Source organism: Furipterus horrens, unplaced genomic scaffold, assembly GCF_987537825.1.
Source record: "Furipterus horrens unplaced genomic scaffold, mFurHor1.1.pri manual_scaffold_2, whole genome shotgun sequence".
Lineage (NCBI taxonomy): Eukaryota > Metazoa > Chordata > Mammalia > Chiroptera > Furipteridae > Furipterus > Furipterus horrens.
The window spans coordinates 5,703,418-5,762,868 of NW_028327172.1; the positions used below are offsets into that span (position 1 = coordinate 5,703,418).

The window sequence follows — 59,451 nt, forward strand, 5'->3', positions numbered from 1 at the left end:
CAGGCCTGCAGTCCCCCTCCCATCCCTGCTAAGGTGACATCATGGGTTGGGGTTTAAAGAGCCAGCCTTGGGAGCCAAAGCATCGGAGCTGCAGGCGCTCCCTGGCACTTGCTACCGCCCCCATCCAGGCAAGCTGGACTCCCTGGACAAACCTCCCCGCCCCCCTGGGCCCTAAGACGTAGTCTCTTGTTGAAAAGCCTGTGCGGAGTATCCAAGGCACAGGTAGCATCCCAGGAGCTGGACATTCCTGCCAGAAGTTCCCGGCCTGCAGTTCCCTTGGCCCCTTCCTAGGACCCTGGACCCCAGTACCCTTTATATCGCCGGACTCTGTCCCCCTACACTAAAATGGCTACCTAGAAGTTTTGCCTGGATGAACTACTAACTTGTCCATGGGAGCAACAGGAGTGGGCAATGAGACCAGACAATGGAGTCAGGAAGGGGCTGGAGGCTGGGGCCTTTTTCAGAGTCCTCTGCATCCTGCCTTGGGCCGGGTGGCCACTCATTGCTCCAGTGCAACCACGCAGCCATCTTCCCTGTTGCATATGGAGCCTGGGTGCCCAAAGGTGCCCACCTGCTAGAGCAACTGAAAGCCAAGGTCCCAGTTTAGCCACGCTGGGATCCAGTACAGTACCACTGGAAAGATGGCCAGTGACCCCCTTGGTCAGAAATCTTCACCAGGCCTTTTCATCTGGCCCTTGGTATCCTCGTCTGTCAATGGAAGCCCCTAATCCCCTCCTGACCCAACTCCTAGGCTCAGGAGGTGAAGTCTCTTCCACGTCCCTGCAGAAAAACTGGGGGAGGGCAAACCCATGGAGCCTTCTACAGCCGGGTACGGTCCCAAGCACCAGAAAGGAGAAGGCTTTGCCCAAGGTCGCACAACTATTATCAAAAGCTTGGACTGGGGCCAGATCCCCATCTCCCAGCCTAACTCAGAAGGGTACCAGCTCCAAGCCCCCTGGGGGGTAATGTCCTGGACTCAGGGTCAAGCTGACAGTGGAGGATGGATTGGGTGCTTTCTATAATGGGGGGCGGTTTTGAGGACTGGGGGACTGAAGGGTGGAAGACAGGCATAAGACTTCCTGCGAGGAGTGGTATTTGAACTGGGTCTCAAAATAGATGCTATGTCACCTGGAGGTGAAAATTCTTTTTTTATCACCTTTATTGAGATATCATACACATTCCAAAAAATTCACCCATTTTGCTGTTTAATGGGTATAGAGCATCAGTTTTGCAAGATGAAAAAGTTCTGGAGATTGGTTGCACCACAATGTGACTGTATTTAACATTACTGAATTATACACTTATAAATGGTTAAGATGGAAAAATTTATGTTATGTGTATTTTACCATAATTTAAACAAGGTGCAAAATCAAGGCCCTGTACCATGGACCAAGTCAAAAATCATATTCTCCTGCTATCCTCTCTGAGTCTTTTCCACACCCACCCTGATCCCCCTGAGGACATTCCCAGAGGGGCTTCTTCTGGGTGCACCATCCCTGGGGAAGGGAGAGCCTCCCCCAGAGCCCCTGAGGCCTAGAACGCATGTTTTGCCTGCTGAGTTCCCATCTAACCTAATGTGGGGGAGGTCCCTCAGGAACCCCACAAAGCCTTGCCCTTCCTCTTTTCTTTACTTCTTTTTTTAAAGATATTTTTATTTTTAATTTATTTTTAGAGAGAGGGGAAGGGAGGGAGAAAGAGAGGGAGAGAAACATCACTGTGTGGTTGCCTCTTGCGAGCCCCCAACTGGGGACCTGACCCATGACCCAGGCACGTGCCCTGATTGGGAATTGAACCAGCGACCCTTTTGTTCTCAGGCCAATGCTCAATCCACTGAGCCACACCAGCCAGGGCCCTCTTTTCTTTCTGTGGTGAGGAACCCTAGCCCCATCTTTCCCCAGACTCCTTGAATTCTCCAGCGTCCGGTTGTCCTGTAAAAGCTCCCTAATTCAGTGCCCAGGACCAGTGTATTTGTTGGGGCTGCTGAGCCTAAAGCAGGGCCTGGGACTTCATCCCAGAAACCCCCCTATGTGGTCCCCAACACCACCTTCTCTCCTAAGAGAATTTCATACCCTTTACCTTGAGATTATTTTTTATTCTCTCATTCAGTTACTACTCCACGCCTGGGTCAGGTTGTGAGATCATTATGTCTTGGAGTTGAATTTCTGTGGCTCCCACAGTGCTTTGTCTGGGGGAGGTGGCAGAAAGGACCTTTGTGCCCCTCTGAGTCCTGTTTACTCCTCTGCTCTCACGCAGGCACTGCATTGTGTCCTGGCCACAGACGTGGTCAGAGGAGGAGTGGACTCACAGCCACCCACTCCCAGTGGACAGATGTAGCTCCCAGTCAACATACAATGAGAGAGAGACGGGGGTGCAGCTTCACTAGAGAGGAGCCGACCGGGGAAGCTGCCACCCTGGATTGGGGACTTGAATATTGGAAATGGTCCTGTGTCCTCCACCTTTGCACATGGCGCACCCCATTCCCACTGCAGGAGAATGGTCACCCCTCCTAGACTGGACACAAGGACATTTCCTAGTCTCCAGAATATGCCCTTCTACTCCCACTGCCTTTGGGAGAAGCGATGCTTTTTCATTCACTCACTCCACAGGCACATAGGCACACAGCCTGCTTTCCCCTCCTGCAATACAGGAATATTAATAGTGTCTCCTTCTCTATGCATGGCGCTGAAGAGCAGATGAGGTAATGCAAGTAAAGTGACAAGCCCAGGGCCCAGGACGTCACACAAGCTCAATTCCCAATGTCTATTATTTTTTGAAATTATCAATTTAATAAACATTCAATGAACACAAGAGTGCCCCGGTCTGTCATGGGGGACAGACAGATCTCTTGAATCATTTCTTTATAAGCATTTTCTCAGTGGTCATCCCATTAGCCTGCCTCCTTGAGTGGGACCTTCCCAGAGTCTCCCAAAATTCTGCTGGAGGCTGTTTCTCAATCCCTCTAGGAGTCCTTCCGCCTGCTAAACCCAACCTCAGTTACTGGGGATAAAACAGGCTCAAAGCTTCACAGAGGATCAGTGACTTGCCTGAGGTCTCCATCCAGTGGCAAGGCGGTTGCTCTTGCTTTAGGCTGACTTTTTTTTTTTTTTTAAGATTTTATTTATTTATTTTTAGAGAAAGAGGAAGGGAGGGAGAAAGAGAGGGGAAGAAACATCAATGTGTGGTTGCCTCTTGCAGGCCCCCAACCAGGGGCCTGGTCTGCAACCCAGGCATGTGCCCTGCCAACCTGCAATCCTTTGGTTCAAAGGCTGGCACTCAATCCACTGAACCACATCAGCCAGGTCTAGGCTGACTTTTGCCTTTAGACTGCAGGTGAGTCCATCTCCCTAGCTAGGCTAAAACAGAATTATAGTTACCTATGGATATCTCTTAAATCACCCTTGATATAACAGGGTTTGTGTGACCAACTCAGTAGAGCAGGAATCTGCAAACTTCTTGTAAAGGGGCAGAAAACAAATATTTTAGGCTTTGCAGGTCTCTTCTGTTGCAAGAAAGCAGCCCTAGACAGTACTTAATTAAATGAACATGGCTGTCTTCCACTAAAACTTTACTTATGGACACTGGCGTGTGAATTTCATATGATTTTCACATGTCATGAAATCTTATTCTTCCTTTGACTTTTTTTCCAGTTATTTAACAATGTAAAAGCCATTCTTAGCTCACTGGCTGTACAAAAACAATAGACTCCTACTAAAGGGATTTAGAACCCATTCTTTATTAATTTTAGCATTAGAAATATGAAAATCTATTATTTCAAACAGGGGATAAAGTTATGACCAACTGAAAAAAATCTCCTGCCAAGCTTTCCAGGTGAGGAGTGGGAAAAGACCTTGGTAATGCACTCACAGCAACCTTTATAAATCTGTTTTCTTATTTATAAAATGATGACTATAATCTATACTTTAGATGGTTGTTATTAGGGTTGAAAGAGATAAAGGATGGTAAAGCACTTTGTGAGCTGCAAATGTTTGTTTCTACAGATGCGTGCAGGGGATCTCATACCTACCTACTTTATTTCTCTGGGAAGCTTTCTACGAAGTTTTATGAGACACTGTCCCTTTAAATCGCCCCCAACTACTTAAAGTAATGGGACGAATCGGCGCATGCGCATTCCTCTGCGGGGACTGGCACCTCAAGCCAACAGCCATCCCAGAGCATGTAGAAGGAAGGTTAAAGGTCCTCCCACAAAGAATTTATACGCAAGCGTAAATCAAGATTGGGAGCACTATATCACGCAGAGAGCCCAGTCTCTTTTTGGCGCCTGAAGGCTCCGCCCCCCCAGGCCAATCAGTAGGCCTCGCCCTTTCCAATGACCAATGGTAGTAAGCGTGGGGGGCGTGGCTGAGCGCCGGGGGCGCGGCCTGGCGCTGAGAGCCGCGGCAGGGCAAACCCGAGGCTCTAGTGAACAGCGTAGCCGGACCCGGATCGCCGGCGGTCGGCGAGTAGAGGCGGCCCGGGCCCGGCGGTCTCCGAGATGTCACGATGGCTCTGGCCATGGTCGAACTGTGTGAAAGAGCGGGTCTGCCGCTACTTGCTGCACCACTACTTGGGTCACTTCTTCCAAGAGCACCTCAGCCTGGACCAACTCAGCTTCGATTTGTACAAGGGCAACATTGCCCTGCGGGATATCCACCTGGAGATCTGGGTGAGGAGCCAGGCCCGAGCCCGGCAAGAAGGTGGGGGGCACAGGGCCTCAGCGACATGAGGCTCCGGAGAAAGGGTCGGGCCGAGGGCCCAGGTACCGGGCGTGTTGAGGCCGTAGAAGTCCGGCCCTTTTTAGGCGTCAGAGGGACCGGGCTGATCGCCCCCAGAGCAAGAACCTCGGCGAGAAGGGGTTCCTTGCGGCCACTTCACAGGAGGAGAAACTGAGGCTGGAGAGAGGGATGTCACTTGTCTGGAGAACGCCAGAATAAGCACGTTGAGTTTGGGGCCTGTCTGAGGAGCGTGGTGGAGGGACCAAGGAGAGGGTGAGGAGGGAGAGGAGCGGAGGAACTAGGGGGTTCCAGTAGGACCAAGCCAGGGCAGCGATAGGTTTGGGGCCTTGCCACTGGCCGGGGAAGACCGGCAGGGGTCCGGAGCCCTGCTGAGGACACCTGTGGGAAAGGCCCCCTGACCGCCTGACCCTGCAGCCCGGTGCCCAGTGGGTGGGGTTCGCCCCCGGATGCGGATGTCAACAACCGCGTCAGCACCCGTGTTGATCAACACCTCGTGTGACTGCTGCTGCTGCCGCCGCCTACTTCCTGCTTTCGGGAGAGTGGGATGGCCCCAGCGGCTGTCTGGGGAGGGGATTGGGGATTAGCATCCTCACCTGGAGGGCAGTGCTTAGGGAAGGGCGGGGAGGTCTGGCCCCCGGCAGGAAGGAGGCGAGGGGGGTCCTGGGGCGGCTGAGAGAAGTAAGGTCAGGGTCAGACCTGAGTCTGGGGGCAGTGAGGGGTCGTGACTCACACTTCAGCTGACCTGGAAAGTTCCGAAGGAGCCACCAATAGAGGCGCCAGCCCAGGGCCGGCACTGGATGGGCATGGGGGCAGGGGCTCCTCAGGCTTCTGACTGGGCAGGCGGCATGGCTGGCCTCAGCACGATCTGAGCAGGAAGAGTTGGGCTTTAGGGACAGGTCTTCCCGAGCAAATGTAGGGTGAGGGAAGTCCCCTGAGCCGAGTTGGGGCCACCTCCCAGTAGCCTCTTGCCTGTGAATCCCAGGGCGGGAGGCCTTTTCAGACCTCTAAGCTGCGTCTTCCCACTTCCAGTCTCAGGAAGCACTCCTGCCGCACTCAGCCCTGCCCTCCTGTTGGGACCGCATTGGCTCCTAGCTCGCTATGCCCTAGTGGAATGCAGGTGCTTTTCCCCATAACCAGCCGCTCCTCCCAGCTGCCCTGCCTGGCCCCTACCCCGAAGACCTCAGAAGAAGCCTAGTGCCTGGGGACCCTGAGATAGGATGAGGAGCGAGACCTGAGTCCCAGCACACTAGGTGACTAGACTCTCCCTAGGCCTCAGTTTCCCCATATGTGGATCTTGCGTGAAGAGTTTGGACGTGATCTCTGTGGGCCTTCTAGTGTTTACTCATGGATCTAACAAGTGTTTATTGAGGCCCTCCCTGGGTTTCACAGAGACAGCAGGAGCGCTTCGCCTCTCCAGGGGCTCCCAGGCTGCTGGGGGTACCATTCCCCCACCTGTAATGGGGGGGGGCATGTGCTCAGGCTGTGCCTCAGAGATGTACAGCTACACCAAGTGTTTGGGGGTGGGGGGTACCCCCTCAGCTCAGGTCAGGCCCCTGCCTGCCTGTCCTGGACACTCCCTGCGAACTCTGCTTGCCCAGAGTGTGCGGTGCTGCTGCACTCGCCTCCGGGCCTTTGCATGTGCTGTTCCCAAGCCTGGAACACGCCGCCTTCCATGCCCCACCTGCCTTCCCCCTCTTCCTTGTTCAGCTCTCCCTCCTCTGGCTTGAAAGTGGGCACATTTGGGTGATGCAGGGATAGGACCAGCCAAGAGTAGAGATCAACATGAGCAAAGGTAGGACCTCGTAGGTAGCATGCAGAGAATCTGGGAGAGCATGGGTGCTTTCCAAAGTAGAGCAGACAAGGGATACAGCAGCCAGGGAGACAGCCGGTTTGGGGTTTTCCTGAGCCAGCCTTGTCCCCTGTCTGCTTGCAGTCTGTGAACGAGGTGCTGGAGTCCATGGAATCGCCACTGGAGCTGGTGGAAGGCTTTGTGGGCTCCATCGAGGTGGCCGTGCCCTGGGCCGCGCTGCTCACTGACCACTGCACTGTTCATGTGTCAGGCCTCCAGCTCACTCTGCAGCCCCGCCAGGGCCCAGGTGAGGGCAGGGTAGGCCTGGGGTGGGGGTGGGAGAACAAGTGGCGGGAGCGGGCCCGGGCTCTCGGTAGCTGACTGGGCCTGCCTGCCCTGAGACCCTCTTCCTACCCTCAGGACCGGGGCCTGCTGATTCGCAGAGCTGGGCCTCGTGCATGACCACGAGCCTGCAGCTGGCTCAGAAGTGCCTGCAGGATGGGCTGCCTGAGCCCTCCGAGCCACCGCAGCCCCTGGAGGGCCTGGAGATGTTTGCCCAGACCATCGAGACTGGTGAGCAGGCCCCTTCCGGCCCCCCTGCGCCCTGCCCCTCTGTGGCCCACAAGACAGGGGCCTTAGACAGTAGTATGGCCGCCCTGCTACCCTGCTGGGGAAAATGCCTGCCCTTTACAGCTCTGCCTAATCTGAGACCCCCTTCTTACCCCTCAGTGCTGCGAAGGATCAGGGTGACCTTCCTGGACACTGTCGTGAGGGTGGAGCACTCACTGGGTGATGGGGAGCATGGCGTGGCAGTGGAAGTCCATGTGCAGAGGTAGGGGCAGGCCTGGCGGGTGGGCTGGCATGAGGGACTATAAATGGCCCTGGCCCTGACCCCACCCCCAGCTTTGGCTCCTGGGAAGTGGCAGAGCATATCTGGGTGGGCCTGGGCAGTGGCCGCAGCAAGGCGGGGTGAGCTATGTTATAAGCCTTGAGTGGTGTCCCAGGGCCAGGTGGTGCAGGCACAGAGTCGTGGAGGGACCCCCAAGGATCAGGCTACATGCAGAGGGTCTGAGGAACAAGGACTGGCCATGGAGGTCCAGAATGGTCTGGCTACAATGGGACAGCTCGACGACCCCAGAGCCCTAGAACAGAACACTGTGTAGGGAGGGGGACTCCACACCTGGGATGACCTGGGCAGAGGCTGACCCTATACTCCCCAGACTAGAATACTGTGATGAGGCCGTGCGGGACCCAAGCCAGGCGCCCCCAGTGGATGTGCACCAGCCTCCTGCTTTCCTGCACAAGCTGCTGCAGCTGGTGGGAGTCCGCCTGCACTTTGAGGAGCTTCCCCCACAGGTGGGCCACCTCTGATCCCCGCAGTCTCCTTCTCCTAATTCCTGCCCTCTCTGGCCCTTGACCCCTCTGCCCCTCCATCCCTTCTGACCAGCTCTGATGTCGTCTTCTTGACCCCTCCCCTCTTATATCCTCTTGCCTCCCAGAAAGAATCCCCAGAGCCCCCTTTGCAGATTGGCAGTTGCTCAGGGTACATGGAGCTGACAGTGAAATTGAAGCAGAATGAGGCCTTCCCAGGCCCCAAGGTGAGTCCCTGGACCCGTGGGGAGGAGGGGGCTTGCTCTACCTCAGAATCCTCAGCCATGTTTATCTTCTCCGGGACAAAGCGGGGTCCTTGAGTGAGGGAAGTTACTGCCTTATTGGCAACTGGAGAAACTGAAGTTCAGAGAGGTCACGTCGTGGCCTGGGTCACTCAGCTGGTATCCTGCCTCCTCAGAGTGAGGGCAGGTGGGCAGTGGCTCTCAGGGGGCCAGGGGGCCAAGTAGAGGCTCCACAGTCGCCCGCTCTGTCCTCAGCTGGAGGTGGCTGGACAGCTGGGCTCCCTGCACCTGCTCCTGACCCCACGGCAGCTCCAGCAGCTTCAGGAACTGCTCAGTGCCATGAGCCTTGCAGGTGAGGCCTCTGGGAAGTTCAGGGGGTGGGATGGCTGCTGGAGGGGGCCAGCCAGGTTGGACTGACACAAGGAAGTGTCCTCCCCTGTAGACCCCAAGGCGCTGGACGACAAGCTGAACAAGAGCCGCCCGCTGGGTGCTGAAGACCTGTGGCTGATTGAGCAGGACCTGAACCAGCAGCTGCAGGTGGGGGCTGTGGCTGAGCCCCTCAGTCCAGAATCCCTTACCAACCCCCTTGTCAACCTGGACAGCACTGGTGAGTGTGGGGGTAGGCCTAGCGGTTGGTGGGGTGGCTAGTGCGGGTGCAGGGGTCAGTGGGCCAAGTCCGCTGTCCCTAATGTCCCTGCCTGGCCCACAGACCTCTTCTTCTCCATGGCGGGCCTCACAAGCAGCGTGGCCTCAGCCCTCTCTGAGCTCTCCCTCTCCGACGTAGACCTTGGCTACTCTGTACACAGCGACATAACCCCACGCTCCTTGTCTGCCCAGGGCCACCCTACTGGTGAGTGCTCCTGGGACAGAAAGAACAGGAAGAGGCCTTGGTGCTGGTGCGATGTGACATATGCGGGGCCTCTGGTGATGCCTGGAGGTCCACCATGGGTGATTTGGTTCCCTCGGGAGGCTGGTGATGCAATGGACAGAACTTGGGTTTCAGACTCAGTGACCTTGGATGAGCCCTTTAACTCTCTTAAGACTAGCTTTCCTCTTCCATTAAATGAGGGTAATAAGCCATGACCTGCTGGGCTGTGTGTATTTTAGCTGATGTTTATTGAGAGCTTGTGCGTGTCAGGTACTGGGCTGAGTGTTTTATCACCTCCAGTCCTTAAGTTTCCCTTGAGAGGGTTGAATTGAGCCTGGACTCGGTGCCTAGCATAATGAAGCTTTGTGTCACCCCCGCCTGGCCAAGCCTCCTGCCAGAGCCACAGTCCAGCTGGGCCTGGACTCCTTGCAGCCCCCTGCCTGGGCTGCCCATGAGCTCTGGGGAGTCCCTGGTGAAGCCTCTGTCCCCTCAGGCAAGACGGCCCTCACGCCCCATCCGGACGCCATGCGCCCTGACTCACTACTGAAGATGACCTTGGGGGGCATGACCCTGACCTTGCTTGAGACATCCGCCCCGTCTTCCGGACCACCTGACCTCACCACCCACTTCTTTGCCGAGTTCGATGCTGCCAGGGATGGGCCCTTCGGCTCCCGTGACTTCCACCATCTCCGACCGCGCTTCCAGAGGGCGTGTCCCTGTAGCCATGTTCGGTATAAACCCAAGGCAGGGGGCTGAGTAGGGACTCCCTGAGCCCCCCACAACCCCCCACCTGATGCCCAGCTTCTTCCCCGCAGGCTAACGGGTGCAGCGGTGCAGCTGTCCTGGGAGCTGCAGACGGGCAGGGGCCGCCGGACCACCAGCGCAGAAGTGCACTTCGGGCAGCTCGAGGTGCTGGAGTGTCTGTGGCCCAGGGGCTCTTCCGAACCTGAGTACACGGAGGTGAGGGCCAAAGGCGAGTGAGTGTGGTCGGCCTGGGGGCTGGTGTGGACGCGAGCACTCAGCCTCATCCCTTTCATGTCCCATCCCAGATCCTGAGCTTCCCCAGCAGCCAGGGCTCCCAGGCCTCGGCCCAGCCCTGCGCCCACCTGCGCCACACACAGACACTGCGCCGTGTGCCCAAGGTAACCCACCCCTGCTAGGCCTGTGGTGCATTGATACCACACGCAGTCCCTGCCTCCTCTGGTACTTCCCTGCTCCCACCCCCACGCCCCAATCCTGTGCTCCAAGCAGAGCATACCTCCCCACCTGAGGACCCTTGAATACATTTGGACCTGGCTTCTCCTCCCCTGGCTCATCATGGCAGTCCCCTATGGGCCTCCAGGGCTGGGAGCGGTGATCATTGGGTGGTTTTTATTCAACAAGCCTGGTCATCTGCCTCCGGCAGGGCAGGGGGGGTCTCCTCGTCCTCTCCGGGGTCCCCTGCTCAAGCACTTTTCACCACAACCCAGGGGACCTCTTCGTTTTCACTCAAGGGGGCCCCTCCCCACCCTGCCCTCACCCACCCCACAGCCCTTGCTGACCTGAACACCTTCAACCTCAGAGCCGATCCCGGCGCACGGCCACCTGCCACTGCCGCTCCGAACTGGCCCTGGACCTGGCCGACTTCCAGGCAGACGTGGAGCTGGGGGCCCTGGACCGGCTCGCTGCCCTGCTGCAGCTGGCCACCTTGACCCCGGCCGAGCCACCTGCCAGCCTGCTGGTAAGATGCCTAGCCAGCACTGAGAGTGGGGCACAGGTCGTCTGGCTCGTGATCACAGTGGCAGGAGCCCTGGCCGCAGCTGTGACCCCTACACCCTCTCACAGACGGAGTCCCCGCCAGCTGCCGAGCAGCAGACAGTGGTGCAGCTGTCGGCACCCCGGGCCACCCTTCGGCTGCGCTTCCCCATTGCCGACTTGCGGCCCGAGAGGGATCCCTGGGCAGGCCAGGCTGTTCGGGCAGAGCAGCTGCGGCTGGAGCTGAGTGAGCCCCATTTCCGGACAGAGTTGAGCAGCGGGCCTGGTCCCCCGGCCCCCACCCGCCTGGAACTTACTTGCTCCGACCTACACGGTGAGAGCCCCTGGGAGACAGCATGGGGGCAGGGGCTCAGGCCTCTGGGAGAGATGGGCCTGGGGCTCCTGAAGAGGCTGGGTCATGGGGGGGCAGGCCCAGGCCCAGGCCTTGTCAGCTGTGTGGGGCACCAGGATGCCTGTCCCAGGCCTGCTCTGGGCAGCGGGCAGGATGGACCCTTCGTCCTTGGGCTGCTGCATGAGAAAGGGCGCAGGTCTGCAAACAGTAAGAGACAGTCACCCTGACCCCACCTGGCACTGAGGAAGACATGGAGAAAGGCAGCAGTGACCACCCCCTGTTCTTTTCCATCCCTTCCAGGCACCTATGAAGATGGAGAAAAGCCACCTGTCCCCTGCCTGCGAGTCTCCAAAGCCCTGGATCCCAAGAGCCCTGGTCGAAAATACTTCCTGCCCCAGTAAGTAGGGGCTCTGGAAGGGGCAAACAGCAGAGGAGGGCTTTGCTACCAAGGGTGGCGGGAGGCCACTTGGGATCAGGGGCTGGGGGAGCGCCCTGCAGACCAGTGACAGGCATGTGCCCTGGCAGGGTAGTGGTGACTCTGAACCCCCAGATCAGCAGCACACAGTGGGAAGTGGCCCCAGAGAAGGGAGAGGAACTGGACCTGTCTGTTGAGAGCCCATGCGACCTGCGGGAGCCTGAGCCCTCGCCCTTCTCCTCCAAGAGGACTATGTACGAGACAGAGGAGGTGAGGCCAGGGGCCCCTGGGTCTGTGGAAGCCGCGTGGTGGCTGTAGGATGTGGGAAAAGGACTACTTGGGGCCCCGAGTGATGTGACCCAGCACCAGTGAAAATTTCATCTCATCCATCATCTCATGTCAATGGGGAGTCGGAAGCAACCCAGCCCGTGAGGCCCAGGAGTGAGGTGCTGGTGAGGGCGGGCTCTGGGGGCGAAGACCGGGACCCTGCCCCATCAGTCACTGTCGGCACTGTACACTGAGACCCTGGGGTCCTCTCCTCTGAGAGTGCCGAGGGCTGAGTGAGAGGCGGTGGAGGGCCTGGCCTCTAGGCCAGAATGTCTGCGTTTGGGTCCAGGCTCCGCTGTGCGGTGGCCGTGCCATCTCAGCTGGTCGCCTGACCTCTTAGAGAGTTACGTACGGATGAGTCTCCTCGTCTGAAAAGTGGGCACAGTGACCTCTCTCAGGCCTGTCCTGGGGATAAAGGAATTGACGAGTGTGAGGTCCTCGGAGCAGGGTCGGCCTGCGGCCTGCGCCTCACATGCGCTGGCCACCCGCCTCGCGGGGAAGGGCTCGTGTGAATGGGTGAGCGGTAGTTTAGGGCGCACATGTGGGTCCGAGTCGTGGGCCGGCGACGGGTGCTGACATCCCTCAGACGCCTTTCCCCGCTCCCCCGTGTAGATGGTGATTCCTGGAGACCCTGAGGAGATGCGGGTCTTCCAGAGCCGGGCTCTGATACTGTCACGCTGCAGCCTGGAAGTGGTCCTGCCCAGCGCCCACATCTTCCTGCCCAGCAAGGAGGTCTACGAGAGCCTGTACAACAGGTGACGATGCGGGCGGGCGGGCGCTGTGGCAGGGAGCCGGCCTGGGCCTCCCTCACCGCCACCGTCCATCTGTCTGTCTCAGGATCAACAACGACCTGCTCATGTGGGAGCCAGCAGACCTGCTTCCGGCCCCCGCCTCTGCCCCTGCCACTCACCCTCCCGGCTTCCCAGGCCCCTCGGGCTTCTGGCATGACAACTTCAAGATGTGCAAGTCAGCCTTCAAGCTGGGTAGGAGGGGTGCCCGGCGGGGCCTGGGGCCCTCAGAGCTGGGCAGGGCTGGGCAGCCTTTCCACGTCTCCCTCCCACTCGCTTCTTGATCTCACCCCAGACTCAGATTCGGATGACGAGGACGCCCACTTCTTCTCGGTGGGGGTGTCAGGCGCTCCCCAGGCCACGCCCAAGTCCCCGAGCTCTCACTCCCAGAGTACCTTGTCTACACTGGTGACGGTGCTGAAGGGGCGGATCACAGCCCTCTGTGAGACCAAGGTGAGGACAGCCGTGGAGGGGTGAGCCCCTGACCTCAGAACCCCCACTGACAAGAGACCAAGACCAGAGTGAGCAGTGCCAATGTGGCAACGTGGGAATGGGCCCCGGCGGTAGGGGGCCGAGTGGGGCCTATCCAGCCAGCAGCACTCACCTGACCCCCTACTCGTCCTGTCGCGCCCTGTCAGCCACTTATTAGCATCTGCTGTATGGAAGGCACCATGCTGAGGGTCCGGATGGGCACCATGTGATGCTGGGAGGCAGACCGGGTAGGGTGATTCTGCCCTTCTGGCAAAAGACGCAGGTGCTGCCCCGGGCCTCGAGCAGAGTCCATGGAGACCCTGGAGCTGATCCTGGTTAGACCAGGGCTCTAGGAGGCCCCCTTGCCCTGAGGGCCTGAGCACTGCCCCGTGCAGCTGGTGAGGCCGGGCCGCGTGCTGTCTGTAGGACGAGGACGGGAGGCTGCTGGAGGCCATGCACGGGGAGCTGGTGCTGGACGTGGAGCAAGGCACTGTCTTCAGTGTGTCCCAGTACCGAGGCCAGCCGGGCCTGGGCTACTTCTGCCTGGAAGCTGAGAAGGCAACGCTCTACCACCGAGGTGTGAGGGCTGTGGGCCAGTCGTCAAGGGGTCTCTGGGGTCCGTGGACATGGGCGGGGGCTTTCAGGAGGGGTGTGGGCCCTCGGTGAAGTGGGCGGTCGGCTGGCGTGGCTGGGGGCTCACCAGATGCCTCCCCAGCCACCGTGGAGGACTACCTGCTGCCCAGTCACCTGGAGCTGCCCAGCTTTACTCCTCCGGCCCAGCTGGTCCCCACCATCTACCCATCGGAGAGAGGGGTGACTGAGCGGGGGGCCTCGGGCCGAAAGAGCCAGGGCCAAGGCCCCCATATGCTGTCTACTGCTGTGCGCATCCACCTAGACCCCCACAAGAATGTCAAGGTACAGCCATGCCTGCTTCTGCCCACCCACTTGGCCAGGGCAACTGCCTGCCTGGTGCATGGTGGGCTGGGCTTTCTCCTCACTGGCTGTGTCCCGCCCTCAGGAATTCCTGGTGACACTGAGGCTGCACAGAGCCACCCTGCGCCACTACGTAACCCTACCAGAACAGAGCTGGCACTCCCAGGTGAGTGAGGGCCGCATGGGCAGCCAGGTCTCTAGTCTGGGAGGAGGCCTGTGTTATGGGCATGGGCTGGGCTGTGCTGGGGCCGGGGGGTTAGAAGAGGGAAGAGGACCCCCCTATCCTCATCACCTCTCCCACGTTGGTCCCCAAAGCTGTTGGAGTTCTTAGATGTGCTGGATGACCCTGTGTTGGGCTACCTGCCCCCGACGGTCATTACCGTCCTACACACACACCTGTTCTCCTGCGCTGTGGACTACAGGTACCCAGGCTGGGTGCCAGAGGGGGAGGGCAGGCTTTCACGGGTGTGGAAGGAGCCTGCCCTAGCTTCACTGTCACTCTCAGGCCCCTCTACCTCCCTGTGCGTGTCCTCATCACCGCCGAGACCTTCACCCTCTCCAGTAATATCATCATGGACACCTCTACTTTCCTGCTCAGGTATGCAGCCCCCTCCCTCCCAAGCTGGGCTGCAGCTGCCACTCCCCCAGGGGCTGTCTCCCTGCTCTGTGTCCTCAGGCAACACTGAGCCTTCCTGTACTTTTGGGTGATAATCTTCCCTCAGAATTGGTTCTGCCTTCTTGGAGGGCAGCCGGACCTCTGAATCAGAACCTTTAAAGCATTTGCGCTCTCTGTCCTGATCATTTTGCTTCTGGTGCTTGTCCTAGGATAGAAGGATAAAACGCCTGGAATATGCCTCTATAGCACAATTCAAAACAGTCAGGACTTACAGTCCAAATGCCCCCAAAATCACAACCTCTGTTGGTACACATGGCCCACCCAACCTTTAAAGTCAAGTCAAAGAATAACATTGAAAAAATATGGGAAGCGCTGGCTGGTGTGGCTCAGTGGATTGAATGCTGGCCTGTGAACCAAAGGGTCGCGGGTTCAATTCCCAGTCAGGGCACAGCCCTGGGTTGCGGGGCAGGTTCCCAATTGGGAGCATGTGAGAGGCAACCACACATCGAGGTTTCTCTCCCTCTTTTTCTTCCTCCCTTCTCCTCTCTCTAAAAATGAATACGATCTTAAAAATACATATATATATATGGGGAAATGCCACAGTACAATGTTTACTGAAAAAAGTAAGGTGTAAAGCTGCAAATATTTAAAACAAAAATTTATGAGCAGATATTTATGTGCATCTCTGTGTGGCTTCATAAAAGATTGGAAGGAGATATATAGCAGAATTTGGGAGTAGAGATTATCATTAAGGATTAGATACCATGTTTTCTTTATTGCTATGTTTTAAAATATTTTATTTTTTTAAAGATTTTGTTTACTTATTTTTAGAGAGAGGGGAAGGGAGGTAGAAAGGGAGAGAAACATTGACGTGCAAGAGAAACATTGCTCAGTCGCCTCTTGCACGCCCCCACCTGGGGAGCTGGCCTGTAACCCAGGCCTGTGCCCTGACTGGGAATTGAACTGGCGACCTTTCCTGCACTCAATCCACTGAGCCACACCAGCCAGAGCTAAAGTATTTTAAAGGAGCTTGTGTTATGTTGCTATAAACGAAGGACTTACTTTAAAAGAACAATGAACGGAGAGGGGGAAACAGGACCCTCCTTCCCTGGGTTGCTGTGGGGCTCCGATGAGGTGGAGGAGCGGCAAGTGCTTGGAGAACAGATACACGTGGGCCTGTGACGTGGGAGCCCAGGCCTGTTCTCCCCCTGTGTGAACACCGAGGCCAGAGAGGGCTCAGCACTAGGGTCTTGTGGGCGGGGGACTTGCTCTGGGTGTCCTCCGCCTGTCTGTGGGCACCCCGCCCCCGCCGGCGCCTGCGGAGCTGCCGCCTGCAGGGGCTCCGGGCCCTTCTCAGCCCTGCTCCCCACCAGGTTCATCCTCGACGACTCAGCCCTGTACCTGTCTGACAAGTGCGAGGTGGAGACCCTGGATCTGCGGCGAGGTGGGCAGGGCTTGGGCTGCGTTCTGCGCACCCACACAAGGGCCGCACCCAGACAAACCCCCAATTCTCCCCTCTGGCGGCGGGTCCAGGGCTGGGTGTGAGGAGGCAATAGGAACGTCTCTTGTCCTCTGCTTCAGATTATGTCTGTGTCTTGGATGTTGACCTCCTGGAGCTGGTGATCAAAACCTGGAAGGGGAGCACTGAGGGCAAACTGGTGAGTGTGGCTGTTTCCCAGGGCCCCTGGAGCCAGAGCAGTGCCGGGGCTGAGGGTGCCTTCAGAGGGTCCCCTCCTGCTGCACACCAGCTCTTTGCCTCTGCTCCCTGGGCCTGGGCTCCCGTCATGGTCATGGCCATGCCCTTCCCATGCTGGGCTGTGGTTACTGGCTCTCTTGGGAAGGGCCAGGCCCACTGCGGGTGTCCCTCCGCGTGAGTCCTGCCACTAGATGGCAGCTGCAGCCAGGGCCTCAGGAGTCAGGCAGTTTCTTCATCTGTAAAATGGAGGTAGTAGGCCTGAGTGGCTGGGGTGGGGGGCAAAGGAGTTGGGAGTCGCGAAGCCCTTCACTCAGGGGGTGGCACTCGGTTTCCTTGGGTAGCCTGTGGCTGAGCCCCTTCCACTCTCGGGGCTCCGTGTGCCCATCCATTCAGTGGGGTTGTTGCACAGGCTGACCGCCGCAAGGCAGACCTAGCGTGTCCTGTCTGTGGACGGAGGGGACAGGGCCTGGGCTGACGGCACCCCCACCCCTCCCCCACAGAGCCAGCCGCTGTTCGAGCTGCGCTGCTCCAACAATGTGGTGCACATGCACAGCTGCGCTGACTCCTGCGCCCTGCTGGTCAACCTGCTGCAGTACGTAATGAATGTGGGCGACCTGCACCCCCCGGCCCGGCCCCCCAGCCCCACCGAGATCGCCGGCCAGAAGGTACAGGTGAGGCCTGGCCGCACAGGCTGCCTGAGCTCTGCCTGGCCCCCTCCCCTGCCATGGTCCCCCAGGGACCTGGCCATGGGGGAACCCTGGGCCCCGCCCCTCCCTCCTGGCACTCACTCACCACTCCTCCCCTGCCTGACCCAGCTCTCCGAGAGCCCCGCCTCTCTGCCTTCATGTCCCCCCGTGGAGACGGCCCTCATCAACCAGCGGGACCTGACTGACGCCCTCCTGGACACAGAGCGCAGCCTGCGGGAGCTGGCCCAGCACTCAGGTGGGCTGGGGGGGCTTGGGGCCAGGACACCGCCAGCACCCACGTCGGGCCTCCCCTGAGACCAGCTCTCTCTCCCACAGGTGAACCCCTCCCTCAGGCCTCACCTGTGTCAGTCTACCTATTCCCAGATGAACGGGGTGGGGCCCAGCCCCCCTCATCCCCTGTTGGAGTCCCTGCGGGGGTCCCTGCTGGCAGTTTGGGGTCCTTCTCAGAGGCCAATGAAGATGAAACGGAAGAGGAGGGGGATGGAGACACTCTGGACAGTGACGAGTTCTGCATCCTTGACGCTCCTGGCCTGGGCATCCCGGTGTGTGGTGGGCAGGCAGTGGCGGGAGAGGGTGGCTCATTCCGGGCCCTTCTACAGAGCAGGCTGCGGGAGAGGCAGGAGGCGGTCCCTATCCTGTGGGAGGTGGGGCTGGGAGGGTCTTCCTGGGGAGGCAGCCCTGACCCTGGGCTTTGAAGGAGCCAGTGGGTTTCCAGAGGAAGAGAAGGCCTGCCATCCTGGGCAGAGTGATGGGAACATCAGAGTTGGGAGCACGCGGGCAGGTGCTTAGATGGGAGGGTGCTGACCTCCTGGCCCCCAAGGACCAGTGGGAATGTCAGATGCAAGCAAGACCCAGTTCCCAGGGACACAAGGCTGGCGGGAGCAAGGGGCACTCAGCCCCATACTGGACAGGCAGACACAGGCTGTGGGAACAGCACCCATGAGAGTCATTATCAGGAACAGGGAGGGAGGTCTGAGGCTGGAAGAAATAGGGTGGAGGTGGCCTCACGGGAGCGCATCTGGGCCACCTGTACTCATTTGGCCTCCTCCCTGCAGCCCCGCGACGGGGAGCCTGTGGTGACACAGCTGCACCCAGGCCCCATCACCGTGCAGGACGGGCACTTCTCACGGCCCCTGGGCAGCACGGACCTGCTGCGGGCGCCTGCCCACTTCCCAGTGCCCAGCACCCGTGTGGTGCTGCGTGAGGTCTCCTTCGTCTGGCACCTCTATGGAGGCCGAGACTTCGGCACCCACCCCGGCCGCAGGTGAGGAGGAGAAGGTGCAGGTGGCGGCTGTGACAATGAGGCTGGAGACCTTGAGCCTGTCCTCAGCTCTCCGGCCTCAGCTCTTCCTTCTTCCTTATCCTACCAACCTCCCAGGGGAGGGTCACCCACCACAGGCTGAAAACCCTGCTCTGACAGGATGGGGTGAAAAAGGGTGTTTCCCTGAGTCAGCCGGTCCCCTGTTGCTCTTCCCAGGGCACGAGTTGGCCTCACAGGTCCCAGGGGCTCCCCTTCTCGCTGCTCTGGCCCCAACCGGCCCCAGAACTCCTGGCGCACGCAGGGCGGCAGCGGGAGGCAGCACCAGGTCCTCATGGAGATCCAGCTCAGCAAGGTGAGCTGCGGGCTTGGGGTGCCAAAGGCCCACTGGGGTGGGGGGCAGCCGCCAGCCACCCCTTCCCCTCTGCTCAGCCGGCACTTCCCCCCACGGGAACTTACTTTGGGGAGTGGGTTTTACAGACGTCTTGAGGATGCAAAACCACCGTCCCTGGTGATAGAGAGGTTGGAGAGGGAGGCCTGAACTAGGGTTTACGCTTAGCGTGGTGGGGCAGATGGGAAGGCTGTGGGAACAGAGGCAGACGGAGTGGGGAGAGGAGGTCGAGCTCAGTGTGACCATGTGCGTTTGAAATGCCCGTGGGATGGCCACATGACGGTGCCAGGCAGTAGCCAGGCGTGGATCTGAGGTAGGGCCACGTGCAGGAAGGGTAGCTGGGAGAGTAGGGTCCTGGGGCAAGCCCTCTCTCCCCCCTTCCGTGCCCGCTTACCTGGCTCAGGCCTCCATCCACCTGACAGGTAAGCTTCCAGCATGAGGTGTACCCAGTGGAGCCAGTCATAGGCCCCGTGGCCCCAGGCAGGGAGCTGGAGGAGCAGCCGCTGTCCCGCCAGGTGTTCATCGTTCAGGAGCTGGAGATCCGCGACCGGCTCCCCTCCTCCAAGATCAATAAGTTCCTGTACATGTACACGAGCGAGCGGATGCCGCGGCGCACCCACTCCAACATGGTACTGTAGGTGGCCCCGTCGTCCAGCCTGGGCAGGGAAGGGGCTGCATCTTCACGCGTGTGCTCACAGGCACACACGCTCACCTGGGTGGTTTGCAAGCCTGGGAGGACGGTGGGGCTCCAGCCACCTTAGCAGAGGGAGAAGCCTGCGTGGACACCAGACTGAGCGGGTGGGCAGCGGCGGGCAGGGACGCAGGGCCTGAGGCCCAGCCGTCATCCAGAGCTCACCATCTGTCCCCAGCTCACCATCAAAGCGCTGCATGTGGCCCCCACGACCAACATGGGGGGACCCGAGTGTTGTCTCCGGGTCTCGCTGTTGCCCCTGCGGCTCAACGTGGACCAGGTGAGTGGGCTGGGCAGGGGCAGGCCCGAGGTGGGTGCCCTGCTGCCAAGCCCCTGAGCCTGGCCTGTGCCACACACTTCCCCCCGCAGGACGCCCTCCTCTTCCTCAAGGACTTCTTTACCAGCCTGGCAGCCGGCATCAACCCTATGGTCCCAGCAGAGACCTCTACTGAGGGTGAGAGGCTAGACCGGGGTCAGGGGGCGGTGGGGTCTTGGCCTCCTACCTCCCAGCCACCCCTGGACCCTCCCTGGTCTGTGTACTCTCTAGCTCCGCCTGAGACCCGAGTCCCGCCCAGCGACCCCCCGGAAGGGCAGCCTGAGGATGTAGAGGCAGCTGGCACGCAGGAGGCCGCAGGTGGTGGCCAAGGCTCTGAGCAGCAGCCCATCTACTTCAGGTCGGGCCGGGGCTGGGGCCCTGGGTCGGGCTGCACAGGGCCAGGTCAGTGATTAAAGGACCTGCTCTCCTTGTCTCCAGGGAGTTCCGATTCACCTCCGAGGTGCCCATCTGGCTGGATTACCATGGCAAGCACGTCACCATGGACCAGGTGGTAAGTGGGCCATCAGGCGGGGTGGCTGGGTAGGCTAAGCCTTCTGGGGTCTGCCGTTCTGCTCAGGTGGGGCCTGGCCTTTGGGAGCCAGGAGGCCAAGGCTTACATCCCGGTATCATTGGCTGCTGAGTTGGTGTCCTGTGGGCTGGGTGGGTCCCTGTGCCCCACCATGTAAACCCAAACCCCTTCTGCCCCCCCAGGGCACTTTCACTGGCCTCCTCATCGGCCTGGCGCAGCTCAACTGCTCGGAGCTAAAGCTGAAGCGGCTCTGCTGCCGGCACGGGTGAGCCCTCGTGCGCTCCGGCACCCCCAGCCTCTCTCCGGGGCCCCGGTAGCCTTGGCCAAGACATCAGCCCTCTGGGGCCTCAGCTTCTCCTCTGTGAAGTGGGCGCAGTTATCCCTGCACCCCCGCATAGGGCAGAGCGGGGCCATGGGGAGTGTTGAGGTGCCTCAGGTCCGCCTGGCCCTGTGACCCCTCAGTGTGTAGCTCTGCCCGACCCTGCCCTCCTCTCCTCTCCCCTTCCCAGACTCCTGGGCGTGGACAAGGTGCTGGGCTACGCTCTCAATGAGTGGCTGCAGGACATCCGCAAGAACCAGCTACCAGGCCTGCTGGGGGGCGTGGGCCCCATGCACTCAGTTGTCCAGCTCTGTAAGTGTCTGGCTCTGGGGACTCTTGAAACTGCCCTACTCTTGGGTAGCCGAGAAGCCGCCATTGGGAATAGGTAGGGTAGGTCCTAAAGTAGGATGATGAGGGCGGTGCAGGCTTCAGCACCTCTGACAACCCTGTTCCTCCAGTCCAAGGGTTCCGGGACCTGCTGTGGCTGCCCATTGAGCAATACAGGAAGGATGGGCGCCTCATGAGGGGGCTGCAGCGGGGGGCCGCCTCCTTTGGCTCGTCGACGGCTTCTGCTGCCCTGGAACTGAGCAACCGGCTGGTGCAGGCTATCCAGGTGAGCGGTGCTTGGCTCTGTAGGGCCGGAAGGGTCTGCCCTGGCGTCCGAGTCCGGTCCCAAGCTCTTATGATGGCGCCTAGTCTGGGTGTGCAGAACGTTTTATGAGGAACAGTCACAGAGAGGAGAGGCCAAGTGACTGAGCTGGGACCCACAGCCAGGTCTCCCGAGTCCCACTGTGGCCCCCATGCAGGAGGATGAGTGCCCCCCAAGTTTTATAGCCCACTGGGTCTCTGCTCATGGCCAAGTCTTGAAGGGGAGGGAAGGGGGCCTCTGTTTACAGACAGGAAAGTAAGGCCCAGACTGGCCCTGGTGCATTCAGGCCCTGGTGGGTCCCCAGGGGGTTTCCTGTGGGAAGCTGTAGGTCATGCAGCGAGTGCCATGCCGTCAGGGCCGGGACGCGCCGGCGTTCGTAGGCAGCCAGAGCAGATGGGCGCAAGCGTGCGGATGCAGGGGGATCGTGGTACCTTCTGGGCCCTGCAGGCCCAGCCCGTGAGAACAGGGGCAGCTCTCTGGAGAGGAGGCTGGAGAGAGAAGCAGGTGTCTGAGGGGCTCCCCCAGGGCACCAGCTGGAGGGTGGCACCTCCAGGCACAGAGGTTGTGTGGGAAGGAGTGATGCTGGATGAGAGACATGGGGGCAAAGAAAAGAGGAGTCTTGGACAAAAGACAGGTTAGACTCGGTAAAGGACTCACTGGTCGGTGGGGGTGAGTGAGGGGAAGCCCTGGTCTCTGCAGGGCTGCTCTGTAGAACTGGCGAGGCCAGGCGATGCACCCAGCTCAGGCAAGCTGCACGTGGGGCACCCACAGATGTGGTTGCGTGGGTGTGGAAGTCAGCAGGAGGGGCGTTGGGTCCGGAGGACATGAGGAGCAGTCCCTGAGGAGGCATGCAGTCCACCTGAAGCCCCCCGGCCTGGCTGGTGGGAACCTTGGCAGGACCCCTGGAGCATGGGTTTAGGGGACGGGCAGTGGTGGGCTCCCTGGACTGGGGGCCTAGGGGTCTGTCATGTCTGCGCAGTTCGCCTCTATTCATCCAGTGTCTCCCATGCTCCCCCAGGCCACAGCCGAGACGGTGTATGACATCCTGTCCCCCGCGGAACCCATCTCCCGCTCCCTGCAGGACAAGCGCTCTGTGCGAAGGCAGCGCAAAGGCCAGCAGCCGGCTGACCTCCGGGAGGGCGTGGTCAAGGCCTACGACACCGTTCGAGAGGTAATGAGGTCTGGCCCTGCTCCCTGTCCCCCCCACCTGCCCTCCGCCCAGATCCCTGCATTGACCTCCCACCTCCACAGGGCATCCTGGACACGGCTCAGACCATCTGTGAGGTGGCATCTCGGGGACATGAGCAGAAGGGGCTGACAGGTGCTGTGGGAGGTGTGATCCGCCAGCTGCCCCCAACGGTGGTGAAGCCCCTCATCCTGGCCACAGAGGCCACGTCCAACCTGCTTGGGGGGATGCGCAACCAGATCCTCCCCGATGCACACAAGGACCACACTCTCAAGTGGCGTTCAGATGAGGCCCAGGACTGACTCCAGGGCGCTGCCCACCCACCGCGCCCAGCCAGCCGCAGTGGCGCCTCGGCTCCCGCACCTCCCGAGAGCCGTGGCCCACAGCATGGCGGGCCGGGCCCTCAGGAAGGACCGTGAAGGACCCTGCCCCTGGCCTACCTGCTGCCAATCGCTGTGAGAGTGGGGCCTCCCTGCCCGGGGCCTTGGCCCTGTCTCTGCACTTTTTCTCTGGGGAGAAAGGACACTGTCCCCCACCACCGCCTGGGCCCACACTACTGCCTTGTTCCAGGATGGAGGCTTTTGGACCCTCGGACCCTGACCCCACTCAGCCAAATGTCTTTCTGTGTCTCCGGGAGAGGTGGGGGCGCGGACACCGTGTGGTTCAATGTATTATTTTTAAGCTCCTGAGCGTGTGGGTCAGTGTCTGCATGAAGTGGAATAAACTGTGCCCACCGCCAGCCCCTCATCCTGTGTACCTGCACTGCCCTGGCCTCAGCCTTGACTTTGAGTGGCACTCAGATTCCTACCTCTGCACCCAGCACTGCCCATGTCACCACCAGGGTTTGCCACACCCACCCCTCACCCAACGGGACAGGGTCCCTTCTGGCCTCTAACCCAGCCACCTGCCCAGCCCTGCACCCCTCCCCGCGGCTGCCTGGGCTGCTCACCATCCTCCGAGGCGGCTACCACCCTGGCCCCCCTTCTGATGTGGCAGAAGCCGAGTGAAGGGGAGTGGAGAAATGGCCCTCGGGGGCCACCTTGGCCAGATTACGTTTCTTGGCTCTATCCTTGCAAGAGCCCATGGTCAGCCTTACCTGGGGCCAGGTGTGAGGGAACAGCTGGGAGGGTGCTGGACCAGAGCAAAGTGAAGGGCTGTGGGTCCCCCGTGAGGTTCCAACCCTGACCGTGTGACCTGAGGCCACTCTGCCCTTGGACTCTGAGCCTCCGGTCCTTCTTGATAATTCCTGTCCAACTTGTAAGGACCTGGGGGCTCAGTCAAGGCCCTTCCTGGAAGGCGGGGCCCTCTGGAGGTTGCTCTCAACTTCCCTAGCAGAAGCTTTTCAGGCGAGTGGAGCCTCTGTCCTGGAGTCCCAGCTTCAGGGCACTGGGGAGAGCACTGGCTGGAAGGGGTCTTGGCAGTGGCATTTGCACAGAAACTTACACACACACACACACACACACACACACACACACACACCCTGTGTCTTGAGGACAAGGAAGAGGGGCTGCTCAGATCGCCCTGCCCCACCTTCCAGGTGAGCCCATGGGAAAACTGAGGCACAAACTTAGAGCCCCTTGCTGGGACTGCAGACCCCGCTGTAGTTCGCTCTCCCACCAGCTCGCCTTTGTGTCCCTGGTGTCCCCTTCTCAGGAAGACACAGGCACCAAGTGAGCAGGGCAGAAGTTTTGTCCTGGTGGACCCAGGGGCTTCACTGTCCACGGACACCTGGGGCAGTAGGCCAAGCCGTGGGGGCAGGGGGGGGGGAGGGACCAGGAGGGCAATCGGCTGTGGACACCTGGAATCTGATGCCACTGGGAGGGGCAGACGGACCTGGCCCCCCCACCCCACCCCACCCGGGCACAGTCCAGGGTTTCCTGCCCTTCGAACTTCACTTGTGATCCATATTGACAGACAGCAGGATAATCATTAACTGCCACCAGGGGATGGGCCAACAGCTCAAAAGGCGCTGGGCCCACGGTGTCCCCACTTCCTCCTTATGCCCCATGGGCCAGCCAGGCACCCAGGTAAGAGCCTGCCCAGGCGGTCAGACCCCTGCAGCCCCTCTGCTCCAGGGCTCTCAACCCAGCTGCCTCTAGAGGGTCCCTAGCCCTTCTGAGGAAGAAAGGAAGGGGTCTAGGCTACAGTGGGGGGTCCCAATAAGTCCTTGGGCTTCAGTTTCCACCTGTGGGATAAGGGACCCAGACTCCTGATGGGCGGTGGCATCTGCGTCGCTGCTGCCTCCACCGGGGCAGGCACTTGGTCTTGCCCGGGCAACCTTGGAGGGACCTGCTGGTCTTGGGGGGCAGCGGGCAGGTAACTAGCTCTGGTGTCTTCATCCACAGGCCTGTCCTCCCAGGCAGAGGACTCCTGCCTGGGGAACCCCGATCCCACCTCGACTGCATCCTGGGAGGACTCCATTTCAGGGAGGTGGCCAGGCAGGACAAACCTCGACACCCTGCTCTGTGACCTTGGGCCGCCTCCTTTGCTTCTCTGGGCCAGTTCCCACTGCCGGGAGAGGGAGGCATGGCGCAAGTCCACTCTAAAAGCTCAGAGTCCCAGCTCCTCTTCCTCTGCAGAAGCCTTGGGATCCCTGAAATGTTCCCTCGGCAGGACTGGCCCTGGAACTTGTCATCGAAGCCTCTTGGGCTAGAGCCAGTCTGGGGAGATGAGAAAACACTTTGCGGAAAAGAGGTCTGCTCCGTGGGGGCCCCGGGCCAGCTCAGGGATCCCCGCCAGCAGCTCCTTCCTCCCCCTACGGCAGGAGGGTGGCTCCCCCCTGGTCAAGGCCAGAGTGCAGGCCAGCCTCTCAGGCCCTAAAGTGCCTATGAGGAACCAGCAGCGGCTCAGAGAGGTTAGGCCACATGTTCAAGGTCTCCCAGCTCCCAGGCCGCCAAGGTGCTAAGTGTTTGTCCAGATGGCGGTTGCTTGCAGCCCTGTTCTAACCACTCTGCCTGCAGATTTATCAGCATCTTTGCAAGTTCCCTGCTCTCCCCCTTGCTCTGCATCTCGCCCTTCTCTGCCCCCGTTTGCTCTGTCCCTCTCCCGTTCTCTGCCTGCCCCTCAACTGTTTCTCCTTCGGCCTCTCTGGCTCACTCGCCCACTTTCCTCTGTCTCCCCTTCGCCCCTGCCCTTCTCTGTCAGTCTGATCCCCAGTTTCTACAGGGCCATCCTGGGGAACCTGGACACTCAGAGGTCCCCGGAGATGACAGAGGCCCAGGAGTCCCTCGATGTCCTTCTGCCCTGTGGCTGTGGCAGGCAGGGTGGGCAAAGGGCAGAAGAGGGAGGCTGCAGCACCCAAGCCTGGACCCAGGGGCCCAGCTCTGGTTGGGAAGGAAATGAGGAAACGAGGAACCTGGGGACAGAGGGTGTGGGGCCTCAGGGTGTGGGGTGTCAGAGCGGGCAAAGGCTGCCTGGGAGCTGTAAAGGAGAGCCACTCCCGGCTTTATGGGCAGTTCAGGGTTGAGACTGAACTTCGCCCAGAAAACGGGTGGGCCCAGATGATAAGGGGTCTCAATAAAAAGACCATGGACCCAGGACCATGAGGACTCACGGGCCCAGGTGCATGGGCGTGGGGTGCACTCCAGACTTCTGCCCAAGAGAAATTGCCTCCAAGTGGCTCCCACCCCCTGTAACAGCAACTCCATGTGGAAGTGCCCACTGGTTCCAGTGGGGCTGCTGTTATCTGGGGTGGGGGCCGGTCCCCGTGGAGGAGGAGAGGCAGCTGCCGCCCTGCAGACCAGCAGCACCTCCGTGGCTGCGCCCCAGGCCCAGGACAGCAAAGGGTGGTAGGCTGTCAGCAGGCTGCTGAGACTGAGTGCACAGGGCTCTGACCTATGAATTGACAGCCAGTGCTCTCGTCTCCCCTCTGGCTGCCAATTCCATAGGTCACAGGTATGTTCGCCTCAATGCCAGCTGCCAGGACCTGTGGGGACATCCAGTGGGCAATGAAGAGTTGCTAGCCCAGAGCAGCACTCAAGGCCCAGTGCCCTCCTGTATCCTTCCCACCTTTCCATGTGCCCTCTTCTGAGCCTGAACTGCTTTAGGTCCCCACCTATATCTGCTTGCGACATGTCTCTTGCTTTGCCCATGCTGTTCCCTCTGCCTGAGATACCCTTCCCCGCTTTTTTGCCAGGCTCTATTCTTACTAACCATTCCAAGTTCTGCTTAAGCATTTGCTGCCTCCAGGAAGCCTTCTTGATTCCCACTTGATCCTAAGTGCCTGCCCAGGCACACCCAGTACCCAGCGCTTCCCGTGAGTACTGTACTCACCCAGAGTTTCTGTCCTCTCCTGGGCCCCCAGCCCAGGCCGAGCCCAGGGAAGGATCACCAATGCCCAGTGTGGCTGAGGGGGTGCAGAAGCTCTGGCCCCAGTCTGTGCTAGAGGCCCCCCTAAGACAGGAACCCTGAGCCAACCTTCCCCTCTGCTCTCCCCTCTCCTTTCTCTTGCCAGTCTCAACCCCCAGCAGCACAGCCCCCGCCCCCAGTCCCCAGGCCCAGCTGTGGTGGGACTGGCAGGGGTGGAGCCCAATGGACAAGACTGGCGCCACCTGCTCCAGCTTCTCACGACAGCCCCACTCCATTCCTGCCTGGCTTTTTTTTTTTTCCTTTAATTTATTTATTTTTAGAGAGAGGGGAAGGGAAGGAGAAAGAGAGGGAGGGAAACATCAATGTGTGAGAGAAACATCGATCAATTTGCCTCTGGGCCTGAGACAGAACCCGCAACCCAGGCATGTGCCATGACCGGAAATCAAACCTGAGACCTTTGGCTTTGTGGTACGACACCCAACCAACTGAGCCACACCGGTCAGTGTGGCTTTTATACAGTGGGATTCTGGGGAAGTTTTCATTTGAATACAAAGATTTTGGCTGGTAAGAAGTAAAAATTCAAAATTGGAAACTCAGACCTAGGAATAAAGTCAGAGTTGCTTGATCACAAAGTCCTTTCTGTGTGCTGGGCGTCGCCTGGAATCATTTCAGCCACCTTGCAAGGGAACTCCTTCGAACCTCTGGTACATGAGGACACAGGCTCAGAGAGGGTGAGGAACTGCCTCAAGTCACAGAGCCAGTCAGACCTTTTCCCTCTGAGGATTCTATGCAGCCAACAAGCCTCTCGCTCCCTGCTCTGGTCTCTGGATCACTGTCCCTTGTCCCTTCCCCATGCTGCTGTGCTCACAGTGCCCCGTCAGCTCTGGGTTCCTGGGCCCCCACTCCTCTGCTGAGGCCCAGCCCAGATGCCTCTCCATGACTCTGCAGGATCTGCAGCCCAGCTTCCACTCCCAACAGCCCTTTATCTCATTCCTTGAGAGGTCTGTGTGCTTATCTTATCCTCATGCTGGTTGCAGACTCCTTACGGGTAAAGTCCATGACTCACTCATCCTCCCTGGTGGGGGGTGAGCGGCATGTTAGGTGTTCTAGATACACTGGCGGACCTGAATACAAAGATTTCTGCTGGTAAGGAGTAAAAATTTAAAATTGGAAACTCAGACCTAGGACCTGAACTCTCACTCCCAGAGTGCTGGCGTGGAGGGGATGGCAGGCAGCCACCTGCCCTGGATCATCTCCTCCGTGTGCCTCTGTAGAGTCTCTGACAGCTCTCAGAGGCCGAGTCCCAACTCGTGAGCAAGGCCGACCCCGCTCCCTCTGACTGGCTCTTTGATCACCTGACCTGCAGCCTTTTTCCAGCAGGCCCTGGGCCTGTGCACATCTTGCCTAGACTGGATCCCACACCTACTCCCCCTCGAGACTTCCACTCACTGGCTCTCGTCATGCTTTGTGGCCTAAGCACACCCTTCACCAATACCTGGCTGTCCCCCCCGCCTGTGAATAGCTCAGAGCAGCAGCCAGCCTCAGAGACTGGCACAGTGTAAGTGCTTAATAAATGCAAACTGAACCTCACCCAAAGAGGGCCGATTTACACTCTTCTGACATCCTCTTTTGACATACATCTCTAAATATTTTGCCCAGAAACATCAATGTGTTTGAATGGCGGAGTCGGCCTCAGGCCTGGTGGGGTGTTGTGTGATTTATGGGACTTATATTCTCTTTCTTTTCTCATTTGGGACAGAGGAGCATGGTCTGTATCGGGGGCCTTTCCATCTCAGGTTCCAGAAAACAGAGCAACAGAGAATCCCTGGAAAGTCTTAAGTAGGAGGGCAGGCCAATGACATTCAGTGGGGGCACGTTTGGAGATGCAGAGGGAGAGAGCGAGTCACGGGAGGCCCGGCGAGAGCAGCTTTCGGGGATTATGTGAAATACAATAAGGTTGTTGAGGAGTCAAGGCAACAGCAACCGTGAAGGTTAGAAGAGAGAACACTGGGTGGCTGGTTGTGACCAGAGGGTTAAGACAAGGGTACAATGAGGTCCTGTGTCTCGAATGCAGGGACTGATAAAAAGAGTCCTTAAAACAGAGAACTCGGGGGGGGGGGGGTGCGGGTATGAAGGGACTAAATGGCAAGGGGAAAAATAAATAAATAAGAAATAAAACAGGATTAACTAGAGTAAAGGAAAGTAGTATTATAATTTATAGGAGGCATGATGTTGCACTCTCCCGGTAAGTCACACAAGTTTGCCGGTTTTTGCAACACCGTTTACCCAATGATGCCATCTATTTATAATGACTTAGGAGACTATCTGCAACCACTCTAGGTATTTCAAAGAGAGGGGCCTTTTAAAGGGCATTGGTCACTACTGTGTTGTTAGGGCTTCAAGGGCAGAGAGGAGGGTGATGTTAGAAACGAAATACGTCGATAAAATGCACGCTGAAAGATCACCTGCGATAGGTGAAGTGCCCAGAGGGAGAGGCATCAGACACCTGGAGCCATCCGTACAGGGCAGTGCGGGCGGGTGGGAGGCCCTCGGTAAACACCAGCCGTCAGCCTTCATCACCATCACCACACACACGTTAGGCAACGTGTTGCTGACGGTGTGTGCAAATTTTACTGAGTTCCGACCTAGAGAAAGGTCGGTGGCGGCAGGGGTCAGAATTGGGGGGCTCCGACTGGGGAGAGGCTTCCGGAGAGAGCTGAGTCTGGGTTCAGCTTTTGCAGAGGTGAAGGCCCGGAAGCGGTCCCGAGCGCTGGGCGAGGAAGGAACGAACGACCGGGACAAGGGTGCGGAAAGGGGATGGAGGCTGGGACCAGGGCAGCCTGTTCCTCTGTGAGCCGTACCCCCCGAGGCCACCGCCAGAGGGCGCACCACGCCGAATTCCGCAGGTGCCGTGCCCCGCGGCCCCCCAGGCCAGCCCGGACACGGTCAGCGCCGCACACGGGGACACTCATTTCAACGAAGTGGGGTTCCTGTGGGACGTTAACAGCTGTCATGTGTGTATAAAGGATAAATGTCCAGCGTATCTTTGTAGAATTAGAAAAGAAGTTCCTGTGTAACTACTACTTAAATTAAGAAAATCTCTACACTGCCGAGCCCCGCAGGTGTGTCCTTCCCGGTGACCCCGCCCCCGGTAAGCCCGGCGCGGACCTTTGTGGTAATCACTTTCTTGCCTTTCTCTGTGGTTGACTATCCACGCACAGCAGCCCAAAGCACCATGTGTTCATTGTGTCTGGGTTATTGTTGTTTAATTGTATAGAGGAATATCGTTGCTATGTCTGGCTGTCCCCATCTGGTTGCTGCAGCCCATAGTTTGCTCATATTCATTCACTGCTGTCCGGTGTTCCATCATATGAACAGAATACAGTTGATTTATTGATTTACTATAATTAGACTTTCGTACTGTTGGGTCATGAGGCCGCAAATCTAATATTGGGCCAGGCCACATGGTGCCTGAAGGAGGGGTATCTTGTTAACAGCCTTTTTCCTTTTGTTTTTGACAATTATGAAGCCTTCAGAAAAATTGCAAGCAAAAGTGCAATGAACACTCATATACCTTTCATTCGGATTCACCATTAGTTAATATTTTGGCATATTTGCTTCCTCTCTCTTACACACACACGCAAATTCTCTCTGAACCATTTGAGACTAAGTTACATAGGTCATGACCCTTTAGCCTCAGATATTTCAACATCTATCCCTTAAGAAAAAGGACATTTCTTACACAACTACAATACAGTTACCACATTTAGGCACAGCAACAGTGGTGCAATACTATCATCTGATACCGTCTACTTCCGACGTCTGTGGTTGTCCCAATAAACCGGGGTCACGCCTCACATTTGGCTGTCAGGTGTCTTAAGTCTTCTTTAATTTGAAACTGTCCTCAGCCTTTCTTTGTTTTTCTCCCCTCTCCCCTTGATTAGAGGGGGGTGGGGTACAGAGGGAAATATCAGTTTGTTGTTCCACCCGTTCATACATTCACTGGTTGCTTCTTGTATGTGCCCTGACTGGGGATTGAACACACAACCTTGGCACATCGGGATGATGCTCTAACCAACTAAGCTACCTGGCCAGGGCAGCCTTTCTTTGTTTTTCAAGACCTTGACATTTTTGAAGGGTACAGCCCAATTGTTTTGTAGAATATCCCCCAGCTTTTCCCTCCCCACCCCCTGCAATTAAAATTAAATATATTTATGATATAAAATTTGGACAATATAGAAAACTAAACAAAAATTTCCCCAGTTCCTATGATGCAAGGATAGCCCTGTAGACAGATATTTCCTGTAAGTGCTTCAGTTAGCTGACTTCACTGTTCTGTGCACTCTGAACATTCACATTTAACCCTACAAGCTAGGGCTTTTGTTATCCCATTTTACAGTTGTTCCCAGACTCCTTGTGTCTTGTTAAAGACGACACAGTCTCTAGGACTTGAACTTGACTGTGCACTTTACCCTCTTGATAGTGGCTGATTGGTAGTGTGTGTGTTTGTGTGTAAAGCCCTGCTGACATTGGGGCTGGATAAGTGTTCCTTTGGGGGGCTGTTCTGTGCATTGCAGGGTGTTAACAGCATCGCTGGGCTCTACTCCCTAAATGCCAGTAGGATCCCCTAAGTTGTGACCACCAAGAATGCCAAATGTCCCCTAGGGAGCAAAATCACGTCCAGTAGAGAACCCTGTGGGTGTTATGTTTGTGTGGTGTCTGTGAGAAGCCAGGTCATGTTGTGTTCGGTTTTGAAATTTGCTTTCCCAGTTATCAGTACTCCACGATCACTTGAGTTTCCTTCCATTTTCTTGGCGCCTGGTGAGTGGCTTTCAGGTGTTGCCAATCAAGTAAATTGTTGATTGACAAGCCAACAAATCCATTGCTGTAGTAATCTTCCATTGCTGTGCAACAAATTATAGGATCCTATTTGAAAATAGGGTGTTCCCAGGAAAAACTTTTTCTTTTTTTTAAAGGCTCCATTTAAGTATTTTATTTATTTATTTTTAGAGGGGAAGGGAGGGAGAAAGAGAGGGAGAGAAACAGCATTGTGTGCTTGCCTCTCTCACACCCCCAACTGGAGACCTGGCCCGAAACCCAGGCATGTGCCCTGACTGGGAATTGAACCTGTGACCCTTGGTTCACAGGCCAGCACTTAATCCACTGAGCCACACCAGTCAGGGCCCGGGAAAACTTTCATAAGCTGAAATTATGTAAAGCAAAGAAGCAATTACCATTAGTCTTTTTTTGCAATTACCATTAATTTATGTGAAAAAACTTTGAACACTCCCAGACCCAAAAAATAACCTTCCAGTAGTAGTACAGACTAAGGTATAACCCCTAAGATAACACCGACATGTAGTCAAAGCAGCGCCGCCCTTGCTGTTCGGGGTGCGCCCTGCCTCTGTTGTGGCTCACTGCCCAACACTGGACACTATTTTCCCTTTTTGGTAAAAGTGAAAATCCTCTTCGGATTTCCTTCGGTTATCAAAAACAGGTACTAATGTAGGTCTTTCGCAAAAGGGAAGTGATGTGATGTGAACTTTCAAAACACAAGGGATACCTGTACCACAGACTTAGTGGCTTGAAACAACAGCCATCTGTCAGCTCTTGGGACTGTAGGTGAGCAGTCTGGAGTCTCGAATGCTGAAATCATGTGTTGACCAAGCTCAGTTCTCTGGGGGATCTGGAAGGAATCTGCTTCCACACTCATTCTTGTTGATGGTTGGCTGGGATTGGCAGAATTCAGGTCCTTGCTGGTCGTCAGCTGGGGGCTGCTCTCAGCTCCCAGAGGCCCCTCCATCTTCCAGTCAACAGCTGCACATTGAACATTTCCCCTGCTTTGAATCTCAGACGTCCTTCCTCTGCCACAGCTGGAGTAAATTCTGCTTTTAGAGTGCATGTGATGAGGTCAGGCCACGCGAATAACCCTTGCTCTAAAGTTAACTGTGCCATTGACCGTGAACCCACCATTTTCACGGTCCCAGGCATTATACCGGGTGTGTACGCCAGGGTGCGGAACCTTGGGGACATCTTAGAATTCTGCCTACCAACAATTACCAAAGGGCAAGAAGTGTTTCTGGAGGAGCTTTTAGAACCAAAGGGCAGGAGGCCAGGCTGATGAGTGGGAGACGGAGCCTTGACCCCAGCTCTGACAAGGGTCTCGCTGCCTTCCTGCCTCTGGAGAAGCCCTAACACGTACTTCTGGGAGTGAACATGGAAGTTGGGCAGACAATGCCCCCTCATCCCCTTGGTTTCCAGTCCCTTTACAGATGAGTCACTCCCACTGCCTGTCCTTAAGGGCAGGATGGAGAAGACAAAGGTCAGAGGAATGTTCCAGCTGGGCCGACAGGGAAGTGACTTACTGACCAGGACAGCTGCATGGACCACCCAGCTCAGAGTGGCCTGAGTGGAGGCTGATTTGGGAGGAGAGAGGTGTTAGGTCAGTGGAGGGGGCTGGAAGGTGTTTCTGGGTACAATATCTGACCCCTCCCCATTGAGGTGTGGATGTGAGGGGCTGGGCCAGAGGATGGGCTCATTAAAGATGAGCTGGGATCTGTGCCCTGGTGGCTTTGTGTGACACATGGTTGGGGACAGAATGACTTTATTTTTTAAAATTGTTTTAATAGTAATTTATTTGTCATTGTAATTTATGACATAAATGAATGCATAATTTATTCTGAATGTTTTCCAGTAGCCTTTTTTTCCAAATAGAAATATTAAGTTGTAGTAAAAAGAAAAAAAATTAGTATTATAAAGAATCGTATTTAAAGGCAACTCGATGTAGCATTTGGTGACCTCTTCAGGGAACCTGAAATACAAACTACATACAATAATAAGGTTTTTTTACAATTCATAATTCTAAGCAAGAATATTATTATTTTGTGCTAATATCTATTCAGAATTATTTTATAATAAAAAAATACTCATCTACTCTCATCACAGCCATGTGATGATTTCCAAATGTAGGAAGGCTTCATAAGATGCTTCAGTTAACCTGGTTGGCCTCAGTACTGCGAGGCTCAGGGTGTTTTCCGGCCATGGGGTAATAGGGGATAGAGGCCATGGTGAGGGAGAGGCAGCTGGGGCCGAAGAACTTGCTGAGAGAGGAGGCAAGGAGGGCAAGCGACTGTACTCGCACAGGTAGGCAGCAACACCCACGCCCCGCACGTGTACTCTCGGGCTGCTGAGATCACCAGACATCAGGGCTACAGCCATCAGTGTAAAGGGAACCCCAGGGCCCTGCCTAGGGACCCCTGGTGGTATCGCTATAGAAGGCAGAATTCTCACGTGCCAGGTGATAAAATCACTTCCCGTGGAGACCCAAATGCACTGTGTCCACAGCAAAGGCATGGAGGGCAGGGCCAAGATGGTGCCTGTGTTCCGCAGGGAGGTTGGGGTAAACACTGCACCCTGCACCCAGCTGCAGCTCTGGTCTCTGCAGCCCCTTCCAGATGGGGCCAGAGGCCACAGGGCAGAGGCATGAGTCTGGAAGCTCAGTAGTGGGTGGCTCAGCTCAGGAAAGCACTGTGGCCCTTACAAGCACAGGGCATCCTGGTAAGTCGCAAGCTGAGCACCCAGGCTGAGGGGCGGGGGTTGCTGCTTCAGGGCAGAGGTCACCCTAGCCAGCCTGTACCTGAGAAAGAAGGAGTCTCTTCCTCTGCTTTGCCTCCAGCCCAACCTTGTGACTTCAAATGGTTCCAGCCCGGAAAGAGCCACGTTAATGTCCCAAAGGCTCAGCTTCTCCTTCAGCCTGGGCGACTCCAAGGAAGCTACTCAGCATCCCAAGACCTCGGGCTTCTTCTTGTCGAAACTTGGAAGCAGAGGCCCTGAACAGCCCCGACACTCTTGTCACCTTCAAGCCGGACCGTGTCCCGGCTGCTGGACCCCTCAGAGGCCTGTGGAACCTAGCGAGTCTCCTGGAGCCCCAGCTGCACGGCCATGTCCACTGCTGAGCCTCTTTAGAGAGAGGCCTTGCGGCTGGAGACCCCCTCTGGCCAGCGCTGGAGACCCTGGACTGCGGAGGAACAGGTGTCTCCAGTTCTTTCTCTTGCTTTGGAAAAACTGATGTGTTGGCCAAATCCACTCCTTGGGACTGCAAGACAAAAAGCTGCGCTGATATGCAAACTTTCTCAGTGGAAAGGGTGAACCACTTCTCATCCCAGAGACAAACCTATGTGTTGGGCTTTGTCCAGCCTGATTCTTCTGCCATATTTGGAGGAAAACGCCATTTTTTAAAAAAGCTGCTTTTATGGGCCTTGTAGACACTTCTCTAGACCAGGCCATCATGGGGCTGAGCAAGCCACTCTGAGGGAAAGCAGTGGCCCCGTTCCGCTGGCTGAGCACAGTCTCTGAGGAGGCTGAGTTTTGCAGGTGTGTGTTCATAAATTTGAAAGAAGAAAAAACACAGAGAGAGAAATAGACATAATTTCTGAGATAAAGGAAATATATTAACCCTTCCCCGACCCTTCCCCTGGGACCTGGGCAAAAGCAGAAAGTGAAACAGAGAAATCAAAAGGAAAATGGTTCATTGATGGTTCACAAAACCTTCTCATCAAACAGAAGCTACCTTACTTTAAAAAACAAACAAACAACAAAAATAGAAGGAAAGAAAGGACATTTTCCCGGTCTGGGGCACTACTAGATAGGGAAGCTGCCCAGGACCTGGGTGCCAACTCTGCAAAACTGGGGAAACTAATTTCTACCCACTTGGGCCTCATAAGGGAGAAAGATCCCCGCTGCCAGTCTTTTGAGCTCCTTAAAGTCGAGTGGCCATATAGAACCAACAGGGGCAGGGTTTCATTTATAAATAATCCTGGAACATTTTGTTGTTTTCAATTTTATAGGGCTGGGTTTTCCCAGCACACAGGGCTCTGGGGAGATGTGCAAACCCTGGTGGGTCAGCTGAGTGCTGCTGGGGACCCAGCTCCTCAAAACCGCATTTAGGCCACTGAACAACCACCTCTTTCAGCATCCACAGCCCCAGGCCCTTTCCTGGAACAGCCTAGAAGTGGCATCTCCGGGGCGGACCCCTCAAAGTGCCATGTAAGAGGCAAGTCCTTCGGCTCTAAGGCTGGCCGAGGAAGTCTGGCCTGGGCCCGCCGGAGGCTCCTGGTCACCAGCTGGCATGCAGCCGTGTGGTGACAGCCTGCCTAGGAGTCTCAATATCCTCTTTTGAGGAGAATGCTAAAAACAGTCTCATAGCTTCTTTTCACATTTTACAGTGATCGATGGAAAGAATGCTAATGAAATGCAAATAAAAAGAGGTAAATCGGGGACCTAAGACTGCAGGCAGGGCTCTCCAATGCTTAGAGAAAAAGGGAAGGAAGACAATCGAGTTCACATTACTTATTCCCTCAGAAGACACCAAGGTCTGCCTGACCCTCTAAGGGGTGGGAGACCAAACCTCCCACCTTGCCCTCTCTGGCCCCCACTTGACCCAGCTCCCCTAATACTCTGCTTGTTCTCAGATTTGAGTTCCCGCCTCTGTCCTCTTAGCCTGACAGCCTGCTTTCTTCCCCGATATAGGCACCCAACCCTTTAGGCTCCCACATCTCCCAGAAGCCAGAAAGTTGGACATGAGGCCTCCAAGTCCCCAACTACACATTAGATCTGTCCAGGAGCCTCCCAGGACCCCCTCTTGCACTTTGGTATCCTGTACTGGTTACATAATAATCAGTCCCCAAAGCTGTGACGTCACCCACTGAAGATTCTCACCAACTGGAAAGCCAGGGGGACCTATGTGTGGCCAGCGATGATGGCAGAGGAATGAGCCTAACAGACCAGCCAGGAACTGGTAAGGGGTGGGAGTGGGGGCACAGGTCAGAGCAAAAAAATAGTAACCCCTGGGGAACCGGAAAGCGGAAGTATTTGGGTTTTTTAATTCCTCCCCGAAGTTCCCACAAGATTTCACTGTTGCCCCACATTCGCCCGCCTCGGCACATAGGGAATTTCCTCTTCCTCAAAACTTGAGGCCAGAGGGCTTCAACTTCCTCTTTCCCCCCGCCCCCTCCAGATGCAGCCCCTTGGGGAGGTTGTCTCTCCCCCCCCGCCCCCCGCCCCCGTCCTAGGCACATACGTCCTCCACTGTTGTGTCCAGGCCCCAATTCCCAGCCCCTCTGGCCTAAGGGGAGCTCACCGCTTGCTGCCCGTCAGGCTTTCCCCATGGACCTCCTCTCCCTCCCCATTTTTCTGGTCCTAGTCACCACCCCGCCTTGGGTGTTCAGCTTCCTCGACAACTTCTTTCTTGCCACTCCCTCTCCCAAGCGGACAGAGATGCGGGGATGAGAGGAAGTGTCAGGGAAGCAGGGCCGAGAGGAGGAGGGGGGAAAGGAAGGGCAGTGCAGATGGGCACGCAGCCTCCGGGGTCCTCCCAAGCTTCCGGGGATTGTGAATCCGTGGACGGAAGAGGGCCGCAGGGTGGGGTGGAGGCGGTGTAGGGGAGACCGCGGGAGGCGGGACGCGTGGTCAGGAAGCTGGGGTGTTTAACTGGGGGTGGGGTGTCTCAGGGTGCTGGAAGGCACGCAGGGCCCCGGACCTCCTAGCTCCCGACCACCACTTCCCCCCTTCCCAACCGCAGCACTTCCGCGAGCCGCCCCACTACCTGTGAGAAGAAACCCGTGTGGTTGCCAAGGCACCCGGGCCAGGGGCGGGGAGCCGAGCAAGTGGCGCTCGCGAGATTTGGAGTCAGCCAATGGGAGGCGGGGGAGGGAAAACGTGGTGCGGGGCCCGCAGCCCGGAATCTCCCTCCTTCTCCTCCTAGTTCCCTGCCCCGCCTGCGGCGCGCGCGCCCGGCCGCGGACACCTGCCTTATAAAGGGCGCTCGGCGAGGCGCGCGCCTCACTCCGCCGAGGGCTCTCCGAGGCCTGTGACGCGCGCCTGCGCAGTGAGGGCCGCTCCCCGCCCCTTCTCCGGCCGCCCGGCTGCCTCTCGGCCTCTCCGCCCCTCCGCCCCTCCGCCGGCCGGGCCCCGCCTCGGCCGCGCACCCTCTGCCTGCTCCCAGCCGCCGCTCTGCCCGGCAGCAGCCAGCCCGGACTCCTGCAGCATGTTCAGCTGGGTCAGCAAGGATGCCCGCCGCAAGAAGGACCCGGAGCTCTTCCAGACGGTGGCTGAAGGGCTGCGGCAGCTGTACTCGCAGAAGCTGCTGCCTCTGGAGGAGCACTACCGCTTCCACGAGTTCCACTCGCCGGCTCTGGAGGACGCGGACTTCGACAACAAGCCCATGGTGCTGCTCGTGGGCCAGTACAGCACGGGCAAGACCACCTTCATCCGGCACTTGATCGAGCAGGACTTCCCGGGGATGCGCATCGGGCCCGAGCCCACCACCGACTCCTTCATCGCCGTCATGCACGGCCCCACCGAGGGCGTGGTGCCGGGCAACGCGCTCGTCGTAGACCCGCGGCGCCCCTTCCGCAAGCTCAACGCCTTCGGCAACGCCTTCCTCAACAGGTACTCCCCCTTTGCCCCGGGGAGCAGAGGGCGGCGACGGGAGCCCCGACCCCGCACCCGGGTCCCCACCCTCCTGCGGCCGCCTCCGCGCCGTCCTTTGTCTCCAAGGCCCCGGCGAGACCCTCAGAGACCACTTTCTGGGACAGGGTACCGAATCCCCTGCCGTTTCCCATAGAAAACCCATCTGCGGCTCTGGGAGTGGGCGTCCCCCGGCTCCCCGGGCTCTGCCGGCTCCGGTCACCCCCCAAGAATTTTGTAGGTTATCAGTTTAACTCCCAACCCCACCCCCCATCCCCAGCAGATCCTGGTCCTACGTCCTTCAGAACTAGGGGTTAGTCTTGTGTCCACCAGCTTCCCCCCGGACTGGACACACGTAATTCATTCAGAACCTCGTTTTCCCTCAAGGGTCTGTTTCTTAAGTGGAAAAACGTGGTGATACTTTTAGTCCTTCGCTTTGCTGCAGCGCTGTCTGTGCCTCCCCTGGGGCCGGCGGTTTTGTGTAGGAGAACAGGGAGGGTCTGTTTGGGGCTGCAGGCGGATGGGGCGGGAACCCTTCGCCCAGGGTCTGTGCTGCCTTAAGGGTTACGGGGAGCAGCATCGGGCGGGGGCGCTGGGAGCCCTGGAAGGAGATTCAGCCCCTGAGGCCCTCTGTAGACTCACAAGGAGGTTCCTTAACCTACTTGGCCTCAGTATCCCCAGTTAAATGGGTGAATCAATCCTCCAAGATTCTAACCTTCACAACCTTACGAATGAAACTCTTGGACCTCCTCTCTAAGGAGCGCAACAACCAAACTCACGTTTCTTTAAAGGAACGTGGAGGCTGTAGTCAGTGTTCTTAAAATTCCCTCTCCCCCACCCCCATGGGGCATACCAGGGGACCTCCCAGACCTGCCCTCTCTGCCACCCCCATTCAGGGAGTGACTCAACATGCCTTTCCAAGTCTGGGTCTGGGTAAGAGCCTTGACTCTTGCCTTCCAGGTCCCCGCCCTGGGTGATCACATTCCTTTCCAGACACTGTCCAGCTGCACAGGGTGGACCAGCCTGCCCCAGTCCAGGCCGGGGCCAGGCCTGCTTCCAGTGACCATTAACAAAAAAGAAGCGACTGTTGTCCTTTCGCCCTTTCCAGGCCTTTAAGCCTTGCTCCTGTTTCATAGCTGGTAGCAGTTGTGGGCGTCGGGGCCAGAGTTGAGGAAAGCCCTTTGGTGAGACTCCTGAAGAGGCCCTCTTAGCCTGGAGCCTCTCTCCGAAGGATGCTGGTGTTTCAGGATCACTGTGTCTGTCTAGATAAGGGGTTGGCTCACACAGTTAACTGGTGGGTGCGGTGCAATCTTGTGGAAAGTTTGGCTGCTCGGCTGGGAATTCCAAGCATTATTAGGTCTCTACTTTCACGCAGCACTTTGGGACTTTAGAAGGAAGGGTCGTTATACCTGCCTCGTTTGCCCTTAGGTCTCTAGTTCTGCTTGTGATAGCAAACCTTTTTTTTTTTTCTTTTTTAAAGACTTTTTTATTTATTTTTAGAGAGGGGGAAGGGAGGGGAGAGAAACATTGATGTGCGAGAGATACATCGATTGGTTGCCTCTTGCACGCCTCCGGCGGAGGATTTGGTCTGCAACCGAGGCACATGCCCTGACCAGGAATTGAACCAGTTCACAGGCCAACGCTCAATCCCCGGAGCCACAGCAGCCAGGGCGGCAAACCTTTTTTTTGAAAGGAGAAATGGGCATATGACCTGTTAGTTGGATCTGCAGACCTACAATTTCAGAGCTGGTAGGGATCTTAGACATCATTAGTTCAGGAAATGAATGGGCCCCTGAGCCAGGCCAACTTGTTGAGCTCACCCAGCAGGTGGATGCAGTGCTGTGTGTGTGTGCCCAGTTGCTGCTGCTTCTATTAGGTGCAAAGAGCAATTTGGGAGTGATGGGCCCCAGATTGGCACGCTCCTGCTGTCGCTGCCACAGCATCCGACAGCCACACTTGTTTCCTTTGTGCCGCCCCCTCATCTCCAGAGGGTTCTCCAAATGCTAATGGCCCTGCGGAAAGGGCCCTTATCAAGCTGAGGGTGGGGGCGGCTGTGCAGGGTTTGCACTGGATCAGAGGCCTGAGCTGTGTCAGCCTGTGCCTCCTGGCCAGCCAGGGAACACAAAGGGGGTTCTTCTCTGGCTGACACAGCCTTTCCCAGCGCTCTTAAAGAGACCTATTGAGTCATGAACTTGACTTTCTGGCCTTTCCCCCCTAAGTGGCTGTTCTAAGATAAAAATCAGATGGAGCAGACGGAGGGAGGCATGGCACAGTCCAGGGTCCTAAGATGGTCCTGTGAAAACTCCTTGCGTAACTGTCACCGCCCACTTGTAGTGTGAAGTGGAATCTGTTGTAGGGCGTCCTGGTTGGTAAGAGGGTGGGATGGGACGCATCTGTGCCACCTTCTCCCCTTGTGTTTCCCCCGCACTCGGCTTTGCAGAGCAATTGTTTCTGAGTCCTACAGATGTTAGCTTACTCACCAGGCTTGCTTACAAGGCATTTTTATGTCTTGACTACCCAGAGCCAATTTCACTTCAAATCCTTTTAGTCTGGTCTTCTCTCCAGTGACTCGCTTCCCTAGCAGGAACCCCAGGTCTGGTACACACTTGTTCACAGCACGCAGGCTCTGCTGCTGGCACTGGGGAGGATGAAGTCCAAGGTTTGTTCACCTTGTGGATCAGCTGGTTTTGCTCTGTTGTATTTGTAGGCGCCACCTCCTACCACTGGCCCGTGGACTGCTGCTCACCTAGGGGGAGGGGCCAAAAGGGAAGCTAATCAGTTCCCATTCCTCCCCATTCTTAGAAAGGCAGCTTTAAGATGTCCTACAGACATTGGGTCAGTGTTTTCTTTGCTCACAGTACCTTTTTCAGAGAAGTTCTTCAAGGAGCCTTTTCTGTGTCCCATCAAGAATCTCTGCTATTGCCCTGGCTGGTGTGGTTCAGTGGATTGAGCACCAGGCTGCTAACCAACAACCAACGCCGGCTGATTCCTGGTCAGGGGACGTGCCTGGGTTGTGGCCAGGTCCCCAGTCGGGGGTGGGAGAGGCAACCGCATCTTGATGTTTCTCTCCCCCTCTTTCTGCCTCCCTTCCCCTCTTTCTAAAAATAAATAAATAAAATCTTTTAAAAAATAAAAGAATCTGCTGTTCTAACTCCAGTGGGAGCTAGCCCCTCACTCAGGAGTTGCTGACTTCTCCATGGCTTCATTTTTCATTCTTCCTCTGCGGACTTTGACTCTTTAGAGAATGGTATCTACTTCCCTGTCCCACCAACCAGCAGTCCCTTCCCCCAAGGAGCTGGGGGGGTGGGGCGGGGCTGGATCCAGCACCAGTAGGAAAGGACCATCTCCTGTGTGCAGAAACGGAGCCAGCGGTTGAAAATTGTAATGTTGAATCCCACAGTTCCAGTGTTGCCATTCTGCCTCCCTTCTGGGATTGAACGGTGACCTAGGCTTGTGCAATTTTCACTAACACATCAGCACATTGAAATTGAACTCTTGAACTCCGTCGGGGGCAGGGGTTGCAGGAAGCTATTAGTGAGGAGGTGCTGATGTGGGTCAGTTTGAGCCTGCTGGTTGGATATCGGTTAAGAGAATGTGTACAGTTTGCTGGCCATCCCTGGAAACTAAGGTGGTAGAAAACCTCCTTTAAGTCCCTTGCTCTTGGAAAGGAAGCAGAGGTGGGAGTGGCGCACAGAAAGCAGTGCTATGCCCTCTAGAGCAGCGATAACTGAGTCTTGACCTCTCTCTTCCCGGCTCTCGCTCTCGTGCAGGTTCATGTGCGCCCAGCTGCCCAACCCGGTCTTGGACAGCATAAGCATCATCGACACCCCCGGGATCCTGTCTGGAGAGAAGCAGCGCATCAGCAGAGGTAAACGGGCGCCAGAGGCGGGCAGACTGCTTCACCTGAGGCCTGCAGTGCGGCCCAGAGGCCCCCCTTGAGCTCTGTCCCAGCCCAAGTGCAGCCCGTTTCCGTCGGCCTTGTGTGTTCACTGTGCTCAGAGCCCCGACAGGCGGGAGCTGCTTTCCTCCTTGGCTCCCTGCGCGGAGGTTACAAGAGCCATGACGTGAGACCGCAGCCAGTGTGGTGTAACTGTCGTCTTTACGGCCCCTGGAGCGGCCGGAAGGAGAGACGGGATTGGGAGGCGGGGCATCGGGCTGGCTGTGAGGTCACAGAACGTGGCTCAGTGTCAGCGTTGCACCCTCAACTCTGTGTGCGTTTAAAAGCTTCGCCTCCTGACGTCACACACATTCCTAGTGAGCCCTGCAGGCCTGTGAGAGAGCAGTTGGACTTCAGCAAACCACTAAGAGGAGCCTCTGGCAGGAATTTGTTAAATATTTAGGGACTAGTGGAAATGTGTTTAAATTGCTTAAATGTCAGTGAGCAGCAGCCTCCCTGGGTGCCGTGCATGGTCTTTGGGCTATTAGTGCACCAGGCCCATTCAAGTTGTGTAAACTCCTGGTTCGATTTTGCCAAACTTCTAAAGATCTGGCCGAGGATGTGCCAGAACCGGGTTTCTGTTTCCGCTGCGGCCCCCCTCCCCCAGCCTCCTTGTAGAAGGGAGGGCAGCTTGGGGCCTAGAGGAGCATGAGGGCAGGCAGATGCTATCTGGCAGGCCAGGAACGGAGCCTGCAGCTGCAAATGTGAAACTGAAACGGAGCAGACTCAGAGGGGTTGAGGACAAGGGAACAGTTTGTTTGTTTATCTTTAACTTGCAAATTTTTCCTACACCCCTTTCCCTCCGGGCTGCCCAGGCTGCCCAGCATTGATGAGCTTTGCAGTTGAAGCCAGCAGCCTGAGGTCTGGGGCACAGTGTGTCTCTGCCCTGGCTGAGGGGGGCGGGGCCCGGTACTGGGTGCTGGCAAACCTTGCTTCTCCTTTCCACGCCTGTGGGCCCCTGCCTGTAGGGTGTCATCAGAGCTTACTGAGCCTGCTCTAGCTCTGTCTCTGGATCGGCCTTAAGCTTTTAGGTTCTCCACCCAAGGATAATGGCATCCCAGGAGTTCAAGGGAGCAGATTTAGGGAACCCTTCTAAGCAGGCGAGGGCCAGTCTTCTCTTGTTGTTGACGGTTCCAGTCTGGTTCTGAGAAAGTGCCTGATGTGCAAAAGCCTTGTCATTCACCAAAGCAAGGCTAGAACATCGGAATCAGTTCCTGCGAAGGGAAAGACCACGAAGGGGAATTTATTGTCAGTCTCCCTCCAGGGCTCAGCTATCCAAGAGGGACTTTCTTTGCGCCTCTATAGAGCCTTCCTTTTAATGACTTGGAGGAGTAGACAGAGGGGCTTCTTTTGACTGGGGGCCACCCCTGGGCTTCCCACTATGTTCCCAGCCCCAGAGGTCAGTTGACATGTACACTCATCTTCGCATAAGGGACAGTAGTTCACAGAATGAGGCTTGTCTTCCCAGAATGCCACCCTCAGCATGGCCTTCAGAGCTGGGAGTTAAGGTATTTGAAGGGAAGGATTTAGGGTTGTGTGGCCTTTGCTGTCACGTAAAAGGGAACTCAGAAACAGCTGTTTTCCGCCAGTGCTGGGAAGTCCCCCCGCACTTCAGCTCTGTTCTTAGAGCTTAGCCAGCAGAGAAGTTGGGAGTGTCTGTCTTGATACATTCGGTACCCAGGCCCTGCCTCCTCTTTTGTCCCCAGAGCAGTGTGTCAGTGTGCCCCCGTCACACAGGGTGCGTTTGACTGGGGCCCAGGGAGCATGTGACGTGATGGAAGGCAGCCCTGGCCCCCAGGTTGCCTGTGCAGATTGCAGATAGCTGGAGGAGGAAGCCAGCAGGAGGCAGCCTCCATGAGTGTCCCACCTGGCTCTGCCTGTGGGGCCTGCCTGTTCCTCTCCAGGTGGAAGGTGTGGCCTTTCCTGGGTCCCTGGGCAGCCACAGCAGGCCTGCCCACCCGTCGTGAGAGGAAGAAGGAGGGTGGTTTACTTAAGCACGTTGCGCTGAGTGGAGATCAGATCAGACTGACCTTACTAGACCATTTCCTTCCCTCCGTAACCCTGGAGGTCTTGGTTTAAAGTATTTTACTAAAAGTTACCAAGTTGGGATTTGCTGTGGAAGAAGTTTGGTGTCAGTGTGTTATCAGCAAGAGAAAGACCATCGTGTGGGCCTCTTAGATGGCCTAGGTGTGGGTCCAGGTGTGGTGAGGGCTGGGTAGGTGGGAAAGGAGTGGATTTCTCCTGGAGGCCCCACCGTCAGTTATTGCAAAGGTCCGTCTCGCCTTATCCAGCAGGGGAAGCCAGAGTGGGGCGGTGTGGTCCAGGCTCCCGGCCGCCGCCTCTCTGCTCCCTTTGCTGATGGCGTGGAAAGCAGGTGTTTCCCCTTCGGAGAGACAGAGCCGGCAGAGAGCATGGGCCCCGGGCTGGCAGCACGAGCATCTGTGGTCGCCACTCACTCCCTGGAAACAAAACATCCTTCTGGAGGTTGCATGCGCACTTGAGTTGCTAATTAATTACATCCCATTCCCTTTCCCACCCTCTCTGCCTAGACCCGCCTGACTTTTTCCTCTTTTCCCTGTGGTCCCTAATGTGTGCAGAAAATTCTGTCTGCAAAGAGAAGGTAGGCCCAAAGCAGCCGGGACACAGCCCAGGCTCTGCGAGAGACCCCCGAGAATTGCTATGCGGTCTCGCTCGGGCTGCCCTTCCCTGTTGTGCTCATCTCCCGAGTGACTTAAAAGATAACATTCTCACTCTCCTGTGTCAGCAGAGAAAGGTGACCTGCGAACTCAGCATTCATTCCTGGGTGCTGCCTGTGTGACAGACAAAGGTGTGCCCAAGGGCATCTGGGGCTGGTTGTGCCGATGCCCTCGGTGCCGGCCGCCTGCATAGTTACATCAGGGTCCTTGGTAGCAGCAGCGGGAGGCGCCCTCGGGTGGAAATCCCAGCCGGTGACTCGCGCCGTTGTCACTGTGGCTGTGAGCTGAGCGGGGAACCGTGTGTCTCAGTTTCCTCCTTGGAAGTTGTGTCAGAGTGAAGTGTTGATTAGAGTTGGGTTTGGAGACTGGAGCCCGGCCAGCTAGCTCTGTGCCTGGCTCTCTGCCACGTGAACCACTCCGTGTAGTTGTCCCGGCAGCTGCACCTTTGAGGAAGCTACCACTCTTCAGAAGAGGAAACGGAGGCTTAGCAAAGTTAAGTAATTGGCCCAAGATGACACCCAGGCTAGCATGTGTTGGTGCTGGGGCTGGAGCCCAGCAGGGGCGGTGCTCACAGCGAGCGCCCTGTGCTGAGAGGGTGCTCTGGGGTGTAGGAACCCCTGAGAGCTTGGATCAGACAGGCCTTCGACCCCCTTAGGTCCTTCCTGTGCAGGGCTCCTGAGCTCTCCTGCAGGGCTTCTCTCCCTGCCTGCGGGGGCAAGGGGACCTGAGGTCCTGGCCTTAGAACCGCTGTGCTGGGATCTTCTTTCTTTCCCCTGGTCTCTGCCTCCAGCCAGAAATTGCCCCTCAGGCCATCGTGGACTGGTAGCAACCAAGGCCGGCTGGTTACCCGGGTTCTCGCCTGCCCTCCTGCTCACCATCCCTGGTTCCCAGACTCTATCCGAGACGGGGAGCTGGCCTGCTCCTTCCTAGTCAGTTAAGGCCTCCCCAGCCTAGAGCTGGAACCCTCTGACCCAGAGGTGTCCTTGCATGCTGACCCCCCTCCTGAGATGCCCCACCCCTAAAAGCCGTCCAGGCCAGTGTTTCACCACAGGTTTTCAGCCCATAGAATGCCTCATGGGGTTGCCCACAGCCTGGCGTAAGGCCCAGCGCCATGTGCCTCCTGGCTTCCCAGGGCCCACAGCACAGCTAATGATGGAAGGTCAGCACTCCAGGGGCCGCTGGAGTTGCTACAACTTCTGGGAGCCGCACCAGTAAAACAGGACAGCAGTACAGCCTGTTGTCCTTGTCCAAGGTCACAGGAGTTACAATGTAGAAAGCTCTTGTCCTAGTGCCTGGGGTTCTACCAATGTCAGCTGATTGAAAATAAAGACACTGGAAAATTCAGGAATTCCCAGACTTTGAAAGGGAAGACCTTTTCCTGAATAACATCTCAAGGAGCTGGGGGCAGGGAAGCACTGACTCAGCGGGGTTTCCCTTCAGATTCCAGGTCCTCCTCCGGGGCACTTGGCCCCTGTGCAGCTACCTCCTAAAAGCTCGCCTCTCGCCATCACTCCCCGCAGCCCGCACTCGCCCCTCCTGTTCAGCCAGGCAGCTCGGGCCCGAGCCCTGCCCCGGAATGCTGCCGGCCCGCTGCGCTGCGGGGCGTGGGCCGCTCAGCCCGCGGAGGAGTGGTACCAGCCGGCGCCGGCACTCGGCACCTGTCCCGAGGCTGCCCGCCTGGCAGCCGGCTGGGTGGCAGCTGGCCGGAGCGCCTACAAATGTTTGGTTTATATTTGGGGTACGAGGCATGCTTTGCGCATTAGAAGCGGCCGTTGCCTACACACACACCCATCGGCATCTGAGCTCCTTGAGTCCCAACTACACATCCCGTGGGTAAGGACGAGCGAACACTTACTCCCCCAGGGCTTACAGTGTGCCTGGCGCTCACTCAGTGGCTGCAGCAGCCCCGTGGGGTAGAGATGCGACACCTTCCCGTCACAGGCGAAGAAGCTGAGGATCAGAGAGGCCATGTGGGTCACACCGCTGGTTGTTGAGCAGAAGCTTCTGGATTCAAATGTGGGCCTGATTCCAGGGTCCATCTGTCCTCTCCTCTGGGCCCTGTCCTTTTGTGTTTTAGGTCAGATTTACTGAGGTTCACATTATATACAGTGACCTTCACCTCTTATAGGTGTCAGCTCTCGGAAGCAGTCATGTAACCACCACCATGACCTAGACATAGAGTCTTTCCATCACCCCAGAAGGTTCCCTGAGTCCCTTTAGAGTCACTCCTGGCCCAAGGCAACCCACTCATCTGATACCTGTCCCTCAAGTTTTGCCTTTTCCAGAGTGTCGTATGGCGTGTCTCTGTCGTGCCTGTCCCCGCTTCCCCGTAGCCCATGCTGTTGTGGTTCATCGCGTGCTGGGGGTGTCGATGGGCTGCCGTTCTTGGTGCTGTGCTGCCCCCTCCAGTGGGTGCACCATCATTGGCTGTCCATTCATTCACTCGTTGAAGGATATTTGGGTTTCCAGTGGGGGGTGGTTTTGAATAAAGCTGTTAGAAACATTTAATTTCCTAATTTCTCTTGGGTACACACCTAGGCATGGGGAGGCCCCTTTCTCCTCAGCACTGCACTCCCCTGGGAAGGTCGTTCTCTCAAGAACTTTCGCCTAAGGAGGCTCGGGAACAAGCCCTCCCAGTGCTGATTCTTGGCTCTCCTGGGCCCAACACGGGGTTGGAAGCGTGTGTGATGGAAAGCTCTGGCAAGAAATACCCAGGCCCACGCAGACTGAATGGCAGGAAACAGAAGGTGATTGGAGACAAACCCTCTATTGTTCATGTTCTAGAAACTTGTGGAATGTATGAAGCAGCTTTTCCCCTGGCTGCTGGAACTACCTGTGACTGGAGGGTGCTGGGTCCCTCAGGGAGGCAGCATGACCCGGGTCGGGAAGGCAGACCCCTTGAGGAGGCGCCTGAGGGAGGCAGAAGGTGACTAGAGGAGGCGCAGGGACCGTGCCACGGTGCAGGCCTCCTGTCCACACAGCCTGATAGGCTCCGCCTTTCTCCCCTCTCCCCTAAATCCCCAGGATGAGGAGGGTGGTTAAAATACATGAGACTTAACCTTTTTTTTTTAAATACAGATTTTATTTATTTTTAGAGAGAGGGGAAGGAAGGGAGAAAGAGAGTGAGAGAAATGTTGATGGGCAAAGATACATTGATTGGTTGCCTCTCACATGTCCCCAGCTGGGGACCTGGCCTGCAACCCAGGCATGTGCCCTGACTGGGAATCGAACTGACGTCCTTTAGGTTCACAGGCTGGCACTCAATCTGCTGAGCCATTGCAGCCGGGGCCAGACTTAACCGTTTTTGAGTGTGCAGTTCTGCGACATTGAGACTGTTCTCAGTGTGTTGCAGCCATCACCACCGTCCACATCCGGGACTTTCTCATCACCCCAAAGTGAAACTCTCCCCCTTAACACTAACCCCGCCTTTGCCCTCCTCCAGCTCCCGACAGCCACTCTGGGTTCCTCGTGTAAGTGGAATCACGCGGTATCTGTCCTTTGTGACTGGCTGATTTTATTACTTCATGTCTTCAAGGTCCCAGAGCTTTCTGAGCCAGAGCCAGTGCCCCGTCAGAGACGGCCTGGCGTTCACTGGCGCCGTGGGGTCGGCCTGGTCCTTCCAGGCACCCCCTTGGACCACCTCGTCAGTGCCTGACATGGGTTAGGGGTGTCAGCACTCACACTCCCACCCAGCCCGGGCAAGCGGAGCTGCAGACCGGTGTCCCCCTCTCTGTGGTGGGGGCGCAGGTTCTCTTTCACCAAGGACGCCACGCTCCCCACCTGCTGTGGAATTGCTGTGCGTTCAGTGGTGGCTGATGCCTCATTAAGGGGCGAAACGTAGCCTGTCCTCCAGTGTGTCCCAGAGCCTGAGGGTGGGGCACCGGCAGACTCGTCCCTGTACTTGTCACCTGCCGCTGAGCTCCTGCTGAGTGGTGGCGGTGGCTGCCTGGCAGGTTCACGGACTTGATGGTGCTCTCGACGCTGCAGCTGTGGGTCCAGCCGTAGGTGCTGAGGGCGGTGTCGGTGGGCTAAGGGGCGCCGGGTGGGCCTGGCGGTGGCTGCCGCTGCCTGGCTGTCTGTGCTCATGCACCTGCGATGACATCGCGCCAGCCTCCGTGGTGGGCCCTTTCACGACCTGTGGGTGGACTTGGCCAGCCATTGTGTCTCTCGCACCAAAAGTGTTTTCCATAATAAACAGGAAATTTCATTCACCTGCAAAAAATGGACTTTGCTCTGTTGGCTCCAAGCTGAGGTGTTGGCGAGTAACTGGGTGTGCGGGCGGCGGGGCGCTGGGCTCTGGCTGGCGGCTTAGGGAGCTGCAGGCAGCGACTCTGGTGTCTCACCCCACCTCCTCCTCCTCTCTCCTTCCCCATCGTGTGCCTGGCCCCCCACCATTGGGGGCGGGGGAGTGAGGCTGTGCTGGGTGGAGTGTGGGGGTGACCTTAGCTCCCCACCGCTGTCCTCAGTTCTAGGCCAAAGCTAACTTGGGCTTGAGCCCAGCCCAGCAGGGCGCCCCTGTTCCCAGTGCCTTTGTTTTGGCATCTCTCCCTCCCCAGCTGTGTGACTCTGGTCATTGGAACTTGGGTCGGTCTGAGGACAAACAGTTTGGTGAGGGGAGAAGTGGGGCCTCACTGTTGCCGAGAGGGAGCCGCTGTTCGGTCCTGAGTCATCACTTTTTCAGCCCTGACCTTCTGTTCCCAGAGCCGGCCATAAAAGGCAGTGCGGCGTGGCCTGGGCGAGCCCTGCAGGCTCCTCAGCCGGGGGCGCCCCCACTCCCTGCCCCGCTTTGCTCAGCCTGCTTCTCAGCCTTCACTTCTTTTTTCTGCTGATAACTTTGCTCTGGGAGCCCCCTCTGGGGCTCTGGGTGTCCCCTCTGGGGCTCTGGGACCCAGCTGCATGGTGTCCTGGGGAACACAGGGCCTTGTACTTTGGAACCTGCAGCCGGTGAGGGTTGCTTTGCTGGCAGCTGCCCCAGGAGTGGTCCGGTACTTGCTCCGTGCCTGGCCACCCTGAGCCTGGGGAGTCTGGTGGCCCTGCCGTTTCCAACCAACTGCCTGGGCCTTCAGAGGGCTGATTGCTCCCCTGCCCACACTGAAGTTCAGAGCCGCAGGGGCAGTGCTGCCCCTTGTTCCACCTCACCTCCGCCCTGTTAGGAAACCCCAGCCAGTGGAGTGGCTGCTTCTGATCAGAGCATCCTATTTCCTGGTGTGCTGGGGGTGGGGGTGGGGATTGTACATCACTGCCCTGGAGAGACTGCTGTACTAAGTGGACAGAAGCGTTGGCTTTGGGGTCTTCCTTAAATTTCAGTGTCCTGCCAAAGGATGAAAGCTGGCCTCTGACCTTAGAGCCAGACCCAACATTTGTCACTCTTAGTTCTCGACCAGTGATGCAATCCCAGGCTGCCTGTCCCTTGTTCCAGTGGGCTCTGTCACCTCTCCCTTTATCTGCCCAACTCACAGAAGTCATTGCAGGGCCCAGGCCAGTGCTGGGAGCCCAACACTGCCTTATGTGACCCTCCCTTGATCTTAGAAAGAGGACTTGGTTTTTAAACTTTACAGATGAAGAATGAGTAACTCAGAAGTTAAGAACCTAAGGTCACAAAGTCTGTGGCTGGAGCCAGGAATTGAATCCAGAGCCATCTTCTTTAAAAGCTTGTATTGTTTCTGAGCTCCCGAGCATGGGGAGAGGCTGGGAACACTGGCTTCAGGCGCGCAGGCCATGCTGAAGCACAACTGAACCTGGAGGGCCTGGCAGCCAGAACATTTATCTAACCAGGCAGGGAGGCCAGGGTTCTGGCCGCCTGGAGGGAGAGGTGGCCGCTCTCGCTCTCGCTCGGGCGGGCTGTGGACTTGCATTCAGCCCTGGGGCTAGGCATTGCTGCATCGGTTCCTGAGGAGAGTTACTGCCTCTCCCGTGGCCCTGTAGGTCGCACTGGGCCTATTCTTGACACCTGGTCCTTTTCTTTGGTCTCCTCTACCTGCTTACTTTTCTGTTCCCACAGTCAGAACACGCAGGTGTGAATCCCCACCTCGCTGGAGGGGAGTGGGGATCTGTTTGGCTGGTTTCTGGACAGCCTCCCTGGCTCTTCTCCATAGGCGTGGCTTTTCTGGCTGGTTCTCCGGAGCTTGACTGCACCCTGGGAAGTACTGGTGGCTCCCGGGAGGACCGGCCTGCATTTGGGTGTCCTGGTAGCAGGTGAAGAACGAGGAGACGGAGCCCAGGGACAAGGAGGCTTGCCCAGAATCACCCCATGAGGCAATGGCAGCAGAGGGGCTGGGACACAGGCTTCCCAAAGACTCTTAGGTCATTGTTTCTGCATGGATTCCTGCTTCTGCTGAGGATTCCTAAAAGGGGAGAAACAGAATTGTCACTTTTTCTGGGGGCAGTGGAAGAAATGGAAACATTTTGAAGAGGTGTAATTACAAAATAGGACACAAATTAAACCGCTGTTACAGAACCCCCAAAATCCATCGGCTTAAATCAGATACCAGGTGGCTCATGTGAAAAATAACTGTCCAGCAAGGCCATCCTGGCTGTGCAGCTCTTGCCTCTGAACCCGGGCAACTGCCCCGGCTCCATTTGTCACACGTGCATTCCAGGCCCCAGGGGAGGAGAAAAGGACAGGGGCTCGTACTCCTTTCCTTGTTCATTTCTGCTGCCAGACAGCTGGCGGCCGTGGGTCCTGCTGCAACAAGACAGCCCTGTCTTTGAAGGAAGACGCCCCGTTAGCGCTCCGCTGTACACCACCCCGTTGCATGTCGGTTGGTGGGAGCCAGCCTTCCCCGGAGCGGGGAGCTAGAGTTCAGTGCTGCCACCTCGTTTTAGAGAGAGGTTTAAGGCTGAGAGCGGGGAGGGGATTCACGCTTCACCGGCCCGTTGCAGAGCAGAGGTCACCGGACTTTGTTCGGTAGGGGTCAGAGACTTAATATTTTTGGCTTTGCAGGCCTTACGGTCTCTGTCGCAACGACTGTGCTCTGCCGTGGTAGACAAAAGCAGCCACAGGCAGCACAGCTGGGGGTGGCTGTATTCCAGGTATAACCTGGTTTATAGAAGCAGGTGGCAGGCCCGATTTGGCCCCGTGCTGTAGTTTGCCAGCCCCCACTGTGGAGACTACGTGAGATTCCTGCAGAACAGAGAGCCGCACGTAGCGCTGCTGTTATTCGCTGTCACTGCTGTGCCAGGGCACCCAGCTGGCAGCCCCTGAGTCTGTCCCCGCCACACAGCGCTGAGCCGCGCTGCTGGGGTCTCTGCCTTACCCCTGCCGTAGCCTGACCCACTTCAGAGCTTGGCTTTTCTGACTTCCTTTGCATTATTTATTTTCCAAGTGTCTCTTACTGCCAGGTGCTGTGTGGGTGAGGGCACTGCTGTGCAGGAACAGGGGCCTGATGAGCCTGCCCTTGGGGCGCTGCGCTGTCCTTATGAGCACATTCTGGAAACGGAAAGGACCCCAGGTGGGGAGGTCCAAGGCCAGGTCAGAGCTGCCTGGCCCCTGAGGTCCCTGAGCATGCCCTTCTCTTCCCGCAGGCTATGACTTCGCGGCTGTCCTCGAGTGGTTCGCCGAGCGGGTGGACCGCATCATCCTGCTCTTTGACGCCCACAAGCTGGACATCTCTGACGAGTTCTCAGAAGTCATCAAGGCTCTCAAGAACCACGAGGACAAGATCCGCGTGGTGTTGAACAAGGCCGACCAGATTGAGACCCAGCAGCTGATGCGAGTGTACGGGGCCCTCATGTGGTCCCTGGGGAAGATCATCAACACCCCAGAGGTGGTCAGGGTCTACATCGGCTCCTTCTGGTCCCACCCACTCCTCATCGCTGACAACCGCAAGCTCTTCGAGGCCGAGGAGCAGGACCTCTTCAAAGACATCCAGTCTCTGCCCCGGAACGCTGCCCTCAGGAAGCTCAATGACCTGATCAAGAGGGCCAGGCTGGCCAAGGTAGACCCGGGGCAGGGCCCAGGAGGCGCTGGGACTGCCCTTGGTGCCTGGGCATTGGTCTGCCCTGCCCTTTGGAATGCCCAACACCCATCTCTGCAGACCCCGGCCACCATCCCATTGCACTGTGTTTGAATCAGTCCTCTCTCTGCACCTGTGGGTGCCCTTTTTTTTAAGTGAGATTCTTCTTAATGCACATAAACCTCCAACTGAAAGGGAGCACTGTACCAGCGGGCAGCCTGGGGGGTGGAAGTGGGTGGGAGTGCAGGTTTGGGCTGCATGGGCTTCCCCTCCCAGGTCTCTCTCTCTTTTTTAAATAAAGATTTTTATTTAATTTTAGAGAGAGGGGAAGGGAGGGAGAGAAACATCGATGTGAAAGAGAAGCATCGACTGGTTGCCTCTTGTATGTGCCCTGACCAGGGACCAAAACTGCAACCCAGGCATGTACTCTGACTGGGGATCAAACCAGCGACCTTTCACTTTGCGGAATGATGCCCAACCCACAGTCAGTGCCCCTCCCAGGTCTCTTGAGTGTTGATGCACAGTCAGCATGTGCTGAGCACTGGGGACACAGTCCCCACCCTTCTAGCACTGGTTAGCCAGCATAAACCACAATTTATTTGTATCATCTTGGGAGATCAGGCTGCCACAGAAGCAGATGACTGGGGAGCTCTCTGTGAGGTGGGCCAGGCTGGGGGACCTCTAGTGTGAGCTGATGCTTAACCCAGGGCAGGAGGCCAACATAGGGATGGATGGGTTTTGAGCCTGTGGGCCCAGAGCGTTGGGTGGCTTCAGCCCCCAAAGGCCTTGAAAAACTATCTCCAGTGGGTTTTGGAGAGCAGAGTGGCGTGCAGAGGGCAGGAAGGCATTCTGTGGGTATTTTGGCTGTGGAGAAGGCAGTCCTGTGGCCAGTGAAACAGTCCCCCTGGGCTCCCGAGTGTCCTGGGACTGAGGAATGGGGCCCTGTCCTGGGAGAGCCAAGAAGAGCCCGCGGGCCATGCTCCTGCCTCCAGGGAGCTGGCTGCCCATGGGTAGCCCTGAGATTTTGAGACTCCTCTGTGGACAGAACCCAGTGGCCCAGGGCACCCCACACTGCCCTGAGGACTGGCATCAGGTAGCATTTGGCCTGCGTAATGAGAACTGACCCAGTTCCCTTCCTACCGGGCTGTGACTCCACCCTGGTTATCCAGAGTGCTCATGGACCAGCAAATTGGAGCCTGCTAGAAGGCAGGTTCTCAGGCCCCACCTCTGCCCTGCTGAACCAGAGTCTGCACTTCGACGTAGTCCCCTGGCGATCTGTGTGCATAGTGAGGTTGCAGGGGTGCACATTTTTCTAGGTAAGTGACTTCTGGAGCCTTCCTGGTGAGAGCAGCTTGTCCTGAGAAAGGAACCTGTGAGAAAACCTGAGGAATTGGCTCCTGGCCTCAAAGGATCAAGGTGCATCCTGAGCTGAAGGAGGACAGGCAATGAACAGAGGAGAGACTGATCCAGCCCCTGCTCAGGCCCTGGGGAAGGGCAGCTCCCCTCTCCCTGCCCAGGTCCCCTCCAGGCTGGGCCAGAGCTCAGGCCCAGCCTCCTTCCAGGACCTAACGAAGGGCGGACTTGGGTCTGCCTAATTCATTTACAGAAATGGTTGCGTAATCGCTTGGCCTGAGGGCACGTTGAGTCACTGTGCCTGGGAAACCCCGTGGTCTCCAGCCTTGCTCCCCACCTGCTCTTCCTTTTCCTGGAATGAGTGGTTCTCTGCGCTGACCAGTTGACTGGACTAGTTAACTGACTTCGTGATAGGCCTACCTCCCTCTGGCCATTCTCTGTCAGCCTCCTGGGCCAGGATGGATGGGGTTAGGCCAGTGGGGGGGTAGAGTCTGGGAGAAGGGGACGCAGGCTGGCTGGCTGCAGCCCACTGCGGCTGGACATTGCTTGGCAAAGCAGACGTTTGGAGGGCTGGTGCCTTTGGAGGGTTGCCAGCACGGCCCACCGTGGGGAAACGAAGGGTGTGCTCCCTTGAATTGTCAAATGTCTAAGCAAGGTCCTGAAGCAAAGATAAAGAGTGAAACATCCGGGAAAAGCCTTGTGGGATTTTTCTAAACCTTAGTCATTTCTGAGGACTTCATAATGACAAAGAGAAGCAAAATTCAGGCCATATTGAAGTGGCATGTGTTTGCATATGCAGGATGGTGGGGGCAGTGTGGGGAAGCAGAACATGGGCTTTGGCCCTGGCTGGTGTGGCTCAGTGGACTGAGCGCCGGCCTATGAACCAAGAGGTCACTGGTTCGCTTCCTGGTCAGGGCACATGCCAGGGTTGTGGGCCGGGTCCCTGGGTAGGGATGCATGAAAGGCAGCGATTTGTCTTTGTCACACATCAATGTTTGTCTCCCTCTTTTTCTCCCTCCCTTCCCCTCTCTCTAAACTTAATTAAATAAAATCTTTAAAAAAAGAAGAAAAAACACTTAAAAAAAGAACATGGGCTTTGGACTGCCTTTGGCCTCCTGCGTTGCCAGTCTCAGCCTTCTGGGGCAGCCCAGACACAGGCCGCACTCCTGACAAGGTGTCCAGGAAGCCCCCTTCCCTGTCTTCCCAGGTCCACGCCTACATTATTAGCTCCCTCAAGAAGGAGATGCCCAACGTCTTCGGTAAAGAGAGCAAAAAGAAAGAGCTGGTGAACAACCTGGGTGAGATCTACGCGAAGATTGAGCGGGAACATCAGATATCCCCCGGCGACTTCCCGAGCCTCCGCAAGATGCAGGTACTGTGCCCTGTGTCCTCAGCCGGCTGACGGCCGTCGGGGAGTGAGGAAGGCGTGGGGCCGTGGGTCTGCAAACGGAAGCCTCTGGGTTAGTCACCAGCCTGCCCCCTGAATTGGAGAAGTATACCCAGGTCCTGAGGGAAATGGGATGGCAGCTTGGGCAGTGGGGAGACAAGGGACTGCGCCAGGCACTGGCCTCGTCCTAGTTAATTCTCACCATAGGGCTGCGAGGAAGGGACTGTTTTAATCTCCCGGTAAACATCAGTGTGCAAGAGAAACGCCTCTCGCACGCCCCCAACCAGGGATCTGGCCTGAAACCCAGGCATGTACCCTGACTGGGAATCGATTTTGGCTCAAAGACTGGCGTTCAGCCCAGTGAGCCACACCAGCCAGGGCCCAGTGGGGTTAACTTAAGTTGCCTGAACTATTAAGTGGTTGGGGTTGTGACAAGGAACCTGCTCTTTCTCTCGGGAACCTTTGCTTTGCCCATTCTGCCTGGTGTCTGGGAGGGGCCCAACCCACCCTTCTCTTTCCTCCTCGCCCACCACAGGAGCTCCTGCAGACCCAGGACTTCAGCAAGTTCCAGGCCTTGAAGCCTAAGCTGCTGGACACAGTGGACGACATGCTGGCCAACGACATCGCCCGGCTGATGGTGATGGTGCGCCAGGAGGAGTCCCTGATGCCCTCCCAGGTCGTGAAGGGCGGTGCCTTCGACGGCACCATGAACGGGCCCTTTGGGCACGGCTACGGTGAGGGGGCCGGGGAAGGCATAGACGACATTGAGTGGGTGGTGGGCAAGGACAAGCCCACCTATGATGAGATCTTCTACACGCTGTCACCTGTCAACGGCAAGATCACGGGCGCCAACGCCAAGAAGGAGATGGTGAAGTCCAAGCTGCCCAACACGGTGCTGGGGAAGATCTGGAAGCTGGCCGACGTGGACAAGGACGGGCTGCTGGACGATGAGGAGTTTGCCCTGGCCAACCACCTCATCAAAGTCAAGCTGGAGGGCCACGAGCTGCCCACCGACCTGCCCCCACACCTGATCCCACCCTCCAAGCGGAGGCTCGAGTGACCACCCAGTCCCTGTGCGTCCAGCCGTCTCAGCACCCAGCCAGGCAGAAACTGGGGGGAGGGGAAGGGTCGTCAGTTCTCAAGATCCATAAAGACTGAGTGGCTGTTTCCTCAGCTCTTGAAAAGGAAAACCACCATCATTCTTTTAAGGCTGTTCCTGGGCCCAGCAAGGGAGGCAGGGGCGATACTTGTATGTGAATGATGGAATTTTATGCACAAGAACTATGGATATTTTTAATATATAACATTAGAGGCAGCCTTCTTTCTTGCCTCCTCCCCCATCTGACGGCCCCATGCCTTCACGCGCACAGCTCTGCCTTCCCATCCTTGCCTCCGCGCTGGCTGTGCAGTGCTTACTGCCACCGCGACCACTCCCTGCTCGCCCGGCCTGGCAGCTGCCGGACCCTGTGGCCGGGTGCAGATAGGAGTGACCAGATGATGTTCATCCCTAGGCTGGTGCTGCTGCTCCTGGCCAGCGGCTCCCTCCCCGTGGTTCTTGTGCCTTCCGCCGTCCTCAGCCCTCTGGGCGCAGGTCCTGCTCTTCGCTCTCATAGCCTCCCACCCCTCACTTGGCAGTCACAGAAGCAGGTCTGGCTGCCTTTGAGGGGGCGGGCAGGGGCCGGGGAGTGGGTGGGTGTGAGAGAAAACATTTTCCAGAAAAATACATAAGCTAGTTTTGGTTCTGTAAAAGTAACACCTTTTATACTTGACCAAGTTTCCCGGTAACTTCCCAACCACTCGTTCATAAGCTGTGATTTTTGTCTCCTTTCCCACATTTCCACTGTGGGGCAGCTCTACCTAGGAGCCATTAGACATGGGTGCGTGCAGAGCTCACCCCACTGGGGACCCCAGAGGTGGTGTTATCTGCTACACCCTCTCACGTTCCTTGGACATTCTAGTGCACCTGCCTGCTCCACCTTTGGGTGGGTGCTGAGTCCTCATGAACCTGGTATGGCTTGGTGCTCCGGCCCTGGCCTAGTGGCTAGAGACCAGGGACAACCCAGCCCCTTCCCTTTCACCCCACTCATTTTCCAGGAAAGCCCTCTCCTTCCTTCCTTCCTTCCATTGAGCGAAGGAGGGTGTCACGTGATTTGGATGCCCGTAGAAAAACTTCCCCAGGCGAGTAATAAACATGGACCAGCGAGGGGCCAGTTCTGGCTGCCTTGCTGTTCTGCTTCAGTCAGGCCGTTTAATCAGCTTTCAGCGGCCTGGACATTCATGCTGGCTCCACTGGCAGGGGAAGCCAGCTTCCCACCAGGCACGACCGTGAGGGTCTCAGGGACTCCTGCACTCTGGCCTCTTCAGCCCCTGCCCACCCTCCCAGTGCTGCTCTCCAGGCTTCTGGTTACTGGGCCCCAGTGGGCAGGACCTGGCCTGGTTACGTCCAGCCAGCCTTGGCCCACCATCCGTACGGCAAAGATGAAGGTGCATCGTCACTGTTTCTGGAGCAGTGGCTTATCCACCTTTGCCTGTGGGAAGAACAACCAAGACGACTTTTTCTTGCATTAAAAAAATTTTATGCTGTAGCTGGTTTCTGGTGCTTCGTTGTCTCTCCCAGGGGCCGCCCCCCACAGTGCCTGCTGGGGCACTGACAGCTTTGGGGGGCCAAGGTGCCAGTAGGGACAGGTTGGCAAACATGCCAGGGTGAAGTCCGTGCCCAGTCATGCTCAGCTCTGGCAGCTGCTATTAAGCCTCCTCTCTAAATAGACACCTGCGAACAGAACCGATGAGCTCCTTCCCTTGCGGCTGGCGGGGGCTGAGCAGTGGCTTATTTGAGGAGAGGATTCAGTGGAGAAGTTGCGAGAACCTCTGATAACAGAACTAGGCTATCTGCCCTGGGGTAGGGGAGAAAGTACCTGCCTTGTACTATCCTCACAGCATCTCCTTCAACCTGGGCCCCGCCCTCGCCTTGGACAGACAGGTGGGCGCCCACAGGGCTCTGAGCACTGGGAAGGATCAAGTAGAAAAGGGTTGACTGGACTCCGTACTAGCCCCAGGGGAGTTTAGGTACAGTGAAGCTAGTACTCAGATCAGTGACAAAAATACAATTACTAAGGGTGGGGCCCGCCAAGTCACAGAGAGGGGCGAGGGGCACAAATTGGGAGCTGACGCACCATGGAAGTGTTCAAACTTGTGTGATCAGGGTGGAGCACGCTCCAGGCATATGAACAGGTACCCCTGGTTCCAAGGGCCAGGTTGTGTATGGCAGCCCTCGCGGTGGGTGCCTGGTCTGATGAACGGTGTCTTAATGGCCAGCCCCCCTGGCACCACTCAGCTGGTCTGCCTTGTACTGGGTTTACCTTGACCCTCGTGACTGCGGAGGATGATGTTCTCCCCCATTTCATGGCCAAGCCCTGAGACTCAGGAGGGCTTGAAGAGCAGGTGTACAGGGTGAGAGCCGAACCCAGTCTGCCTGGCTCTGGGGTGTGAGTCCCACGAGTCTCTAATCCAAAAAACAAAGCTTACAGCTCAATTCTGTAGCTAGAGACTCAGACTTGAGAAACCCATGTGGAAGACTAAATAAAGTAAAAGTTCTCACTGCAGCCTGAAGCCCTGCAGGCTTAGCACAGCCCCTCAATTCCCCGGGGTCCCCAAGAGGTGCAGCATGTTTGTTCACACAGAGCACACGAAGAAAATGCAGAGAACTTCGGGGTTGTCATGCAATGTGCCCCCGCCCTGAGCCCACTGCCTCTGGGCTTTCCTGGACTTCCTACTCTCAGCAGCCTCCCCCAGCGTGGGGGAGTGGCCGCCCCCAGAAGTGGCTCTGATCTGAGGCTTGAAGGAGGGACCGAGGGAAGGTGGCTGCACCCCTGCTGGCCTGGAGCTCAGGCCCCTAGTTTGAGTTTTATAGGTTGGAGGTTTTCTCCAGCTGTAATGGGAGATCAGGGAAGGCCAGTGTGTGTGGACAA

At 57.2% G+C, this 59,451-nt stretch overlaps 2 protein-coding genes and 1 long non-coding RNA gene across 4 annotated transcripts; all 3 read left to right on the forward strand.

Moving 5' to 3' along the window:
* The first annotated feature begins 4,384 nt into the window (after positions 1 to 4,384).
* Positions 4,385 to 23,128, forward strand: ATG2A (autophagy related 2A). 2 transcript variants are annotated; one of them, XM_090258972.1, is made up of 41 exons: positions 4,385 to 4,663; positions 6,667 to 6,829; positions 6,943 to 7,095; positions 7,252 to 7,354; positions 7,743 to 7,878; positions 8,022 to 8,120; positions 8,391 to 8,487; positions 8,578 to 8,742; positions 8,845 to 8,985; positions 9,497 to 9,734; positions 9,819 to 9,963; positions 10,053 to 10,145; positions 10,565 to 10,723; positions 10,828 to 11,071; positions 11,390 to 11,486; positions 11,615 to 11,774; positions 12,444 to 12,586; positions 12,669 to 12,814; positions 12,915 to 13,072; positions 13,517 to 13,667; positions 13,806 to 14,005; positions 14,109 to 14,189; positions 14,339 to 14,445; positions 14,529 to 14,621; positions 16,013 to 16,083; positions 16,221 to 16,297; positions 16,836 to 17,006; positions 17,151 to 17,277; positions 17,358 to 17,584; positions 18,098 to 18,306; positions 18,520 to 18,655; positions 19,114 to 19,320; positions 19,561 to 19,662; positions 19,752 to 19,836; positions 19,930 to 20,056; positions 20,137 to 20,209; positions 20,410 to 20,492; positions 20,737 to 20,858; positions 21,005 to 21,159; positions 22,214 to 22,366; positions 22,447 to 23,128. In XM_090258972.1, exons 1-41 carry the CDS (start codon positions 4,493 to 4,495, stop codon positions 22,681 to 22,683), a joined length of 5,805 nt encoding a protein of 1,934 aa, XP_090115098.1. In that variant the 5' UTR covers positions 4,385 to 4,492; the 3' UTR covers positions 22,684 to 23,128. The 2 variants fall into 2 exon arrangements, with proteins under 2 accessions (XP_090115098.1, XP_090115099.1); XM_090258973.1 differs by having other exon boundaries at positions 16,836 to 17,000.
* Positions 23,129 to 24,363: 1,235 nt separating this feature from the next.
* LOC150017542 (uncharacterized) lies at positions 24,364 to 24,829 on the forward strand. The gene is made up of 2 exons (XR_016509160.1): positions 24,364 to 24,408; positions 24,727 to 24,829. It is a non-coding gene; the product is annotated as an uncharacterized LOC150017542 (long non-coding RNA).
* Positions 24,830 to 37,525: 12,696 nt separating this feature from the next.
* Positions 37,526 to 56,569, forward strand: EHD1 (EH domain containing 1). Its single transcript, XM_090258974.1, has 5 exons — positions 37,526 to 38,137; positions 41,926 to 42,023; positions 52,313 to 52,725; positions 55,304 to 55,468; positions 56,019 to 56,569. Exons 1-5 carry the CDS (start codon positions 37,734 to 37,736, stop codon positions 56,541 to 56,543), a joined length of 1,605 nt encoding a protein of 534 aa, XP_090115100.1. The 5' UTR covers positions 37,526 to 37,733; the 3' UTR covers positions 56,544 to 56,569.
* Positions 56,570 to 59,451: the final 2,882 nt, after the last annotated feature.

Bases quoted from the DNA above. Each gene is read 5' to 3' on its own strand.
- ATG2A (XM_090258972.1), top strand. From the start codon at position 4,493: ATGTCACGATGGCTCTGGCCATGGTCGAACTGTGTGAAAGAGCGGGTC. The intron at 18,656-19,113 runs GTGAGCTGCGGG...TCCACCTGACAG, and splicing joins TGGAGATCCAGCTCAGCAAG to GTAAGCTTCCAGCATGAGGT. The intron at 19,321-19,560 runs GTACTGTAGGTG...ATCTGTCCCCAG, and splicing joins GGCGCACCCACTCCAACATG to CTCACCATCAAAGCGCTGCA.
- EHD1 (XM_090258974.1), top strand. From the start codon at position 37,734: ATGTTCAGCTGGGTCAGCAAGGATGCCCGCCGCAAGAAGGACCCGGAG. The intron at 38,138-41,925 runs GTACTCCCCCTT...GCTCTCGTGCAG, and splicing joins GGCAACGCCTTCCTCAACAG to GTTCATGTGCGCCCAGCTGC. The intron at 52,726-55,303 runs GTAGACCCGGGG...CTGTCTTCCCAG, and splicing joins AGAGGGCCAGGCTGGCCAAG to GTCCACGCCTACATTATTAG.